This window comes from Xiphias gladius, chromosome 7, assembly GCF_016859285.1.
Source record: "Xiphias gladius isolate SHS-SW01 ecotype Sanya breed wild chromosome 7, ASM1685928v1, whole genome shotgun sequence".
Classification (NCBI taxonomy): domain Eukaryota; kingdom Metazoa; phylum Chordata; class Actinopteri; order Istiophoriformes; family Xiphiidae; genus Xiphias; species Xiphias gladius.
The window spans coordinates 6,504,185-6,560,361 of record NC_053406.1 but is presented as its reverse complement, the minus strand read 5'-3'; the positions used below and the strand labels follow the sequence as shown (position 1 = coordinate 6,560,361).

Below are 56,177 nucleotides of genomic sequence, written 5' to 3'. Positions count from 1 at the left end.
CAGAAAAGTTCGAAAAACTATATCATATTAAATTATAGGCCATTACCCTTTATTAACTAGTTAATACTGTCTATTTTAGGCAAAATTAGGAGACATTGTGTCTACATAACCTTACATTAGTGCTGGCATGTTAATAGATCCATGGTTAATCTTATATTATCTATGCTAGGTAGCCCTGCACTTAGCATCTTTAATTATTCATTAATCAGGGGCGATGGGTCGGGAGTAGACCTATAATTGATTCTTTCAGACATTTGTCTTTCATGGTTGAGCCCAGAGAAAGGCTTGGACCCTCTCCAAACCCCTTACTCCTCCATCCTTGATTCGTTCTCTCCTTAATTCCTTCTTTAATTCCTTCCCATCTGCTTTCTTTCTCTGCTTGCGCGCTTGTATCTTTTTAATGAATCCACCTCAGGTGGCCTATTATTTTACACACAGATGAATGAGTTATACCAGACTACGACTGATTTCAACTATTAGGTTTTCTTTAATTTAATTCTTTATCCTTGTGGGAAGGAAGGGAGGAGGGAAGGTCGGATGGAGCTCAGCAGGGACTGTTGGAGCAGCAATGCTGGAATTTCTCTCTCCATGTCATGTTAGCAGTGGCGCCGCTCTGAAGCCATTCAGTGACATGTGATATTTATAGATCTGTGCTAACAAATATTTAATGAACATTAGCAAGCAGCTCTAACACGGTAGCAGTGCTCCAATAAAACACACCGTGACAGTTAAATGGAAACTTTGATTCCGTGTGTAGACCTATTACTGTGATTACGAATTAGGCTACTTGCTGTTTTAAAATAGGGGACGCATAATTTTCAATTTTAGGTTGTGGAACACATGTATGGAGCTGGATTTTGTTTGGTTTGCGTAATCAATCCAAGCTTTAAAAATCCACTACAGAAGGCACGCATGCTTTATGGATCTGCGAGGTCATCTCATTTAGTTTTGTGCTTTCTTATTCCATGATTTCTTAAGTTTGCTGAATGTCAGGTTGTATGTTATGCCGGATTTTTGCCACACGGTGGTGCTGATGCATCAGCCAACGCGTCGACCAAAACCAAACGTACACATTGTGCGTCTTACGTCACCTCCCTGGCTCCTCCCGCAGCGTCAGCAGAACACGCGCTGATGTTTTGATTGACAGACGAGCTGGAGGCATGTTGAACTTTCGTTTTGCTTCTCGCCGTCACAGATATGTCTTGAGCAGTTAAACAACGATGTCCGAAATACTGATGAGGGAAATGGAGAGTTTATCGATCAGTCCAATGAAGCCAGAGGAGCGTCCAGACGATGTCCGGAGCTTCCTGCTGGTGGATGAACAAGAAAACCTGCAGGTAAAGTTAGCTAACGTCAACTGAGCTAAGGGTTGCTAACAATTAGCTGCTAGGCTAAGAAGAAGAAGAAGACAACGCACAGGCTAATGAAGGCCATTAACTATCTATTGTCACTGCTGCTAACAGTTACAGTGCCGATAAATGAGCCCAACCAGCTTACAAAACACCGAGCCAAGGTCAGGTTAATGTTATCAACCGAATAAAGTAAGCTTGTGACAGATTTCTCCCCCCTATTTTGCTACTGTGACAAATACTTACGCCTGTTACGTTGACCGTGTTAAGTCCAAAGATGTGTTTTCACTAACGAGGGCTAATGATTCCTAAAAGGGATGAAAGGCATTAACTACAACGCAAATTGGTGTCTCACAAGGAAAGTCCCTGGTGAGTCATACAGTACAGCTGACCCGCAGGGAGATAGCAGTAGCCCGTAGCCTGGGATGTATGCACAGCCAATTTAGTCCTTAGTGTTTGCTCTGGGAGCGCTGAAGCCTTAGCAGCATATGGGCAATGAATACAATCTCCATTTTAAAGATTGTTTTTCTTTTTTGGGGCCGAATATAAATAGTCTCATCGATAACTATGGATAACGCAGCTCTTTGTTTTGTTGTATGTTAAGGCTTCTTGCCATCCAAAGCTGCATTGATCGCACAAATTCAATAAGGTTTTCCCTTGATTAAGTGAAGTCAGCAGGGGAGCCAGTGATATTATGTTAAATCGGCCCAGCAATCCATTCTCTGTACATTAGCGGCGCTGTGCTTTGTGTTTTTCCTCCTCTGCCTCCAGGTCCGTGACGAGTCTGAGTTTGTGGACAGACTAGGGTGTGGGGACGTTGCAGGTGTCAAGGTCCTCTCCATCTTTGGCAACACTGGCGACGGCAAGTCCCACACCCTCAACCACATCCTATTCGGTGGTGAGAGTGTGTTCTACACTTCAAAGTCCCCCAGCTCCTGTACGGTGGGAGTGTGGGCCGCCTATAACCCCACCCTCAGCCTGGTCGCACTGGATACTGAGGGCCTCTTGGGAGCTGCAGCCAACCAGAACCAGAGAATGCGACTGCTACTGAAGGTAAATTATGTGATCCAGGGTTGGTTTTGTTGGAATTAAAAGATAGCTAAATGCGTTTACATAAAATAGTAAATTGTGAATACTACTTTGCCTGCACATCAATCAATGAACAGTTCGCTTCACATTTGGTGTCTGTTATTAGGGTGAGAAAAGGGGTGCTGATCTTTTTTGGCCATGGCTAGTGGGTTTTTTTGTACTCAGACACTTTTATAAGTTATCTTTAGAAATCTTGTACAGGCCCTGTAATTTGTTAATAGATCCTAAATTGCCTTATAGCCTTTCAAGTTTTCCTCTCCGGTTTTCTTCCCCGACACAGTGTAGTTCCAATGCCATGTGATGTTGGCAATATCAGCAAACAGGTGGGAGAGGGGTGCTTGTTTATGGGACAGCTGGTTTCAAAATAGGAGTATCAAGGACACATCAAATATGTCCCTGTAAATTTGGTTGGCTGATAAAATAGTTAGGTGTGATGTGAATTTTGGGATTTACAAGGTACTGTTATTCTTTCATTAATTGTCCTCACTCAATTAATAGAAGTTACGTGTTCAAAACCCCTGTCTTTTCTATATATACACCTACTCTCCTCTCTTCCAGGTATTGGCAGTGTCTGATATTGTAGTTTATCGTACACGAGCTGAACGCCTCCACAATGACATGTTCCACTTCCTGAGCAGTGCCTCTGGGGCCTACCTCAAGCACTTCACCCCAGAGCTCAGGGCCCTTTCCAGCCGCTGTGGTCTGGACGTTCCCCTCTCTTCTCTTGGGCCTGCCGTCATCGTCTTCCAAGAGACAACTCATACTCAACTGCTGGGTCAGGGTAGGGGAAGGAAATATACTAAATGCATGTGCATACTGCATGTGATCACAATAACACACCTTAGGTTTATACTGAACTCCTTTGCCTTACTAAAGGATGTATTTTATGGGTTTTTGCTCTGTGGTTCCTGTTATGCAACTAAAATCTAATTGTATTCCTTTCCATTGTAGACTCCAAGATGGCCGGCCATGCTGACACGCTGCTCCAGAAGCGTTTTCACGACCTGAGCTTGGGGACAGAGGCCTTCAGCTCGGTGCAGTACGTAGGGACTCAGACCATCAGGCCTCCCACAAACTACAACAGCCTGCTGGAGGCCGTCAGGCAGCAAGTGAAGAACACTCACACACGCTCCCCCCGCCAGCCTGGGATAGTGTTTCATGCGCTGGAAGTAAGTGGTTTACTGTTACCTTTTGGTATTAAATAAATAGAAGGTAAAGTTTTAGAGAAATGTATCAGAGAGGTGAAGAAACCTTTGCTCATTGTTTCCCCAGGCCCTGAGTGAACGTTTCTGTGGGGAACTGTCTGACGACAAGGTGACCCTGTACTCCTTCTTCCCAGATGAGTACTTCACCTGCTCTGCGGTCTGCCTCAGCTGCAAGTAAGTCATTACAAAAATGTGTTAGCAAGTACCCAGTCTCTTTGTTGTCCTCAGGTTTTATACTTTCTAGAGATTGAATTGGGCCTGAAATTTTTAGCTTGGCTTACACCTGGAAAGATTTTGACTGAAACATGGGTCCAAAAGAAAAAAAAAGTCAGTTAGTTCGGTCAGACATAAGACATTTCACTCTTCTCTACCTGTGAAAAATTAAACTTCTCACCCCTTACCTTGTTCAGTCACACTTATTTTCTTCCCAAATCCCCTTTTCAGTTTCATAAAACACAGCAGTTGTTCACTGCTGGATGCTTTATGGGTGATCCCAGCTCCCCCATTCCTCATCGCACACCAGTCGACTGTCCATTAGTCTGTTTCACAAAGAATAGTATTGTTCATCCGGCCTTCAAGACATGGTGAAAAGGATGATATGAAAAACCATATCAGGCGAAATAGTTATTCAAAGCAGAGATTTGTCTATGTCTTAAAACATGTCTGACAGGGATCTTATTAACTTTTGACTAAATGTAACAAAACAAAATACTTGAGTTAGGGAACATCCCTCTTCTGCTGAATCTTCATACAGCAGTCAAAGGCTTATTTTGCCAGATGGAGAATAGAAATCCTACGGTTGTTCCTGGTGGATGTTAACTGTCTCTCCAGTGGGACTCATAAAATTTGATGTCTTTTCCACGTTTTTGGAATGGAGGCATGGAAGTTCCCTACTATTTGTGTTTCTTCTTCAGGAAAAGCTGAGAGGATAGCTCGTGGGAGAAATCATAACATTTGTTCTCATTAACAAAGTCATAGTTCAGACTTCTACAAAACCTGCCTCTGAAGTCTGTCATGTTGTCTGAACCATTTGGTTTTCTGTCTCGCCTCCAGCATTCGCTGTAAAAATGGAATGAACCATCTGAGAGACAGGGTCTCTCACATGGCTGATGGGCTCTGCCAGTATGCACACCAGTACAACAACAAGGTCCTCATCTGTAAAGTAAGACTGACACCTGACACTAGTATTGTCAGCCAGTTTAACAGCTCAAAGTATGATGTTGCTTAATGTGGTTTCAACTATTCAGGTTTTGTACTTTTTGTTTCATGCTGTTTCTTGGTCCGTTTTTCTTTTTCTCGTTATTCTTTACGTGGTAGCTTACAAAAGAATAAGATACTATACATTTTTAATATATTTTCTATATTATTATCTGTGTGTTGTGTTTCTAGCGGTGCTATGAAATAGGCAAAGAGGTGATTGTTGTGCCCAAGACGTCAGCCTCCACTGACAACCCATGGTTTGGGCTGGCCAAGTATGCCTGGTCAGGGTAGGTAAATACACACACACACACACACACACACACACACACACACACACACACACACACACACACACACAGACACACAGACACACACACACACACACACACACACACACACACAGAGACACACACAGACACACACACAGACACACACACACACAGACACACACACACAGACACACAGACACACACACAGAGACACACACACACACCTTTCACTGTCATGGCCCTTCAGCCTATCATGTCTTATCAGCTGTCTGTTGCCCTTTGTCCCTCTTCTCCCCTGCCTCCGTCAGTTATGTGTTGGAGTGTGGTAGCTGTGGTGTAATCTACCGCAGCAGACAGTACTGGATGGGAAACCAGGACCCTGAGAGCAGTGTGGTGCGATCTGAGGTCAAGCATGTCTGGGAGGGGGTGAGTGCTCCAACCTGCCCCTTTTTTTAATGTTTTCCACTTACACACTTTAAACGTGTGTATCTCCTATCAATCCTGATAGACACAATCTGGATTGGATTTGACCATCTATATTCACAAACAGTTTTTAAAAAATAGACCTGCAGGTTAAAATATACGCCTTTTTTTTTTTTTTTAATTAATTCTCCTATCCAATCTTATGGACTTAACTCCAAATGTAAGCATGTTATAGCCAACTAATCTTTTGGTATTACACACTGTCAGCCTCTAACAAGAGTACTTAATTTCAAAGTTTTTGTTTAAGCATCTGATGGATGAAAATATGTAGTGTTGGCCAGCATAATAATTCCTTTAGGCCAGACCAAAACATTTAGATGCTGAGATTATATGATTTTTGAGTTTCTTGTTGGGTCATTAAATGCATTATATGCTGAATGTTTCATTCTTACAATGTTTAATGTGCAACATACTGTATGTAACACTGTTAAACTGACAACATCTTGCATGATGTTTGGTGTGTGGTTAGCTTCACGGAAGAGACTGAGATCGCAAAAGTGATACGTTTTAAGCGTTTTTCACAGCCGTAGTAAAGTTAATCTAATGGTACTGTAGTGATTCCCTGACTGACCTTTTTCTCCCTGCCTTGTTTTTTCCATCTGTCTCCCTTCCTTCCCTTTCTCACTTTACTTGTTGACTATATAACCCCATGTATCTCCCCTTTAATCTTCTGCACCATTTTACCATCCCTCTCTCTTTCCTTCAGTCGGACACCTTCCTGACCAACCACCAGAATGCGGCCCAGAGGGTCCTGGATGGGATGAACTATGTGATTCAGTCTGTGTCGGAGTACAGCACTGGCCCCACCAAAACTGTTGCGGCCTGGCTCACTGACCAGGTGGCACCTCCCTACTGGAAACCCAACACAGAGATCACTGTGAGTTGGACAAACTAAAACTGAGAGACACAACAAACACAGCAGGGAAGTTCAGACAAAAAGGCTTATTGATGCAGTGCACCTGCTTTCATGGGAATTATTCAAGTACCAAGTGCAAGTTAGCATACAAGCGTTTGATATTGCTCAATTAATTGTTCACTCAGTGCCTGTGTTAAAAGTATTATCATGTCTGTCCTTCCATGAATGTATCCTCCTCTTCTCCCTGTCTTCCTCAGGCCTGTCATGGCTGTCAGAAGGTTTTCGAGGAGGCAGAGAGGAAGCACCACTGCCGATCTTGTGGCGAGGGTTTCTGCCATCCCTGCTCCAGCCATAGGATGCCAGTGCCAGAGCGGGGTTGGGGTAATGGCCCTGTCAGGGTGTGTAAGGCCTGCTACCGCCAGGGAGGGCCACCCGACACTAACAGTCAGGGTAAGAAACATTCAAACACTGAACTTCAAACAGGCAGTTTGTGTATAAAACACAACTCTAAAATTGCTGAAAATTGAATTAGATAAATAGTAAGTCATGAAAACGTATGAAAAGGGCTCCATTATAGTAACTATAGGTCTTAAAGCACCTGTGATTTTGTCATTTGGATGCAGCCACAAGTGTTGGCAGTTTCTTTATATTAAGTAACTGTGATTGCTGTATATGGCATGAATCCTGTAACTGATGATTAATGAAACTAATTATTCTCCATATTAATCGATTAATCAGTGGAAAAACACCCATAACATAACGTTGTGTTTTGTCTGACCAACAGTTCAAAACCTCAAAATATTAAATTTACTGTAATGTAAGACAAAGAAAAGCAGCAAATTCCCGACTATTGGATTAATCGACAAATTGTTGCAGCTCTACTCATTTTTGTATCTTATGTTGTTTTACTGTATTGTTTTATTTGGTCACTTTGAGTTTTACTCACAGGCATATTAACTCATTCCTTAATTCAGAGCAGGTTCAATAAATATGTTAGGTATCCTGTCTTAAATTAATTTCCTAGCTTTCCTTTTTTCTGCTAATTTAAATATGCTTTGAAATTTGAAATTTTAATTGGAATCTTTGAAATTTAAAGATACAGAACTTAACAGTAGTTTAAGCCGGCTTTCCCAATTTGTTTAATTTTGTTTTGTAAAATGTGTTAATTTCATTCAGAGAAAGCAATAAAATGGTAACAAAACATATAGGCCCATTTCTCAATATGTAAGAAATGCAGAACGCAAAGTGCAGGGGGAAGGGAGAATGTGATTTCTTTTATTGCATCTGTTATTTTAGCTGCTGCATTGTGGGTATTGTTATTGCTGCTTTTGCAAAAACATTTGTGTATTTCTCTGTTTCTCACACACATACACACTCTTTTCCTCAGTGTGCAAGGTGGAGCCTCGTGGTCTAATAGCTCGCAGGGTGACGGAGGTGGCTCAGTCTACACTGGACATGGTCACCACAGCTGTGGACTACCCTCTCTGTGAGTGCAGCTGCATTTTACCATCACACATTCTGTCAGTGCTCTGTGGCTGGTTGCACATTTATCTCTGGGTCAAGTGGCCTCTGACAAGTCGGATAATTTTTTTCCAGTTTTTCAGAGAGAAAAACCCTGATTTGGCCTGTCGTATCATTCATGCAATCACTGGTTGAAATTGTAAACATAAGTGGAAGTTAATAGAAACATGGCTGGGGGGAGAAAAATCCTGCCCATGTTGCAACAAACCCCAAATTTGTGCTAATAACAATGAATAGTGAGGTGGACATACTAAACCATGGGGCCACTTTGAATTGATGGTTCACCTGCAAGGAATTAATGCCATAAATAAACATTTAATGGGCTAGATGCTATCCATCCATCTGAGATATTTAAATGGGTGTTTGGAGATTTACTCCATAAACATTAATGAAGCTTGGGATCCTGTAAAATGATTCACACCAGCCCCAGTGTATATAATATGAAGCAGTCTCACAGGTTTGGGTTGTCCAGGTTATGCTTATTATACTCTAATAAAAAACATGCAGTCGCTGCTGAAAATCTTAAACTAACTGTTTAGTGTTCTGTCCACTCGCCTCAGGTTTTGTGAAGGATGTGGCTCGACCAGACTACTGGGTGCCAGACCAGGACATCACCCAGTGTCACCAGTGCTCTAAAACTTTCACCCCAGTCATGTCCAAGCACCACTGCAGGGCCTGCGGACAGGGCGTGTGCGGACCCTGCTCCACACACATCAGACCTGTGCCTTCCCGAGGCTGGGACCACCCAGTCAGAGTGTGTGACAGCTGCCACGCACATAAAGACAGTCTGTGAGTTTTACAACCAGGAGAACTTCTCAAAAAGTGCGGTCAGTCTTCCTCTGCTGATCCACGAAAACACTGTGAATCCTGGCACTGCTGCTCCAAGAAAACAAGGGTGATCAACTTAACAGCACCAAATGGCAGAACTAGAATCAGCCTTGTTTTTGTGTGAAAAGACAAGCTGCTCAGATGCTCACAACGATCAGCACCTGGAATCCGGACTTTTATCAGCGCTGACCTAGGATCTGCTTTCCATCTCATCTGCCTACTTTGACTGATTGATTCTGCACCACTTATGAAACATCAATCATCATCACTACAGCCCCAGTCAAACTGCTCTAAGAATGACTGGACAAATGGAAATCTAGACATATGTTTTTAACCGACTGGTGGTAATTATCAATTATTATAACAGCAGAGCTTGAACTCTTCACTCAAGTGTAGTCTTCCTTGCTCATTTATTTGTGTGTGCACCGCTCTGCAGCAGGCTGCCTATTCTCGACCTGAAGAAGGTGTTAGCTAAAAATGAAAGAAGAACAAGTCAGAGATTTTAGAGTTGAAAAGATTTTTTAAACCTCTCTGTTTCAAAGAGTACAAAGCCATCACAACCACTCGCATTGTTTCTAATTTGACTCTTGAGATTGTGTGTGTGAAGTGATTTTATCCTCCGCAGGACAACACGCTGACTCGCAGAGCCTGGCAAGGAGGAGTATGAAAATTATGGACAGATGGTAGAAACAGAGCCAGAGCAGTTCAGACTTTTGTTAAAGCTGTAGCTTTGCATGTGTCTGCATTACTCAGGGCAGAAAAGTGAAGCAAGGTGTAAAAACAAGAGCTACAGCATTATGTGCCTTCATGGGAATCTTGATTCCCATTTCTGTAGCCCCTAAAGTTGTTTTTGTGCAAGAACTGATGCGAATATTTGTGCCTAATTACAGAGCTATGTCATTCACAGCCTTGCTTTTCTAACTCTTACAGTTGTTTCTACAGTATGGTGAAATTGATAGGAAGAAAAAATCTGTAGCATAACACATTATAGACATTCCAGCATATGGAAATACCTGTGTATTGACGTAGACTTACATTTCTTAGGTTATTATAGTAAGTAGGCACTGTCTTGAGCCACTGATGCTTCAGAAAGATTTCTTAATATTATGAAAACACCTGCACTAGACTGGACTGTTGAGATGTTTTGATTTTTTTTAAAGGCACTCATATTAAATCAATGGCAATGTAAAGTACAAATCATATACACATTGATGGAAAATTACACTTTCTTTCAAAGAGAGGTTCTCTGTCTAACGTACTGGATGCATTATGCTTTTTTCTCTCTGTCTAGAAAAAAACAATTCAAATTTAAAGATGTTTTCCAGTGAAATCCAGCAATGGACAATCTTTTTTTTTTTTTCCTTAATATACCAGTCTCATCCAAATAAAGAAAACTAAGGGACATTTGGTGTCTGTAAATGTCTTTAGTCACTGCCTTTTTTTCTCACTAATACCCATTCATCCTTTATTTTCATTAATGAATATTAAACATTGCTGCAAAAGTAACTCTATGATTCAACATAAGAACGGTGGCTGTGTCTGAAATCCCCCCCCTGTTCACTCTTTAACTGCTCCCCAAATAATAGACACTCAGTAGTATTAGTGCAGTACACATTACAAACACCCATGAATCAGCATTATTTTCTGTTGTCATTGACAGGTATAGTGTCACACAACACTCATATTTGAGGCTGTAAAATGGAGTGCGTTGAATTATGGGATTGGTCGCAGAAATTAGTGTGCATGCCAAGTACACTTGAATACATTTCTCTCTCAGAATTTGGACACAAAGAAAAAGGTATAGGATAAGTATAGTGCACCATATATGGTGATTCTGGACAGAGCGAGTATGACAATGGAATACAAGAATATATAAAAATTTTTAAAAACTTTCACAAATAATGATTAACTTAGAGGTAATTAATCAAAAATGATAGCTGGTGTTAAGAGAGGATATAAAGTGCAGATATTTCTTTATCTTCACCCTGCAGATGTGCTTTGAACTGCTTCACTCATGAAATTTTTGTAGGCCATGTTGGGAAATATACTTGACTGAAGGAGTGAAACATTTTTGTGTCTTAACGGACAGTGTTTTCATATCCTCTGCTCCTTGCATTTAGCATTTCTTAATCTAATTAATTTTGTAAATAAGTTTTTTTTTCATGTAATCCTATTATATATCCTGCGTATAAACTTTTATGAGCAGTGTCCGTTTCTTTGAGTTTTGTGGCTGTGAGCTGCAGGGCTGGTTGTTTGCGAGCCAGTTGTTGTTGGAACAGCTCATTCTCTTGTTTTTATATTAACGCTTCATATTGGTAATGAGTTAGAAACACTTTGCCTCCAGAGTTTAACAGCTCTCTTTTCTCTTTCTGTTTCTGTTCGGAGGCAGTAAATATATTTCCATCACTGATTGACTGAGTCACAGAATTGAAATCCAACGCTACTGTTTTCAGTGTAGCAAGTGACAGGTACTGTACATACTGTACAGGTGTGTTCCAATATAATTTCTTTCTCTCTCCCTTTCCTTGCGACCTCCAGTTCAAGGATATCTTAAGGTCATGGTCCCTGGTGTCCACTGCAATAATGCATCACTGATAAATATCCATGAAGCAGTATTTATTTCCTTTGCAAACGAGTTATGCACACCTAAATTGATTTCAGCCTAACAGTCATACATATTGTAAACATGGAGGCTATAGACATAGGAGGGCCAGAAACATCTCTATAAAGACTCTTTGTAATAGCCCGCAATTAGTTTTTAAATGAACAAAATCCTTTTCAGGTAAATAAGCATAAAACAAGTCGGTTCTGAAAGTAAAACCACTTCTTATTGCTTCTTGGCTTCATGGTGATCATCACCTGTAGATTACATTTACTTGTAAAGCATATAACTGCAGCTCATTGCTCATTCTTCCACTGCAGGACCGCCACACTCCAAAGCTTCCATTCTGTAAAATGGACTTAGTGTGAAACTGTAGCTGTAGAAAGAGACCTCACATGCTGAGGCTCAGTGCTAAAGCTGTACTGGCATTGCTGTGGACAGCCAGAGGTTTTGACTGAGTGACTCTGGTGCTGCCACAGACAGAACCATTGCCCCATGTGCCTGCACTGTTATCACTGTGCGCGGTGCTGCAAAACGGCTGTGGAAAAATCCATCACGAAGCACTAGTTTGAACAAGACACATTCAATCAGTGGTGACAAAACTACCAGACTCTTCAGTTTTCTCGACAGGACTCTGTACAAGGCCTGGGATCAGACTGAAACAGGTGGAAACGAGCATGTGGGTTGCCTACATACTCATTATCTGTGAGAATCCTGACCAGTTTTGTCATGGTCATGTTATTTTATGGTTACGACAACTCTTTCAATCTAGAGTAGAGAAATTCTGCAAGTAATTTTTTTTTTTACAGTTTTCAGTTAATATCATAACTACTGAGTGAGATGATATTGGTGATGTTCATAGATTTCCTTGAATACAGTAGGCAGTAGGCTGTTTAAGCAGTGCAGTGTATGTACTGGAGTTGTGTGTTTGAAGAGCTTGTCAATTTTCAGATTTTATTATTAGCATTATATACATCTATACATCCTATAGATATACTCAGTCTTTTTCCACATCTTAAAGGCTTTCATATATCGAATATAATTTCCTTTTATGTGTTACTAATACTAATAACCTTATTTTTGTAGCACCTTTCATGCAAAGATGCAGCCTAAAGTGTTTGAAAAACCATTAAGAACAAGCAGAAAACAAAAATGATGATAAAAAATAATGTAATAATAATAATAAATAATGTTTCATCACAATAGCAAAAAAAAAAAATTGAAAACACCTATAATAAACCCAACAGCAAAATGATCACCAGATTTTTTATGGGAAACGTTAGGAGGATCTAAAAAGAAAGGCAGAGGAAGATCTGAGAGTTCCTTTTGGATCATAAAGTAAAAAGGCAGTTGCTATATGCAGGTGCAAGGTTGAGTAAGGCTGAGTTACCAAGTAAAAGGACTCGCATATTGTGATGATAGTCCAGTTTCCCAGATTCTGAACATTTTTGTAACACTGCAATTAATGAACTTGCAGGGCTGTTTTGATTTTGTCCTTTTTTGTCCCCATACACCACCAGTATTGCGTAAATAGATGTCCACCGGAACGGTGGTTTACCTATACAGTTAATAGGCATTTTTCACGGGAGATATTTTGACATTTCACAGTAGGAAAAGCACAGGTGTTAATGATCAAATTATTTGTGGATGAATTCCATTTAGCTGATATGGTTTTGGGGTCCTGGTAATGGTAAAGTTACCAGTAACACCTGTGCCTTCTCTGCTATGACAAGGCAAAATGTCTGCTGTGAAAGAGGCCTTTTGGTGTAAAAAACTGCTGGATTTGAGTCCCGGTGAGTTTACCACATCAGCACGGATTATGTTACAATATAGCTGCAATTATTATTCAAGTTTAGATATGGTTATTGAAATCACAAGCCCATAAGCACTTTTAATAATGGTTATTAGTTTAATATACTGAGGTTACTGAGCCATAGTGAGCCTCTGTGATTCTTAGGACAGTATCCATCAGCGTGAAACAGTATTTGTCACGCAATGTTATGCCTTGGGTCAGGTTCTATGAGGCATTTGCCAGTCTCTAAAGGTTACTGGTATTACTGCAAGCCTTCGGACATGCGCAGTTCAACAGAGACCTCACAAGAACCCCAGAGTACTGACTTGAGCAAATCTGGTGAGATCTACTTTAGCTGTAGTAGCATGAAATGGGTTGCTTGGTCCATGTTGTGATGCCTTGTATCTACACTGGGGGGCGCTGGGTGAACAGAAATGTCGTAGCATAGCAAATTTGACAGGAGACCACCTGCTGTTAACTGTTCTAGGTGAGTCGCAGCGGGGGATTGTACTATCAAGTTGTCCTGGTTGGGAGTCAGAAATATGCATCTTCTCTGCCAGTAAGTTATTCATGTTTCAAGACTCTCAAACCAGTCTTCATAACCAGTGCTGATATTACAGTGTTGCAGAGGAATGTATAGCTACTGTTGCAATCCACAGTGGCGTAGCACATGGATCGCCTGTAAAGCCAGCAGAGGGGATTGGGTCTGCGTGGGATTACATATATGTACCGTTTGCGCCGATGAGGAAGTAGCTGTAATGCATCAGCACCATCACATACGCAGAAAAGCTTTACACGATTACGTATCATTACAGTTTAATCGGAGCCCTACTGACTGTAGCATCATAATAAAACTGTCATTTAAAAGGAAGACATAAATATAATAGCATTTACTCATATTACTGACAATCTGTCATGCACATGATGCCAAAAAGTGAGTGAGCATTTGATTAAGCTTATGAGTAAGCACTCCAATAAAAGAGACTGACTTGATTTTCAAGACTTGTCATCTCCGTCTCCTTCAGGCTTATTAGGTATAACACAGAATGCAGGAAAGCCCCCTCTGGGCACATCACTGCTGGGATGATTAAAGGCCAGCAAACAAGGGGGGAGCGAGAGCAGACCGGCTCTGGTCCTCTCTGGCACCCCGGCGCTGATGAGTGACAGCTGCTGCCAGGGGGTTGGTGGAAGCTGACACTGTTTGTGTGTGTGTGTGTGTGTGTGTGTGTGTGTGTGTGTGTGTGTGTGTGTGTGTGTGTCTGTGCATTGCAGTTCTGGGCAATAGATGGAGGCCTTGCTTACGTCCTTTCCCCATCTTTCATTATACTGAGTCTTAACCAACCCTCTGTAATCTTAACCTAAACATAAAAATGAGAAAAAAAAAACATTTAGCCTACAGTAAATTAGCTTCAACTTGACGCGATCTGGCAGACCGACCATACCACAGTGATAATTTTGCCATGGGTCAACAGTGCCACACAGGACAATAATGGTGCCAAAATTTTGCCTTTCAGAAATGCCAGAAGCAGGCACAGTTGTAAGGAATCTGTGTGTGTGTGTGTGAGTGTGTGTGTGTGTGTGTGTGCGCGTGTGTGTGTGTGTGTGTGAGTGTGAGTGTGAGTGTGTGTGTGTGTGTGTGTGTGTGTGTGTGTGCAGACGGAAAACCAATTCTGCGTATGTGTGTGTGAGTGTGTCAGTGTGTGTGTTTGTGTGTTTGTGTGTTTGTGTGTTTGTGTGTGTGTGTGTGCCCTTGCCTTGGCATTTTGGGTTGCTTCAAACCCTGAGGGCCAAAGTCAGTATTTCTTGACGTTCGCATAATTTCTACACAGACACACAGACACACACACACACACACACACACACACACACACACACACACACACACACACACACACACACAACACTGGAAGCTTGCCATGGCCTGTTTGGTTAGTACACACACATTAATATGGATCACTGCTTCACTTCTTTCAAGTGTTATCCTTAACATTTACATTACTGCCCCTGTCATGCTGTTGGAACCAGCTGTGTACTAAACAATGGGCAAGCTGCTGCTCTTATCAACAGACAATATATGCAATTAATCAATGTAATTACTTCCTCCTAGCTTCAGGGGCTGCAAAGTCACATTGCCGACACTATATCCATTGCAATTAGCATTATTAGACTAGCTGTGTATTTATTGTATGTGTGTATGTGTGTGTGTGTGTGTGTGTGTGTGTGTGTGTGTGTGTGTGTGTGTGTGTGTGTGTGTATGAAAAAGACAGAGAGAGACAGAGAGAAAGTGGTGGAGTACAAGAGGTCTCTAAAATATTTCTGATACATCACTTAAAGTGCAGGAAATATCAGCAGATCTCAGTCTAAAAGCTTATATATACAGTGTGTGTGTGTGTGTGTGTGTGTGTGTGTGTGTGTGTGTGTGTGTGTGTGTGTGTGTGTGTGTGTGTGTGTTGTTTGTACCTTCGTGTGATGAAGTAGTGATAAGAAGGACAAATGAGTGTGGTTGGGTGTGTGTGCGTGTGTGTAACATGGATGAGCTGATCTGACAATCCAGGCATGGTCCATTAGACAAACACCATTACTGAGTCTACACTAATAATGCTATCATACGTTGGTATCACATGGACAGATGAATACATGCTCTCGTATGGATACACACATAACGCACACATCCTTCCTTTCATTCTGGTTAATTATGTACATATACACAGTGATGCAAAGAGTTGAAAGCAGAAACAACCTTCATTTTGCAGACATCCACCAAGAGCAGCAGAGAGAGACAGAGCACTAATTGGAAGTGAAACAACACAGCCCACAGTAATGTTTTCCATCCCCACACTCAAAGCTCTCTGCCTGTCTTTTAGTATTAGCTGCAATGAGTCACATCACACTAACATCACACACACCCTCTTGTATGATTAACTTGAATTAATCTTTTCTAAGTGATCACAACACACACACGCTTCAAATTTAAGCCCCGGGTGTTGTGTGTGCGAAAAACGGGTCTTTAAACCTTTAATAAAGAACAGGGGATGCCACACACACACACACACACACGTTTGTCCTACCTGTCTCGTCAATCCATCGGGATTACACTGTAATTTATACGTATAGGAAGCAATTTGTGCAGACGACTGCACTTTTCAGATGTTATAAATGAGTTTTACTGCGTGACCATGGCAACCAAGCATCTCCATCGCCCATGTAGGCTGTTGTAATCAAATTTACCATACAGTAAAATGCATAGAGCACAGGCTTTAATCAAAGTGTAGTTATCTGTGGATAAGATTTTTGAACATGTAATAAATGACCCTTTGTCATTGCTTAAGTCAAGACAGGCAGATGTTAGAGGAACAGTGTCTGTCTGACCGAAGACACTAAGATTGTGTTTTTTTTATGTCATTCCACATTGAGACTTACTGTAACCCAGTAAGAAGGTTAAGTACCCTCTACAGCCAGTTTCTCACTGTCAGTGTTCACATTTCCGCTATTCAGAATATCCCAGTCATAGAAAATTCATTACGTTACAATACTGTAAAACGGAAAAAAACAACAACAAAGGCCTCAGGACAATCACTGCATGTTAAAAAGGTCTTTACATCCTCCCGTCTGCGTTGAATGGAGTTGCCCCAGTGACATAAATTTGACAACTTGTTGTAAGTTGCACTAAAATTTGAGGATGAACATGTTACTAACTGAATTTACTGTACAGATGAATGTGTTATCAGTTCTTTTTATGAAAATGCCAGATTACTGAAACCTATTATAGATTTGTGTTTGAAATGTTGACAGCTAGCTTAAATATTTTGTATGTGGGAATTTACAAAATGAGCGTGCTGATGAGCATGTCTGAGGGTTTTACAGATTGACAGGCAGCGTAAATCAATTTTGATCACGGAGGCTGATGCAGTGCAGCACTGAACCGATATATGTATTTATATATTGGAATTCTGTGTGAAGGCATGCGGTATATTGCTGTGAGGACATGAACTATAGATTTGAGAAGAACTGTGCCAAAGCAATAGAGACAAAGTGTAATTAAAAAACAACAAAGACAGTGATGATCAGAGAAGCTACTGTGCATAACATGATTTCATCTAATCTTGACTCATTAGCAATGACTTTGATTTAGCTTTGACTCAGACAGGAAGGGACAAGGCGCAGACAAAAAGGACAGCAATAAGGTGGCATGCAAGTATAACAAGGTTATGAAGAGTCAAGTGTTTGTCTTTGATCACAGCTGTGATGATGTGTTGTTATTGTATTTGGACATAAGTACAGTGTATGGCTACGGTGTCAGATGAGAATATCGAAAACCTCTTTCATACCTGCCTGTTAAATATGAAATTGGGAAAACCACAGCTTTTCATTTTTACAATTTTGTTTTTGTACTTATTAAAAAAAATATATATATAACATGTTTATTAGTCATTTTTAGAGGTGCTGGTAGGTGATGTGTGTATTTTTTTTTTTTACCTTTTACCAGAGCCCAGCTAGCTGTTACCAGCCTTCATGGTATGCTATGATAGCCATGTCCTGGCTGTAGCATATTTAACTGGCAGAAATTAGAGTGGTATTGATCTTCTCATCTATCTCTCAACAAGAAAGTCAGCAAATGTCCCTAAATGTCAAAATATTGCTTTAAACCAATTAGCGCTAAAAGCCTTCCACTGCATTTTAACGACATTCAGGAGGCTGTTTTATCTGCTTGTTGGAACTTCAGTCTTTTTTCTTTTGCAGTGTTTTAGGTTTTGCTCAAAATTCCCTCAAGAGTTGGATGGAAGCATAGAAAGAGTCAGAGTGTTAAGAACAGACATCCCTTGAGATCCCAGGAGGCAAAAATGAAAAGAAAACGAAGGTGAGGGCAAGGAACGAGAGAGAAACTGAAAAAAATCAAAAGGTCATAAAGGAATGTAGATTGAAAGAAAGAGATGGAAGAGATAAGCCAGAAAGAAGAAAACTATAGTAGTTATTTGTGAAAAGTCAAAAAGTCACCACCTACAAAACATGAGCAGGTGTAATATTATATTACTTTATTTATCTTTTGTACAATGTAATTACAATACAAATATGTAGGTTTAAATACAAAAATTCTGTAAATAAAGATTAAAAATAAACTGGTTTGCTTTGTTACCATCGCTAAACTATGGTTTTACAATCAAGTTTATGAGGTCATTTAGTTTGCTTGAACGCGGAACACAATTAACCTACATATATAATTTGGAGGGCGTGCAAACAAGAGTCCAAGGCTAAAATATATTTTCAGGGAAATATAAGCATTGATTTCATGAGTGAATCAGTCTCGTCTTATAGAGAGAGCAGTTTGGATTTGTTTGGAGGGGAAGCAATATTGATTCGTCTGAAAACAACAAGACAAAACCCTGGGAGGACCTGAGATGGTATAAATTAGGCCGGTGGAACAGAAATTTAGGTTTTCTGAGAAAGCAGCCTATTAGAGGGGATCGCTGCCACAGGAAGAGACCCAATAAGCTAATTAAACTGTGGGGCATTAATGAGCAGGAAACCTAATCAGTGGCAGTCCATATCGACACAATTCAATTCCCAAGAAACATAACAGGATCTCTGGCCAGATTACAGGTTATATAACATACAGAAACAACCTGTGGAAAAACCATTCGATAAAGAACATTTCTACTTTATATTTGCTGAATCTTTTTAAATAGATCTGGACTTTTATGACTCCTGCCAGAAACTGCAAGTTAAAACACAGAAAGCTTTGTTGACATTACTGAAGTTTTAAGTATATAGGGAGTTGTACATACTCAGAAAAAAATCTTTATGAGACTGCAGTTATATCAAAAGCAACATTTTTTAAAAATATAATCAAAAGTGTTGTTTGTGAGGTTTGAAGAGTTGAGGAACATGAATCTGAAATGGAACTGGCTGGCCTTGAGGCAAAAAAGAAAACAAACAGTACTCTGTTTGTGGGCTGCGTGATGAATGTGTCTCTGTTCTAAATATTTTCACACAATCTGTCTCTCACTTTTTATCTCGTATTATCTCATTTTCCTTCCTTCAGACTTCCTCCATCTCATTTTTTAAGGGTATTCGCTCCATTCTCTCCAGTCTCTCACGTACAGGTTATCCTTCCTTCTTTCCTCTAGCAATCTATTCTTCTACTGTTCTATATTTTCTCTTTCTGTTAATCTATCAATCAAATCTCGGTTATCTCACGTAAATATGCATCATAGATCCTTCACTGCTCTTTGCCATGCCTCAGTCTATGTCTGCACATGTCCTCTTCTCTTTTCCTTTTTTAATCATCAATTCCAACATCCATTATGAGTGCTGTACTACTGCAACTGATACAGTAGTACAGTAGAGGTGAATACACAATCGTACTGTATGTGATGAGACCATAGCTTGTGTTTGAACACATTAAAGGATTTATGAATGTTGGAATGTAGTGCATCATTTTTTCAACAAGTTGCACAGTGTTGTAGAGTGTTTGTTTTTTTAAATTTTTTTTATTTCCACTGAGTTGTTAAAGTTCCTTGGGTTTGTCTGAAGATGATGAAGTCCAAAGGACTGTTTCGCTGTATTGTCCAGAGTGTCTGTGTGCTGGAAATCCTGAAGTGTTTTTTTATGTCCCAGTGCCCTTGAAGGAGGGCTTTAGCAACAGAAATGGGCTAGAGAGCCAAAGTGAAGCCATACTGACTTAACTGGGCTCAGCAGCAGTGGAGCATATATACGTGAGGGCTAACGAGTGGAAGAAACATGCTGCTATATACACTTACTGGTTCACATGTCGCACTACACACTGCTGTACCGTCAGCCCTTGCTATTTGGTTCTTGTTATATGACTCAGTTTCCCAAAATGCTTTCCCTCTATTGCTGCCCAATAATATCTGTTACCTGTCTGCTACCTGTAGTTTCCCTCCTCTTTATGGTTCAACAAAAATAAATATGGGGGATAGAAAAAAACACGCTCCTGAAACACTGCTTTAAAAATTTGATTTTTAAGTGTATATAACTTGTTAAAATAAAAAAACGAAATACAATAAATAAAATGATTTGGCCATAATTCTCCACTATTGGTCAGTAAGTCATTTTGGGTTGGTAGGATCAGCTGTTACATCATTGGCTAGTCCTTTCAGGTATCCAAACTTCTGCTGTGCTTGGCTAAGATCAGCATCAGTTTGATCATCAGACAACAAATCAGCTCTCTGCATCTCTGCATATCTTGTGGTGTAGCCATATCCACTAATTATCCACCAAAATCTCCACCAGAAACAAAACCGCCAAAAACATCACATGGGATTGGAATGCATCTGAGTGGAGTCCCCTTTTAAAGAAAGAAACCACTGAACTGTGTCCCCCGACAATGTTCCAAAGGGGCACGTACAGTACATCCAGGGACTTGCAGCAGGTAAAGTAAAGCCAGAGTGGAGAAGTGAAAGCAGGGAGGAGCGGCCGGTCGAGGGTGGAGTGGAGGATTCAGTCCATCAAGTCCAGTGAACCAGAGACCTGATCCTCCAATGGCAGCGAAGCAATTTGCCAACCTCCTTCCAAAGCTCTCATGGGAGTATAAAGAAAGCAATTAAGATCATTATATACTGACTCCTATGAGAGCTTTTAAGAATTTGCCAGGCTGCCACAGGTCGGATGCTAGGCTAACCGTAAGGAACTGCATACCACTCTAAGCAGAGATGCTGAAATTAGTGCCTGGCTTTCTCAGGCTTTAACTCCAGCACTAGCGCTATAGCTTTGGGAGGCAGAGTCTGCCTTAAAGCTCAATTTCAAAAGTCTTTTGCAGATTGTTGGAAAATGGGTTGGCTGCTGCAGCAGGGGCCTTATTCCCTGGTTGCTGAGGCGCTGGTTTGGTCTCCAGTGCTGCCCACTTTGCCTCAAAACGATCATCATCATGAGAATCACTGGCCACCGGAGCTGTTAGCTGGCTGCCCTCTGGTGGCCAGCTGCTAAGGCTGCCACCATTCCCGCCACTGTTGGAGGTCCCATTCTGGAGGGCCATCATGGCACTGCTGTGTGGCGGGAGGCCATTAATAGCTGTTGATAATGGCGGAGTGGAAGAGAATGGTGGTGTAGAAAACCCTCCAGTGGGCCCAACTGCACCAGCTGCTCCTGGGTAAGAATGGTGTTGGCCAGCTGTTCCGAGTGCCCCCACTTTGAGTCCTCCTCCAGCAGCTCCGCCTGCACCTGACGAGCCTGTGGCGGTGCAGAAGACGTTGGCCACCATTTGTGACGGCGTGATGCCCACTACAGGCACACTGGCGTTGGGGTAGGTCATACTGCTGGCCAGACCTGGCATATAGGTCTGCATGGGCACGAATGCGGGTTGGACAGGCTGGCTGGCAAACATTCCCACAGGGGCTGGGGTAGCATCAAAAGCCAAGGGGAAGGGCTGCATTGAGCTTGGAAGGGAGCCTGGGGGCCCAGGAAGACAGGGCTGGATCATGGGGGCCCCAGACATGCTTGGACCGGACATCGTGGGGATGGACATGGAAGGAAGAGACATAGGGGGCCCTGACACTGGAGGGCCTGGTATTAGAGGAACCGATGATATTGACATGGGTGGAAGGGGCATTGGGGCCTGACCTGAGAGGGCAGAGGGGCCCGAGATGAGGGGTTTAGACATGGTGCCAAGGGACATGGAGACAGTGGACACTGAGGCAACTGATATGGCTGCCTGACTGGACATCTGATGACTTGACATTGTGGGGGGTCCAGGGATGGTGGGGATGGTGGGACCTGGGGGAGGGGTCTGTTGAGCCTTGACAGCCTTGGAGACCTCTTCTAGCCATCGTTCAGCCTCAGAGGGTGTTCGTTTGTGTCCGCTCTGCATCGCCACAGAAACTGGAGGAGGAGAGTGGAGTGGAGGCTCTGGCTGCACCCAGGAAGAAGTGGCTAGAGGGATAAAATAAAAGATTTAGAAAGAGTAAAAATTTCTGCACCACTGAGGGTAGTTCAATATTACTATTGATCTGATGTATTTTTTCTTACCCTGCAACGGTGCAGGTGGCGGGGGCAGGACAGGGGGCACAGTGCAGGTTGGAGGGCAATTTGCAGACATAGAGGGGTTGGAGAAGAGCTCCTCTGATGGCTTAGTGAAGGAGGTGTTGATCTGGCTACACAGGGCATTAATACTACTGTCTCCCTCACCTGGCAACCCCATATCCATCTCTGGTACTAGCAAGAAAGAGAAGCACAAAGGGAGGCGAGGAGGTGGGGAGAGAGCAAAAGACAATGGAAATAAGGAAAAGGATGAAAAGAAGAGATGGAATAGGAGAGGAGGAGGATTAAGTAGAAGGACAAACACACAGAGAGAGGGAAAAAAATATTTATTCATTTGTGTAATAGACCCAGTTAACATCAAAAGCATAGAAACTAAAGAACTGTGAATTACCTAAAAAACACAAGATTCTCAAGACAAATATGTGCTAATCAGGGTCTTCTCTTTGAAAATAAAAAGGTTCATACTGACAAGGACAGTTCAAGCAAAACTTTGAGGACCCACAGACTACCCAACCCCATGTAGTATTATCATTGACTTTTGTGTCTTGTGCATTGGGATGACCCAGACAGAGGTGAATTTGGCTTAGTGTATCCATGTTTTTAAACTGTAACTGATCCAACCAGCGAGGGATTAGGCAGCATATTGTTCCTGTCTGACTTTGGTTTGGACTACAGCTTCAAACTCTCCTGCACAGACCACAGATAAAAATAGATATAATATTTAATAATCTGTTCCTTTTCACCTGCCCCTCTGTGTGTGTATGTGTGTGTGTGTGTGTGTGTGTGTGTGTGTGTGTGTGTGTGTGTGTGTGTGTGTGCGTGTGCGTGTGTGTGTGTGCATGTGTGTAATTCTCTCCATGCAGTGGCAGGTTTAAGGGCTGGTAGAGGACATGCTGAAGGCTAAGTAGGACAGCTGATTGACCGCACAAATCAATACAACAATTGTTCGGAGAGTCACAAGGAAGCAGGGAGGCAGTGGAATTGGCTGCTACCGCTTAGTGTCTGAATCTGTGTGTGTGTGCGCGTGTGTGCGCGTGTGCGTGTGCGTGTGCGTGTGTGTGTGTGTGTGTGTGTGTGTGTGTGTGTGTGTGTTTGCGTGTGAAAAAGGGAGAGAGAGTACCGTGCACAAGATTGAAGCTGCACCAAATCCACCACCGCTGGATATATACACTAACCATCATCAGAGAATAATGTGAAATGGAGTGAGAGTGGGAGGTGAATGTTATGGTTTAGTATCCCAGTCTGGCATAGAGTCCCCTCTCTTTTATCTTCTAATGACTGTAATCAGCATTGCTACTGAGCGCTCTGCTCCTGTGGCACCACACTGAGTGGGTATGTCTATGTGTGTGTTCCTGTGTGTGTGTGTGTGTGTGTGTGTGTGTGTGTGTGTGTGTGTGTGTGTGTGTGTGTGTGTGTGTGTGTGTGTGTGTGTGAGTGTGAGTGTGAGTTTGTGTGTGTGCGTACACCAACCTGTGAGGGGTAAATCAGTTATTAATTGTCCTTAGTACAAAGCCAAGAGCTCTCAGAGTCCCGCAGGCAACAGCCATCGGTGCTGTTGCTAATAGTAATAATAACAGCACTTCACATAACTGCCTTTTATCTCTGCACACATTAAATGAAAGGCTAGTGTTGGGATTAAACTAATGCTAACACCTTGTCTGCATGAAAACATGAATTTAAATGCATCTGAGATGTGCTGAAGGTTTATTCTGTAATATGATTGCTTAGACCTCTTCAACCAGGGGTCAGTGATGTCACTCCGAAGCCAAATGGAAAATGTAATAAAGCTCCAATCTGCAAATAACCATGACGCAAGTGAAACTCACAGCCCCCAAATGTTGCTTGACTTCTTTGACATGCTAAAAATGATTTGGGGATATGAGTTTGTGAAAAATAATTTTTCCTTTTGCAAGGGAGAGATCCCGTCTGACTTCACTGTGGGTGCCGAGGAGACATTTTGATACCAAGTATAAATCAAATGTGGATCAATCACCTCTAGGAGCAAGACCAGTGTTAATAAATTTAACTGACGTCAGGAATTCTGACGCTTTCCCTCTAAGGGACTGTACAAAAATTATTGGGGGTATGAGGGCTGAACCATACACTTCACTTTATAAAAATTAAAAGCCCTCCCCTGCATTATTTCTGTTTTTCTTTTTGGCCCTTCCCCTTGAGTAAGTAAAAACACTGCAACACTTTCCCCCCCTTACTTCAAAATAATAAAACAATAGTACAGTTGGTACAGTTTGTTTTATCACAAATAACTAAAAGTGTATAAAGAATTCCATATAGTTTACCTTAACATATTAATGTAACAATAATTTTCCCACAGACACCAAATCACACATTAGAAATGGAATTAGCAGTTGCAAAAAACTATGGCAAACATAACTAAATGGTGCACTCTGTTTATGGAACTTTTCTGATTCTCTCATTTTTTGAACCAAAGTATATTATTGTCCTCCCCACCCCAGATGCCAAATAATAAATCTGATTAGACTGATTTGACTCTTTTACATCCTGCAATTTTATGACCAATTTTATCCTAAAAGACAGATGTGTGTTTCTGCAAATGGCTCAGAGCAGCTAAAGGTTGGGACCTTCTGACCCTAGTAAACGGCAGATAAAAGGAAGAACACAGCAGAGGCAGGTCCCCTGGTGACTCCACCTGTGAGTCTAACGTGAGTCTTCTAACAAGAACTTCTTAACTCACCAGGGTTCTTGGCCTGGAAGTCGGTCTTGCGTTGCAGTGTGGATGGCAGGTCGTTGAGGCGAAGCGACAGCTGCCTCTTGAAGGGAGAGTTCTTCTGGCTGAGTGCTGGGAATCCCCGGAATGAGCCCTGCCGCACCAGCTGCTCGATGGGCGCGTGGCGGCGAGGGATGGCATGAGGCCCGCCCGGTTCTGGGCGGTCCATGGGGGACGCCGCACCCTCGGGTGGGGAGGCAGTGCCAGGTGGGAGAGCTGGAATGGCAGAGGGCTGGTCTGGAGGGGGAAGGGTTAGTAATCTCATAGAGCATAATCTATAAAAATGATATATTTCCAATTTTATGAGCAGTTATTAGAGTGGATGTTTTACTTTGTGTGGACACTTCCTCCTACCTTTCTTCTTGTCCTGCAGTTTGTCATCCCGCTCGCTGCTGCTGCCCGGTTGGCTGCAAGAGGAGTTTGCGCGGAAGGAGCCCTCACGAACGAATGAGGTGCGACTGGCATCGAAGGACGCCGTCACGCCACACTCCTTCTCCCTGCGCTGCTTCCTCTCCAGACAGGCGGCAAAGGCACAGCCAACTGCATGGCTCAGTCTCTCCCCCTGGTGGAGCAAAAAACAGCGATTAAAGCACTTAAAGCCATATTTACACCTGACCTGGAATGATCATTTTCACACCGTCTGAACACAGCGCACGTCAGCAGTCCTCAGAGTTAGCCGCTCATACTGCTTTTCTTCCACAGAGGTGTTTTCATGCTATATGTGATTACTGTTCATGTCAGCCTTAAAAATCAAGTTTGTGCATTTACATGCAACAGAGCTGCCACAGTGAGGATCGGATGAGAGCGCAATTTTCCACCTCAAATCTCTACTGATGTCACAAATCAACATGAGTTCATTGTGTGGCTCTGAATGCAACTCATTCCAACCAGCTCTTTGCAGTTACTTCCTACTTTCCCATCACCTCCCTGCCTGTCTTCACTTCCTCTCTCTGCAAAGAAAGCCATGACAGCTATAGGAGAGACAGCTCGGTTTGAGATGAGCACATCGAAATATGGAGAGTGTGCGGTGGAAATAGAATCACACGGAGATGGACAGATAACTCCACGGGTCTCTGTCTAATCCCCGCTCCTAATCCCACAGGTCTGTGCTACGCTCACTTCAATCCACATTAGTAATCCAACCCACAGTCTAAAATGATGAAACCACAATTGGGGATGAAACCACAATGCACCATGGTGGCACTGGCTCTATTGCAGTTGCCTTTCAATCTTACACTTTGAAAACTTTAATCTCCTCTGAGAGGCAATTTGTAGTACTGCAGAGAACATTAGACACATTAAAAGCACATCAAATAAACAGACACAAACATTAATGCAAAACAATCTATGGCAACCATCATAAATATCATCAAAGTCCAGCTAGGCGTTTAAATTGCTGATCAATAACTGTATACCAGTAATTATGGTAGAGATAAATAATGAGTAACAGTAGTGCTAAGTGTGCCTACATGATACATGCATGGCAGACTGTACTGTAAGTTAGTGTGGGTTCAACATGTTAAATATGGCTGAAGCTAATGATTGTTTTCATTAGAGATTATCTGTTTATTTCTATTAACTGATTCGTTGTTAAGTGTAAGAAATGTCAAAAATAGAAAAAAATGCCCATTACAATTTCAAGAGTCCAAGATGATGTCTCGTTTTATCTTCCACTAGTCTAAAACCTAAAAGTACACACTTCCTAATCATATAAAACTGAGGAAAATGAAAAAAAAACCCTCACATTTCAGAGGCTTAAAAAGGAAATATAGCGATTTTTGCTTGATAAATTACTTAAATGATTAATTGATTGTTGAAATTAGTGTCTGTTAGTTTTGTGTGGATTGACTAACCCATCATCTTATCCACTTAACAATTCCGCACTGATTTGAAACAAACCCACAATTTTCAAGACCTTACATGACAAGAGAATTTGTAGGCTTTAAAACTCATTTGGGAATTGGGAAAAAAAAATGTAAGAGAGAGCCAAAGTAAAAACACAACTTCCACGTTCTGTTCCAAGAGTAAGAAAACTTGCCTCAAAACCACAGTGACATTTGCAATATCATAAATAACTAAAAAAAACACAGCCTTGGAACAGAGCCTTACTCGACAATATGTTTTGTGGTTGACTCCATTTGCAGAGATAAGAACATTAAATTTATTATAGAATGATCTATTATATTTGAGTTTTTCTGTATTTTATGAACACAATTTCCCATGAACCCTAGTCAATTGTGGGTAAACGTCAGGAGTCGAAGGGCTGCAGCTAGTTCCGATATGTCAGGACAGAAAGGACCAAAAGGTGTAGAAGTTTTTAAACAGCACATTACAACTAGACACAACTTTTAAAAAATTGCTTTATTAGAGCGCTTTGGTGATATGAACGAAACCAAGTCATGATGATGTAAGTGCCCACGCTGGGAATTTTTCATGGAAGCTGTAGTTTTGTGTATGCTAAGCAATTATTCGTAGTTTCACTTTGTTGAATTCATAAAGGCTACGACTTCTTATCGCAACTGATGTAGCGGTTGCAGATTTATCTTAGAATAATATTAGTAAAGCCCAGGAACTTGCTGAATAAGAGATTGCATTGAGTTACAGAAGATCAAGGAACAGAAGCTAACCCAGACGTGATGTCATGACTGTCCCTGAAGGATAAACGGAAGCTTAATTGTCCTCTCACCGAGTCTTTGAGAGCCATGAAGCAGTGGCACATCCACCGTCTGGTGGTCCCGTCTCGGCAGATGTAGGAGAAGGCCTTGTCATAGTTACGATCGGGAGCGCAGAATGAAACCTTCTCTATGGTCTGGTCCACAATGAGGTCCTGAGAGAGACACAGAGGAACAGACACAGATAGGTCAGAGAGAATCAGAATTAACAGCTCACAGTAGAGTCAATCGAATTGTTTCCACAGGTACTGTAGTTTGAATTAAATGACATTTGACATGATTCTGTCTCTCTGACAGCAGCTTTAAAATATGACGGACAGGAAATAGCTGGTAGACTGATCCAACACTTGACACACTGCTGTCAACTTCGGTTGACCCTGTCAAACCCTCCTCACTCCAACCTATTTACACATCCACCAATGACAGAAAAGGAAGTCTGACCGCAGACTAATGACACTGGACCCTCTGGGATGTTTCCACTACTTGCCCTTCCCTCTATAAAAGGGTTATTCAGGCTGTCTCAGTGTCTAAAGACACTATAGAGGAAACTAAGAGGGGCCCTTCTCTTTCTCTGTGTACATTAAGGGGCTCCCAGCTCACCTCTTTGACTCACTGAAAACAGAAAGAGAAGGAAAAACAAGTTCTGAGAGGGAAAGAAAGGGAAGAAAGAGAAAGAGGGTTCAAACACTCATCCATGCACTTCCTTCCTCTCCTCTAGTGTCAGCGAAAACAAGAAGAGGGGAGAATGAGATGAGAGGAAGAGGGAGGATGAGGACGGGAAAGGAGGAGAAAAGAAGGAGGGATGTGTGGAGAAAGAGGTGGAAGAATAACAGTCCATTCATTGTGGGCCAATTAGTGATTGAAGGGGGATGCTGGTACCGAGGTGAAAGGCTGTGCGGAGAGCAGTCTGTGTCTGTGTGTGTGTGTGTGTGTGTGTGTGCGTGTACGAGCTCCTTCATCACTGGTACAGTAAGTTTCTCTGTGTTACTAGAAACACGTTAAAACTGTATGTATTGGCTTTTTTTTTTTTAGAGAGAGATTTATAATAGTTTCTGCTCTCGTGAGATTTGTTTTTTTGTTGACATCTGCAGCAATAAAATGTGCGTGTGGACAAAGGTGTCTCAGATCTTGATATCAGCGAAAAGGAACAGACGACTCAGGGTGTCTGTGTGACACCCTGAGTCACACAGAAGCATGTGACTCAGGGTGTCGCAGAGAAGCCTCACTGCACAGAAAAACTGCTGAACAGAAAAAGCCTTTACTGTTTCTTTAGCTCGTGAAGGTCATGTGGAGCTGTGTCTCTAATGCACACACATCTAAGCCCACGTACACTGTACATTCACAGACTCTAGGAAAGGCTGTGAATAATGATCGTGTGGGTGTTATTAAGCGCAGGCTTGCTGAGTCATTGATGGAGGCTGGAGGCTTATGGCTAACATCTTAGCAGCATTAGCATTCATTTGGAGTTGCATTTCCATCCAGTATTCACTCCCCTTTAGCTCTGTTTTTGATCTCTACCAACTCCTAACTGTTTGCTGCTAAATGCGCCACGAAGTTCACCAGCTGGCCGCTAACCTTGCCTGTCAGAGCGCACCTGGAAACAAAAAAGCTTCACCAAAAACACGGATACTAATAAAAAAGATGCTAAAAAGTCTCTGTAGACCTGAGGGGGACTGCAGAGACCCCTTTCACATTACAAATAATCCTTTCATCCATTGTTTATCTCACTACATTAATTACAGCAGCTTTGACCACTATCTACAAAATTAGAAAATGCTGAAGGAAAAATATTGATGAGCTTTCTGGAATATAACAAAGATGTTTAACTTGCTTGAAGTGGAAAAGTTATCAATAAATGAATTGTGCTTGAGCAAGAATGTGGCAACATTAGCTGACTTTTACAGAACAATGTTAACCCATCCAGTACTCATTCAGTTTCTGAGTCTTTGTTACTTTCTACATTCGGTTAAGTCACTTGAAACCTGTGGCTGGAAATTCATGTGAACCTCACCTAAAAATCATTGAAATGTTACTTTATAAAATGCACCTGACCATTGTAGAAGCAGTGAGGCTGGAGAGCAATGATTACTGTGATTGAGACAAGAACATATAGGAGGATAAAAAGAAGGTATAAGGGAAAACGCAACAGTCTAGTGCAAACACACAAAATTCATTCTTTTCTGATACTAGTGGATTTTTCCCCTTGAAGGATAGAGCTGGTGATATTATATACTGACTTGTTGTTAACAAATCCCATGAAAAGACCGAAACCAACAATGTGTTTGTCTGTCTCTCAATACTTTATGACTTCCCCTCTTTGTGGCTCTCAGCCCCAAGCCCTTTGGTTCCTACTCAAGACTTAAATCTTCACACGAAGAGCCCAAAACAGCTGGGCTCGGTAGTTGTTTTTGCTAACATTATTTACAGTGTAGTACACAGTGCATTTGTTGGGGACTATTTTCCCCTGTGGATTAATACAGATTTTGTGTGCTGCTTACAACATCAAGACAGTGTATGTGGGACTGATTCAAGATCAATTCAATTTCAATTCAATTTATATAGCCCCAAATCATAATAGAAGTTATCTCAGGGCACTTTTCATATAGAGCAGGTCTAGACCGTACTCTTCATCTACAACTACAGTGCCAATGTTCTGTGGCTAACTAACGTGTTTTAAATGGTTTTTGGACAACAATAAGATACTGTATATCAGGCCATGGCTAAAGAGATACACATCTTGCAAGCCTTTTCCTTTAATATGTTCAGATGTGATAAATCACGGCAAAGGATAAAAGGGGATGGAGACGGAAGTTGGAGGGGGAGAGGAGTTCTGGGACCAGGGGACTGGGAGAGGTGAGGTCATGTGTGGCCCCTAAACAAAAAAAACAGGAAAGAAAGAGCGAGTCAGGGAGAGGCTGCTCTACTGGGCTCGCTCTCTCTCCTCCATTCTGTGCTGCTCTTTATTCATCTCTGCTTTCAACAGAACCACAGTTAGCTGCATTCACTCCGTAGGAGGCCTCCCCAGCCGCCAGACACTCCTCAAGTGCATGCGTGTGTGTGTGTGTGTGTGTGTGTGTGTGTGTCTGTGTTTACTTGAACTTCCCTCCCCCACCAAGCACCTTCAGCAAGCAGCCACATATGTCACATATGTCAGCTCTGACGCTACACACGCACACAGACCCAATCGAGCTAGGGAGCATCAAGACAGTGGACGCATGGTAGCTCTTTCTGCTCTCAGCCTTACGATGGTGCCATCAAACAGAACGAGACTTCTGTTGGTCGTCTGAGGATGGAAAAAGTCTATGTGTCTCACCTGAATATGAGACTATAAAGGACAGAAAATGCTGCAAAGAGGGATAGAGTATGTGTTAGAGAGACGACAAGCCAAGAGCATCGGAGGGCTTGAGGAGACATTTCTGTCGTCTTTTGACCAGCAAACTCTGTTTTTAGCATTTATCTTAAGGGGCTGAGGCTGTCGACATAGATAAAATATCTGTGTGCTGTGTACTGTACACGACTGTAAGACACAAATGTATCCTCCTCGTCATTACTGCCAAGTGAGTGATGAGGTAGACAGAGCGGGAAGACAGAAGAGAGGTGGAAACAAGGACACAGAGGTGACACATGCACTAAAAATGTGTTTTCTTACCTTAGTTTTGTCATCCACCACCCTGAGTCCATCAGCTGAAACCCACAATACTGCCTTTACTGTCTTTTTCCCACTCTGGAAAGAAAGAAAAGTAAAGAAAGCAAATCATTTATAATTTAAGAGACAAGTGACTAAGTTGCATAGTAAATGTACTTGAATCATTAGCCCATTTCACCAGATGTTCCTAAGCGATTCTTGCAGGGGTGCTATCAGCTATTAGCATGAAAAGCCACTTTTACCCCTTTATCTGTGGTTAAGTAAAGTGATCATTACATCCTTACGGCAAATGAAGTAGAGGTGGATTAAGAGCGGAGAGGCGAGCAGCAGTAAAAACTGTGCCAGCTGGCACTGAGAATCATTTCTCCAGAGGAGGGCACCAGGCAGAGCTAATAACACACTCAGCATGGGCCATGCTAAAAATACACGGGCCGAAGAAGCAACATCTCCATGCAAGCGTGGAATCGTGTGTGTGCATGTGCACACGAGTCTGCATATGAGGTTGTGCGTGTGTATGTGTTGGAATAAGGGAAACCGAAAGTCAGAGCACTGCAGGAAATGGCTTTGAAATCCACAGCGAAGCGATGAGAAGCCTCAATTTTTGCATAATCCCATTGAGAGGAAGAGAGAGGGAGTGAGAATAGAGGTGAAGAAACCGAGAGTAATAGAAGGAAAAGAATGAAGAGAGCTAAATGGAGAGGTGGAGCAGGGAATCAAAAGAAAGAGGTTAACTTCAGAAGATCTTTTTCTGTCCAAGTAACTGCAGAGAATAAATGGTGCTGCTGAAGAAAGATGGAAGATGGAGAGAAATAGAGTTGATCCTGCAGGGAGAAAAACAAATGAAAGTAAATGGAGACATGAATTAATGCACGAAACATTTCTCCTGTGTACATTGAACTTTGTCTCAGATCATTCTAAGCTTTCTCCCTGAGATCTCCTGATAAAGAGGTGCCTTTTGATATGTAAAGTTACATTCTTACGTGGGGAATCAATTTAGAATGATTGTACATTGGATACAGAAAATGTGCTACTCTGGTTTTCATTTACTAGTCCGGATGGATCCCAGAGCTTCAGATGTGAAGACTGTGAAGAAAGTGACAGAGACACCTATTTTTTTCACTGCTGAGTGTGTGCCTGGCTGACACTGGCCCGTCTGTGTCACTCAGTTCACACGCTCCCTGTCCAAATCCAGCTTCCCAAAGGGGCAAACTGTTTGTGTGTCAGTGTGTGTTTATACATGTACGTGTGTATGTTAGCCCAGATTCCATTTTCTGCTCTCTTGGGTATAGCCGGATCAGACAGAGGACGACTGATGAGCAGACAGACAGGCAGATATGGAATAAGACACACCAGGGAGGGCAATGTGGGAGATTAATGTGGAAAAGAACAGAAAATAACAAGATGGGAGAGATAACCGCAGAGAGTATTGAGCATGTGTGTTTTTGTGTGTGTGTGTTTATTCCTTTGGTCGATACTTTGGTGCATGAGCTTTGCGCAACTGGGTCTGTAACAAGTTCCGGCAAAAGTCTGTAGATCCTTGGGGTGAGTATTTGTAACTGTCTCTACATAGAAAAAATGAACCTCCAGTACTGTAGCAGGGGAGGTGCATGTGTGTGTGTGTGTGTGTGTGTGTGTGTGTGTGTGTGTGTGTGAGTGCGTGTTGAATACGTACAACTTTTAGCTTCTTCACTGCCTCCTCGCAAACATGCATCCCTCTCGACTCCTCCACCTCTACCAATCCCAGGTACTGTAGAGAAAAGCAAGGAGAAATATTAATTGCCAGAACCAAACAGATGTTGACGGTTTTTTTATTCCACCTTTTTTTTCATGTTTTAGCAACACTCTTCATCAAACTTCCATGACAATAAAGCAGACTGAGCTGAACTGAAAACGCTGTCAAAACAAAAGAAAGAGACGAAGTGACATAAAAGCAACCAAAGCCTCATTAGTCCCTATCAGTATATCTATAAGTCCTATGAAATTGACAGGCAAGTAGCTAATAAGCACCCATACTGGATTTAGAGCTTCATGTTGCTGTCGATAATGAGGACAAGAGAGAGAGAGAGGAGGACTGGAGTAATTTATAGCCTTTTGTTGTCTCTCCAGTGTTTTGCTCCGGGGTGTACCGAGAGCCCACAGGGACACAATTAAAGCCCCTGTAGCTCTGCTGGTGTCAGAAGCCAAGTGATGAGGAAAGGGGAAGACGAGTTTTCAGAGTTTTGAGGAGATCGCTCAGTTTTGGGGAGATTTGTACCTGGATTAAAATACCTGTTGTAGAGAATGTGTGACCAAGTGTGGCTGTTTTTTAAAGTAGATTTTTTTTATTTATTTATTTTAATAATAGAAAAATTGCCTTTCTAAAACAAGCAGAGTCATCATTAGATGCACAAAGTGCAAAAGCAGAGGCTTGAAAAGGTTCAATATCCAAAGAAGGATACCTCCCTTTCAGCCGGATTTTCATACGTGCCAATGTCACGAATATAATATCCATAATAACAGGGCTTCTGTGGTCTTAACATGCAGCAGGCAAACAGCAGGAATTTCAGATATGCTAACGTTACTCTTTTTCAACTGACATTACTTGTGGGAGGTGTTGCTTTTAAACAGTGCGGCATAGTGTTGGTTGGGAACACGTACGCGTCATTCCTCACTACCTGCGAGAGCGAACTGGGTCTATGAAAGTGCGACGTGTGGTAAAAGTTTTAGAAAGGAAGTTTGAGTGGCACATGCAAATTCAACTCTGAAAATGTTTTCACTTTACAATTTTATTTCATTTAAGCTTTATTTGCTTGTAAACGGGGAAATCCATCTATACTAATTTCCACATCCAAAGGAAGTAAAGGGGGTCGGTGATGCGGGACAGTGTAGAGAAATAAAAATCAATCAACCAACCAATGATCTACTGAGGACACTTAGGTAATTTATGTATCTGTTGGCGTCACATGTCAAACTTTCCATTTTTCCCCCTAAAATTTCTGCTACTCTAAAAGTCGGCTTCTCTCTCAGTATTGAGCTCAGGGTCACAGGTTTCTTCTCCTCTGGTACACTTCAGCAGCTCCTGAAGAGCCATTAATAGTGCATGACTCGTGAGTACATTTGGAGAGAAAAAATAGAGAGAAGGCAGAAAAGTGAGAAAGAGAAGCTGAACAAGGGAACACAGAGGAAAGAAGGCAACAATAAAGACACTGAGAGCTTTTTTACCATCTCTTGCTCTAAAGCTCCGAGCTCCACTACGCTGCCAATCTCATCGCTAACTCAGGAGCATTACCATCAGGACCTTTTCCCATTAGCCTGCCTCAGAAGCTCACTCTGCCTTTTCCTACACTCATATCTTCCTTTGTTCTCTTTCTCTCCCTGCCTTATATTTTTTATTTTCTTCCGGTTCCACCATTCAGTCTCCAGCCTTCTTTTCACCCCTCTTATCCAGTTCTATATCTCTTACTTTCTCATTTCATTTCTCACAATGTCTCTCCGTCTCCCCTGTGTGCCCTCATCCCTCACCCTGTCATTTCCTGTGGTCTACTTAATCTATAACTCCACCTCACTGTCACTCCTCCCTCTCTGCCCTCCATCTCGTACTGCCATCATCTCTCCACCTCCTCAAAAAAAAACATTTTGGCTCCCAGCAACATGGACGAGAGCTGGTTATAAATGAATTCAGCCATTACGAATGCTTCTTCTGCAATTATTGCATGTGTGGCATTCAGCTGAGAGATAAAATATGACTTTGTGGTTTGCTCAAAGCCAAAATACCACCTGGTTCTTATTAGGATAAAATATTCTTCAGTCCTACTAATATCAAGATATATTCATTTATTTGACATGAGGATATAAATAGCATAAGATTCAATTCCCATGCTGCCAAATATCACGAGCAAGGACAGTGGTCAATGTCTTGTTTTTCTTGTTAACCACAGACTCGCCAACCGTTTAGCCCTATAATTAATAAAAGACAACATACTCTGCCATGTTTACTATAGTCCATTTACAATTTATGTTATCCATGTCAATTTTGGGAATATTCAGGAGAGGTATGTTAACGGACATCAAATTTATCTAATTCACAGCCCGTTAGTCTCTCAAAAATCGAATCAGCTTTCTTGTGTTTTTTAAAGACATTGTTTTTAATAGCTTAGCATAAAGACGGGGAGCAGGGGGGAAACAGCTCGCTGACTCTGTCCAAAGGGGTTACCAGGCTGATTTCTGTTTAACCTTTGGACGAAGCTTCATCTGCTTCTGGATTCAGATTTAATGTACAGAGATGAGAGTTGCACTGACTTCTCATCTATTTCTCAGCATAAAGCAAATAATTGCAGTTCCCAAAATGTTGAACTATTTATTCATTTGAGAAAGGTAAAATATACCAAAAACGATTAACATTCATGTAAAAATAATCTCAGAAAATCATTTCAAAGAGATAAAAAAAAGATTTTTGAATGTTAAACCATATGTAAAATACGTACAATATGTAATAACACTACTACACCTATACGTATGAGTTGTAAATAGAGCATCTTCATGGCCTTGTCCACAAGCTGCTTCTGAGCTTCTGTGATGTTCAAGAATAAGGTGCTGAATAAATGAGGATCCAGTGCACCAGTGCGCTCAGCGTCCTTATGCAGGAGCTGACGTGGGTTATGGTGACGGTTCAGTGGTCTATGTCTCGACCCAGGGAACTTTCAGTTGCAAATGTGTGTGGCCCTCTGATTTATTTAGTTGAGGTATACACAGCAAAGTTTAACTGGGAGATTACCCTTGTAAACATGCCATATATTCATGACCTTCTGACGTGCTGACAGTTCTGTTCATCCCTATCTACGCACACCTTTTCATTAACAGAATGCTGCAAAATTATAGAGTTTATCATGGTTGTAAAAGGCACATGTTGTGAGTTTATATGAAAATATTCCCAAGTGAAAATACACATGATACTGGTCAAGAATGGACCGGTGCTGGACAAAGTTTGGAAACTCACCCGAACAGCGAAGTTACATTTGCCCTTGCGCACAGCCTCCTCGTCAGCCTGCCACTGATGCGGTCTGCTGGCCTCTGGCACGTAGGTGGGCTTCTTCCTCCTCAGGCTTTGACGAAGCTTGTTCATCTCCGGGGTCACGTGCTCCCTGGTACTGCGGGCACAGAAAAGTACACTGGTTTAGCTCTCTATTATAACACTAAGGACCAACGGCTGGGTTTGAGCTCTTCAGTTCCCTCAACAGATTAAAAAAACTCTGAAATGACTCATCCCAACCATATGATTCTCTTTAACACACACATCCACAGACAAAACAAACAATGTAACAGCATTAATTTACTCCCAATTTAACAGTAACACTCATTGGAAGCTAATTAAATGCAGCAGCGCCAAGCTATAATTTAAAGAAATTTCTCTAGAGAGCTCTGTACAGAAACTGTAGTTGTGTGTTTCGTACAGGATTATGAATGAAGTGGGATTGATTTCATTGATCACCTCAAGCTCATTATGCAGTAATCATCCCTAACAAGGCAGCCAGTGCATGAGCGTCATAAACACTTCCCGCCATGATGTTCCATTGATTCCCCATTGAGAGAGAGGCTGTAAAAATCACACAGGTAGACCGTGAACACTAATGAGCACAAAGCATAGAGCGTGCTTTTATCTCTCCAAGAAAAATCGAGAATGCTGAGCGAATACTGATCAGCGCGCGCACACACACACGCACGCACGCACGCACGTACACACATGCATACACTCCATTCCTTCTCTGCACACACACAGTCCTATCGCTGCTGCTTAATTAGACCATTCAGCCCGCTGGCCTGCTTAGCGATGCTAATTTCCCAGCAAAATAAAACATGACGCCATCAAAACATGACCTGCTTAAAAATGATAATTACTGTTTTCATTCTTCCACAGTCACATCCCCCCTCAACAGAAGATCTGGAGTACAATTAAAACATCTCTCGTCGTGTCCTCTCTGCTTATCAAGACTGAATTAACTGCACCACCAGCTTCTCTATTATCTACTTCAAAACCTTGAAATCTGACTTTAAGGTCCCTTTTTCTCCTATTTTCCTCTGACCTCAATCTCAGTACAAACTAGTGCATTTTCTCTCAATACATGTTCTTTATATTCAGGGCATTTTCATGTCAATTTGATCTGATAAGAGTGGCAACAGCGAGCTTCAGTTCCTAAATCCACCATATTACATCCAACCACTAAACACACCAAGGACCTAAGAGACACTGCAAAATTCTTTCAAATGCAGAATCAGCGCAAACTGTTAATAAACTTAATAAAAACTGTGGATGGATGAAAGAAATATTTATGTAAAATATTACCTCTGCTTTTATTCTTACATATCTCTTGGGTTAATCTGAGTAAAGACTGTACTTGTATTATTTTCTTACCGTGTGGTTGCTCCGTAAATCGGCATCCTGGCTATAACTGGGTGTGAAAGTGCACAAATATTACACTGAGGACATGTAATGTCCATATGTAAAGCAGTGTACTGTATCCCCAAGTGAAGAAATCTTGTCTCTGCTTTTCTACACACAGATCTGGGTTTAAATGCAAATATATATATATGCACACAGGCTCATCACTTCTCACAATCACTGGTATGTTACTGGTAGTTGGTGTTACTGGTTTGCTGGAAGCGTGTGCAAATTAGATCTTCTCGTGCATCTTGCGCACACACTCAGATGTGTATGTAATGCGGAGTATTCAAATGCGACAGCTCCAGTGGCTTTACTCATTCCTGGCATGCGAGGCATGTGTCCTCTGCCAAGAGCAGGCGCACACACACAAATAAATACATACAAGCCCCTCTGCAGCTAGATTTGCACACATGTCGAGGCTTGTGCCAGTCATTTCTGGGCAAAGCGCCAAATGACTGGCACCTGGCTGGCACTAGCACCCACTGCCAAAGCAGGTGTGAACGTGTGTGTGTGTGTGTGTGTGTGTGTGTGTGTGTGTGTGTGTGTGTGTGTGTGTGTGTGTGTGTGTGTGTGTGTGTGTGTGTGTGTGAAGGGGGGTGAACACAAGCTGGTGTGTAATACCCCACAAGAGAGTTGGAAGGGGGAGTTATGGGGGCAGGGTGGGGAAAAGGAGGTGCTGGTTAGGGAATACAATATGCCCTGTAACTGCCCTCATATGGTTTGGGACCGTGGGAGAGGAGGAGGAGGAGTGAGCGAATAGGACTGGCATCTGATACCAGGCCACAGGAGAAAGACAAAGAAATTAAGCCATGTCAACTGAGGGTATATTGAGAAAGGACAAATCACTGGAAGAAGTGAAGGACTAAAGAATTGAAATGAGAAAATTAGTGTTGCAACCCACCAAATTATCCGGTTCTTCATCCAAAAGTCATTTAATAAACTAGAAAATGTGGGGAGGACAAGCAGTTTGATGCAAAGTTTAACAAAAGGATTAGGACAAAAAGAGACAGATAAACAGAGCAGTAATAACACAGAATAAAAACTAGAAAAATCTACTTCATGCTGACAACATGCTGTGGCAGGAAAAGGAGAGAAAAGGGGAAAAGACAGGTCACACACTTAAAAGTTCATTCTCTGCATAACCGATGTTAAAACGTTTGTTAAACACATTCATCTCCACTTTATCTTACAAAATGCATTTGTGCAAATGTAATTACCACCATATATTAAACTTATACACTTATGTTAATGAGGTCATTAACTTTGCTACAGAGTCCATTAGCAACTCCCATTTTTAACACTGGTGGCAGTATCAAAGTTCCCAGACAGTGTGAAATATGTGCTAGTGGATTCTGAAGAATCCATGACACAAAATTCATCTGGAGTACGTGTAGAAATATGAGGGCGTTGGATGGTTCGACGCAAAGTTTAGTGGGAAAACAGAATGGAAGTAGAACAGAGAAAGAAACAGAGAGAGAGTAATGTATTAATTAGCAAACAACAGGCAAAATATGGGAAATATGCTTTCTTGCCGAGATATAGATGAAACATGAAGCTGTTTAGCAGAAAGATTGAAAACAGGGGGAAAGAGCTAGCCTGGATCTGTTCAAAGGTTTAAAAAAAAAAAGAAAAAATTCACTTACAGTCCCAGAATCATTTGTTAAACCTGTACAAGTATTTTAAATGACAATTCACCATTTTATGGCGGGTTATGTGTCGTACTATTTCATGGTTTTGAGTGGTTTCCAGTGGAGACTCAAGGATGTCTCTGATCACAGTCAAGAAATAGTCTGGTGATTTTACTCCCCGTAAAAGGGCAAACTGTTGTTTTTACTATTCACAAATTTTACTTTTTTATTTAATGTTTTTTACGGACTACACTAGCAAAATATAATGTTGATCAGAGAGCTTTGGAGCAGCTGGTTTAGAGGAGATGGATTTTGTTACCCTTAGTGTGTTTCCCAAAATGTTGAACTACTCCTTTAATGAATTAAGTAGTTAAAAAAATGCATAAGGACATAAAAATACGACCTAAGCCAAACTGCAGTGAAAACACAAGTGAAAACAAGTTGATAGTCCTCCTCTTGCTGAGCAGCACAGTGTGAAATGGACTGAAATCTGGTAGTAAATGCTCTTTGCTGGAGTCTGCGGAGACGCATTAGGGTGGAGACATTACCCAGCATGCAACATGCCTTGCATAGCTGTGACTTCACCCTGTACAACAAGAACCATCTGCGAGATGAAAAAAACCAGACAGAGGCGGGTGGGCTGGCAGGCAGGCGAGGATGCAAAACATCAAAATAAATCTATAAATCAATGGCAGAAGTGAAATCCCAGTCTTGTCATTAATCCACACAAAACTCATAAGCACTTCAGCGTAGACTACACAAACAGGAGGCCCGGTGCCAAAAAACACATAGTTGTTCCCCATCCAGTGTTTGAGTTAGCAGCCATCTGGAATGTATTGTTGCAGAGGAGATGGCAGGAGAGATGACTTACGATCACATGATGTTATGTCATAGACTTTTAAGTTTGTTCACCCAAGTTGACCTCCCCGCATCGCTGCTCCTTTCCTGGTCCTCCCTACTCTTCCTTTTCACTGATGTTTATACACCACATCACCGCTCTGCTCTGTCCTTGTCTGAAAGATGCAACGTTGAGTCAATGGGTCTGAAGCTGAATGTCTGCAGCTCTGGCAATGTGAATGTGAGGAAATGGGTTTCACAAGGATGAATTTAGTGTGAAAAGTTAACCTACGCATAGACTAAATCATTTGTGGGGAGAAAAATGTGACCATTTTCAGCTTGTTAACTTGGTGTTTTAACTGTTACTAGTTTGGGGGCAATTATCATTAACAACGTAGGTGTGTGTGTTTTTCTTCTATCGTTAATATCAGTTTATTAGCTCAGATTCAAAGTGTATTCACTCCATATAATCCGTATTAAGACTGCATGAACTCATGTGCGTCCAGCTGTGTTTTGTGCTAGCCAGATGTGAGACTGATTGATATTTTTGGCACTCTCCCTCCCTTTCACACACACACAGTGTTCCACCCTGATCCAGATGTTCTGTGTTCAACAGCAGCTCAGAGATTTTGGCAAAATGGGACACACTCCTCCCTCACACTTCTTCTCAACCAGATGCTCGCAAAACACACCTCATACAAGGAGGGAGACAGAGGAGGAGGAGTATGGGAAAGAGAGAGTGCTGTCGCCATACAGACACACACATTCACAATTCAAACACACACACACATTGAGTCATTGCCACCTCGCATTACGGTAAGCCATATATCTGTGAAGCCCTGGAGAGACGAGGGGGGGCAGCGAGAGGTGGAGCAAGAGAGTGTGTGTGTGTGTGTGTGTGTGTGTGTGTGTGTGTGTGTGTGTGTGTGTGTGTGTGTGTGTGTGTGTGTGTACGTGCGTGGGTGCGTGCGTGCGTTACAGCAGGGGATTGTCTTGGCTTAGTCATCACTGAGCTGACCACTTTATATGGACACAGTGTACCTCCCTCTGTTTCCCCCTCAGTTCAGCTGAATTCAAGTTGTGTCTAACTGGCTGAACAACTGAAAGGCTAGTATGTTTTGACAAAGCTTTCAGTGCGACTCAGAGTAAATTTTAAGTTGTAGTGGGAAAAATTAAGCTTCAAAAAGTCAGCCTTACTACAGCTACATACAGTACAAAGTGTCAATTGTACTGTTTCGGGATACAGAACCCCCGTATAAACAAGCCATATGATTTATGATATGATTTATGTAGATACAGGTGAGTCAGTTTAAATCATTTCATACAGCAATCTGATGAGAATAAATACATTTTGCAGTAAACACCACTGGATACTTCTTCATCTACTTTAAATGTAGAGATTTTTTCCGCCAGAAAAGGTCTGACAAACCGACTGTGCTACACCTTCCCAGCAGCAAACAGAGGACAGACAGGTATCAGTTTTTTGGTTTTGTATGTCTCATCAGCACTACTTCCTAATAGGGCACTATTTTTAAGGGGTCTGTAGACTATAACTAATGCTTTTATAAATGGTTAGTAAATCATTTGATAAGACTTAATAGATCAGTCACATGTCATTATTAAGACGAACTTCCTGGGTGCCAGGTTGTAGGGTATAGACCATTTGACCATTTACCTTCCATAAAAGGGCTGCAGAAGGTCTGGACCAAAATCCATTTTTTAACCACTCATCAACATTTATAACGGCAAAGTTGATAGCTTATTAGAAAGTGAAAAAAATTCTAATAACCTATCTATAGATTAAAAATTACTTATTAATGGATTGCTAACATGTATACCTGTATTACTTCCAAGCAGAAAAGACAAACATCAGTTAAAGGGATATGATGATTACCCACAAATAAAGTCATTAGTTTTAAGACTGCTTCATCAGAAAGTGCTGTCCTCCCACCTCATCGGTACCATGCTTTTGTTTCCCAGGTTTTTGTCAGCGGTTTTATATCTAATGGGCTGTGTTGAGGCATCTAACAAGATCTCTTTTAGCCATGTAATAGACAAAAAAAGTATGTGCACTTAAAGAAACACATACACACACACACACACACACACACACAAAAAGGTTCTCCTCCATTCATTTTACAAACAGCATAAAATGTAAGTTCAACGGTGACTCATCTTAGCTTATATTAGCTAATAGACAGTTTAGTTAAAAGATTTCAATCAGAAACACATTAGACAAGGGCAAATTATGCTGACACACACACACACACACACACAACACACACTGAAAACTGACCCAGTTTCTGGGCCCTGCAGACTTTAACTGACACTAAGTGACCCGGATAGGGATGCTGACACTTACTATCATCAAAAACCTCTGTCTCTCTTCCTCTCACAGACACACACAGAGCGACAGGTGGTCTGTGTTTGTGTGTGCGTGTGTGTGTGTGTGATTAAAAAATAAAGGAGTGTGACGTGGCAGAGATAAACCAGGGCACTTGTGTTTAGACTGAAGGCTGACCCAGGACAGGATGGCCTTATTCATTGCAGTTGTTTATGAGGCTGTGCAGGAGTGTGTATGAATGTGTGTATGTGTATGAGAGAGAGAAAGACAGAGACAGAGAGCGTGCTACGTGTTCCTCTAAGGTCAGCGTTCCTTCCTGGAAATATGGCTCTATAGGGTTTACACTGGACAGACAGACTGAACCACACAAATACTGGACACACAAAGCAACCATTGCTACTATACATAGATTTCCAGACACACAATAACACAAAGCCACAATTCAGTATGAAAAGAAACATTATCAAGATCCTACACTGGCAAAATCTCACCTCAACTGTAGTAAAATAATGAAACACAAATTTTTGGAAAAAAGCTTGTTTGCTTTCTTGTGGGCAGAAAATATTGTTATCAATTTTGTGACCCCTAGACTTGAAACTTGGACTCAAGTCAGACTTAAAGGGGAACTCGACCGATTTTACACATTTAAGTATACAGGTCCTGGGAAGTGCTAGTGCACATGTGAAAATAGTTGTATAAAGCCTTCTGTGGCTTCAGAGGAGAGTGTGGAATAAAAAAAGTTTTGCGGATTTGGATCCTTTGAAAAAAAAAAAAAAGAAAAAGTTCATTTTGAGTCCAACATGTTATGTTATTTGCCCAGGGTCCTATGTTTTCAGGGTCCTATGCTCCCCAGATTTGTAAGGCACATAATGGGAACATGACAAAGGGTTCTATGTTCCCAAGGTCTAATGTTCCCCAGCTCTATATAGCACATAATGGGAACCTGAAAAAGATGTTCCCCAGCTCTCTATTCGCTGAATATGACATGAGCTATTGTGGGAACTCATCAAAGGCGTTTTCTGTTCCCCAGCACTACTGTATGGATCTCAGTGTAATAGACTTACACTTGAGCAAAATTATCAAATGGGCTAGGGTTGGGGCTGTTTATATAGCTGTTGTGAAGCCGATAAAAAATTTTTAAAAAGTTTAAAAATATAAAAATAAATTAACCTGAATAATATTTATGAAACAATTAATCTTGAAATGGATCAAATTTGACATGAACACTGGGAACTAGGAACATAGTAACTGGGGAACTTAAGACCCTGGGAACATAGGACCTTGGGAACATAGATACACTCCCATACAATTGCAATGCTAACTCATTGTGCTTTACGTCTGAAAGAATTAGGACTTGAGACTTGACTTGGACTTAACTGCTGGAAGACCTGACTTTATTTGAAAGCAAAACATTTGCAAGTGTTTACCCTGAACGTTTTATGCAGGAGACAGACAGGCCTTCCCTTGTAGCGCTTGATAATTAATTAGCAGCTAAATAATTATTCAGCTATGAAAAAAGAAACTACTGACAAAGCTTTGTGTGATTTTAACATTTTAGCATTCAAAGATGTGAAAGACCTGTAGCTTGACTTGACTAAAAGACTTGTAACTTTACGAGGACCTCCCCTGCAGGACTCGAGACTTGACTGTGACTTAGTCTTAATGACTTCAGACTTGATTTGGACCTGCCCGTAAAAGACTTAAAAAAAAAAATAAAACATTTCAGTACAGAGCTTGTTGTTTTTCGCCTAGCTTAGCACAAGGACTGAAAACAGAGGGAAATAGCTTAGATCTGTGCCTTCCAACAACTCCATAACTCACATACTTACAAAGTGTATGTGGCATATATAAAAGAAGTAAGTTTAAAAAATTAAACATTTTGTTTTAATGGGCTTTTAGCCCTTTTTTCTCTTGCAAGCTAGATGTTTCCCCATACTGGAAGTTGCTAGTGTGCTAAATTAGGCCAAACAGCATCCTGATCCACTGTCTGTACTGAACCTAAGGAAATTGATATTGACATTCTCATCTGACTTCTACATTACCATATTTCATAGTACGAGCACATTCCCCAAAATGTCAAAGTTTTGGTCAAATTTGATAGGCATCACAACACTTTCAAACCTATTTCAATCCTAAGAAGTACCGGGAGTTGTGTCCTGAAACGCAACTATCAGACAGCCACTGGTTACAGAACAGACCTGGAGAGCTGAAATTTTCCACGTCAATATCATGGATGCAAAACAACACAATCCCATAAATCATTAAATCGCTACATAAATAAGTCATTTCCACAGAAACAGAGGAAACGTTAAAACTGAAAAATGACATAAGGTAAAAACAGCAATATACATTCCGTACTCATCCTGTCTAATCTGAGCCCATATGAAACTTGAATGCCCTTGGGGGCAGCCGCTACAGTGAGCAAATATAAAAAACCTAAGTCTCTCTAGCAACAGCACATACAGATCAGTGGAGTGCTGTGTACAGTAAATTGTGTAGGTGGCTTATGGAGCATACTTTTCTCTGAGGAGGCAAAAACGACTACATTGCAACAGTAATGGCTCTTTCTGTCAAGATTAGGGATGTGTGTGAGAGTGTACAGACAGACTGATGGACAGTGGCAGGTGAAGCAGAACCATGTGTTTAACCCTACCGTCAGTCTGGCACCCACTGTGGCTATTGTCTATGTCATCCTCTCTCTCTTTCTCACACAAACAAACAAACACACAAACAAACAAACACACACACACACACACACACACACACACACACACACACACACACACACACACACACACACACACACACACACTTCACAGTGCTCAAAAAACCTGGCCCACTCTATAAAATGGGGTCAGTGGGTTCAGGACCGATCCACAATCCATAGTGGTTTTTATTCAGTCCTCCCCATACTGTAGTACTGGTCAATACTACTCATAACACTATATAATATAGATTGGTGGTATGTCCTTGAATGATTTTCAATAATTTGCAATATATCATTTATGGAGCCAGTTCTGTTAACTTGCAATTAGATTCCCTAGGGTGTTTCCTGTTGGGTTAATATTTTCTAAATTTAACAAAGAAAAAAACACAGGCTGTCTAGATGGAAGAAATACACACGCTTTCTACCTTTACTGTCAACAAATTATTCAATATCCTGCACTAACACCTCCAGCACTAACAAACACCATGTTCGAGTCTAAGTGGGTTCATAAGTGTACTTGGTATTAGGACACCTTAGGCCTAAGATCAAAGATTGACTTTATGATCATATCATCTGATCTGCAGCCGTATGTCTTGGACACTCGGGCAAATAAAAGAGCAGAGCTGTACACTGATCACCACCTGGTGATGAATTGGATCAGATGGTGTGGGAATTGGCCAGACAGTCCCCAGACAGACCTGGCAAATGTGTAGTGTGGGTGAACTGGGAACGTCTGGCGGAGGCCCCTGTCTGTGAGGTCTTCAACTACCACCTCCAGAAGAACTTTACAAGCACCCCGGGGAAGGTTGAGGACAAGGTATCTGAGTGGGCCATGTTCAAAGCCTCCATTGTGGACATGGCTATTAGGGGTTGTGGTTGGAGGGTTGTCGGTGCCTGTTGGGCAGCAACCCGAGAACCGGTTGGTGGACACCGATGGTGATGGAAGCAATCAAGCTGAAGAAGGAGGCTTTTTGGTCCTGGCTGGCCCAGAGGTCTTCTGAAGCAGCAGACAGGTACCAGCAGGCCAGAAAGGCTGCAGCTGCGCGGTCACGGACCCAAAAACCTGGGTGTGGGAGGTGGCTTCAAGGAAGTTCTGGCAAACAAGCATCTCAGAAACGGAAAGCAGGTTTTAGTCCAGGCTGTTTTCAGCAGGAGTCTATGAACTATGGCTTCTCATCAGTGTCTGAGGAGAATAAACTAGATGAATTTGAAGAAAGAAGAGAGTTTTTTTGTGTGTGTGCATGTTTGTGCGTGGTGTGTGTGTGTGTGTGTGTGTGTGTGTGTGTGTGTGTGTGTGTGTGTGTGTGTGTGTGTGTGTGTGTGTGTGTGTGTGTGTGAGTGTGTGAGTGTGTGCATGTTTGAGCGTGGTGTGTCACAATGTCGACATGCTTAACAGATGCCAATTAGCTTGACATTGCCGGGTAGACCCACAAACACATTCCTGTCCTTCCTCTGACCCTCCAATGTAATATGATTTTTCAGGGGGGGTTCTGGGCAGGGAAAGAAATCTGCCCTAATATAATTAGAGCTAGTGTGTGTCTGGGTGTGTGTGTGTGTGTGCGTGTGTGTGTGTGTGTGTGTGTGTGTGTGTGTGTGTGTGTGTGTGTGTGTGTGTGTAAGTGAGTGAGCAGGCGGCTGGTGGTCATCTTGCATAATGAGACTGAATGGCCTTCTGTGACTTAGGGCTGCTATGCAGAGTGGGAATTTAGTGCGTTATCACATAAACAGGAAAATGCAGCTTGAGAACGATGTTGTCATCATGATGATGATCACATGGATGGATGAAGAGATGACTCGTACTGCTTATCCAGGATCAGTGCTTTCACTGACACTTTGTTCTTAAATCAAAACCTGAGTTATGGTCAGAGATGGAGGAGATATGATTCAGCACTGCACATGCACGATATGGGAAAGATGCAGAATACAGTATGTTCACATTACTGCAGTTCATGTCTGGGGAAAAAGAATAAAAACACGAGCATTGCAAGTGTCCCCTACAACCATTGGTGCTCTTGGAGGGGACAAAACATTGTCAATTAAAGAAAACATTTTTGAAGATGCGTTGGTGTATTATATGATGCTCTAGTCCATATATATTAAAGGCTTTTTATTTTTAGCCATTCACTTGAGTGCATGGATTTGGAGTTTTTATGCCACAACCGAATATATGCGAGTAATTCGTTCCACTTGATGCAGTTCATGTCTGAGAGAGTGATAAATAATGCATCAACATCACAACCATTTTGTTTGGTAAAGTGTAGTGTTTAAGGCTTAAACCTTTGTCTCTTTTACCTAACATTTAGTTTTAACAGTGTAAAGATGCTTAAGGTTTCATACTTAAGGTTTGTTCTTGAGTCCATTCTGAAGCAAGTTAAAATATAATGTAGAGCTAACTAAGACAGAAAGAGACACAAAAGATAATGCTGACACCTTGTAGTCAAATAGTGAAGCTTACGACAAGATAATTTGGACAGCTTTAACTCTAAGTGAGGTATTTGGAAAAGGAAATTTAATGTCATCACTATGAAGATGGATGGATCCAGGAAGCAGCACAGGTTTCCAGAGTCAGTTCCATCATGGTTTGATTACAGCTAAATGAGATTTACTGGCCCTCATACACACACATTATCATGCTCAAACATACTAGCAGACGTGAGCAAACAGGCATACAGTATGTTTCTATACAGTAAATGCAATTCATACTGTACAAACACCAAGTAAACAAGAGATCAGCTAAAGCCAATAGAGGCCTTAATTTACAATAAGAAGAAAATAACTAAATTACATTCACAGCTATGATAAAACACAGGGAGAAGTAGAGGAACATGTGTAGCCGAAGAATCGATGCTGCTGATCTGGTGGCTGAATGGGGGGGTCAGTCTGCCAAAGCTGGGAGTCTAAGAAAACAAGCAATTATGTTCTTCCCAGTCTTTTCTGCAAATAGGATGTAGCTGGGAAACTTCAAATTACATATTGTTAGCTTTGCTAAGAGAGAGAGTGTGAACCCTGGGGGACGCACGTGCGCTGGTGAACTCGCTCACACATTCACACACGTGTATACACTTGCACTGTCAACTCGAAACCAGAAGACACACACATGCGCACACACAGCTCCCACACCTATTATCCTCTTCCTCCAGGCTTATCACGGTGCTGTGTCACTGCCCCTTCTGCCACTGTTTCAGTTCCCACCCACCCGCGTTAAGCCTGGAGAAGATTGAGTATGTGCGCATGCATTTGTGCACAAAAGTTTGCGCATGCTTGAATGTGCTCATACCTGTTTGTGTATATGTGCTTGTGTGTGTGTGTCTGAATGGGTTCCAAGACACAAAAGGCAGATTAACATAACAATGTCCAAATCCTCCTCTGCCCTTGGAACAGCAGGCAAAGAGGGTACAGACCACGCTAGTTGTAGGTGTGTTTATGATCGTGTGTGTGCCTTAATGCAATCATATGATTATCTGGCATGCATCTGTGTCAAAGCATGTCAGTGTGTGTCTGTAAGTGTGACAGGAAAAGTGTATATGTGTGTGTGTGTGTGTGTGTGTGTGTGTGTGTGTGTGTGCGGGGGGGCGGGGGGGGGGCTAATCTAAACACAGTGCAGCCAGGCGTGAAGTGGAACAGACTAGTCGATAGGCTCCAGTATCATATTGTCATGCTGTGTTCCCACTTTGTATTCACTCCTATCAGTCTAGAACAGTGCCACAGGCCAGCTTATCATCTGTACTACATTTCTGATATGACAGCAAAGTGCGTGGCACACTTTCATCTCTAGGGTCAGAGATGAGACTGACAAACCAGGGAAATTATAGAATAAACTGGGTGTATTCCAGGCAGATGGCAATTCAAAGCAAAGCTCCGATGCTCCATATTTACCACTTCTTTTTGGGCGCTGCTTGAAAATATAATCAAAACATATGTGGAACACTTGTCTCACATGTCCTGTCAACCCCACCCTTGAGCTTCCATTGTGCAGATTTAAGAAGTGACCCAGGTGTGGGTCTGCAGCCGGCTGATCTCTCACAGTCCAAAGAAGCAGAATTGAACCTTGATTTCTTGGTTTTTAAGAAGTTCTGTGTGTGTACTGAAAACTGCTGCAATGGTGAAACATTCCCATTTTTCACATCTGTTCTTGCCTTGCCTCATATCTCCATTCTCTGTCAAACTCCTTCTCCTCTCATTTTGAAAGTGATAAAATCTTTGGTCTATTTTTTTATCTCCTGCTTCCTCTGCTGAAAAAGGGAGGAAATTCATATTTCTCCATGATACATTTTTTTGCTTGCATAAACTCTCCTCCCTCATCCCAATTTTCACCCTTTTCAAACTCAACTTTCAATTTCACAACCCTCCCCATATCTTCTACCTCCTGTCTAGTCTCCGTCTTGCTGTTCTTCATTTGTCCCCATTTCACTTACTACACAGGCCTCTGTCGTCCTTAGTATTCTCACTCTTCCCCTTGTTCTTCTTCTATTTTCCAAAACACATGAGAGCTGTCTTTCTCAATTATCTTATCATGAAGTCAGAAAAAGAGAGGAATTGTTGAATCCGGGAGGGAATTTTAGCAAACTAGTCCCTCCCTTCAGTCTGACAAGGCTTGGAAACACACATATTTGTTGTGTAAAAAGGGTGCATCGAGGGCGTTCAAGCATACACATGTGAACAACCTCGTATCTATATGTGCACGCAAAAACATGTGCAGGCACTAACACTATGAAGGAAAAAAATGCTGGGCATTTGTATCAATTTAGCAGGTTTAATCTCTTCCATATGGGCATGGGGGCTAATGCATCTGCTAAGGCTATTAGCCGCTACGAGCCCTGTGGATACAGGCTAGACTAGACCTATTATCAGTTTGGCGGTGACTGAAATTCCACCGTAGCCAATAACCCAACAACAACAGCAACAGCAGCAACAAACAGTTATCACTATCACGAAAACTACAGATCTCCCCTTGACCTCTAAAGAGCTCGCAGATTTCTGTCTTCTTGACACAGGGTCAACTTGACTGACAGAAAAAGAGGTGAGGCTGAGAAAAATAGCCTAAGGTGGTAATTGCTACAGGAACAGTCGGCCCAGTTTGAAACCAAAATACACCCAGGTACACAATCACACAGACAAATGCTGGAAAAACTGATAATTGTATGCATAAATACTCTTAAAGTGAATATGCATATGTATGTGCCATGTCAATGGCCAGTTCCTAAACAAACACACACAAGCACAGACACACAAACACACACACACACACACACACACACACACACACACACACACACACACACACACACACACACACACACACACACACACACGTTACTCTATATTCGACTCACCTGAGTTCAATCGCCTCCCCCATCTCGCCACAAGAGCTCATGTCACACAGGAACAACAGCAGATGAGAGGAGATGGAGAGATGACAAGCGGATAGAAAGAACTCCCTCAGACTAGCAGCCGCAGCAATAACAACAGTACAAGAAAAAGATGAGAAGAGAGGAGCGAGAGAGCATGTGATGATATTACGTTTGAGAGTGAGGGACAGAGAGGAGAGGGAACGCAGCGCGCGAGAGAACCACACCTCTTCTTAAGGGATTAACTTGGAAAAAGGAGCCCTGACAAATTCGCAAATACACATACAGTGATGCACCCAAACACAATCAAACTGCCCACGAGCCAGTGTGGATGAGTGTCTGGTATACAGACACACACAAACAAATACTGTACACACACGCACGTACGCTCACAGCTGCTCTAAAAATAAAGACAAATCAATGTTTGATGCTCCAAATCCTGGGAGTGAGGAAAGAGGAGAGTGGGAGGATAGAAAGAGAGAGAGTAACCGAGAGAAAAAGAAAACGGGAGGGGTGATTAAACGATTCATGGCGGGTGGTGACACAGTTTTCTTTGCTCTCCATCTGCTATGGGCGCACTGGTCAAGAGTGCACTGGGGAAGAGGGCGAGAACTGGGGCTGGAGCCTGGAGACAGGTGCTAGAGCTGGAACTGGGGAATAGGGCCAAGGCTGGAGGATGTGTTTAACCTGAGGACTGGAACTCATCCTGACAGTGCAGTATATTTCCACAGGGGCATTACTTGGACATGTGGGAGAGCTTCCCAGTGCTGGATTCTGAAGGGTAGGCTACAGAAATACAGCAGGCTGTGTTCCCAAAAGATGATTAAGTAATGCTTTACTTCTTTTGCAAAATGATGAAACCCACAGACACGTGGCATCGTGGTATCCTGGTTTCTCTTACAGATTTTCTAGCTGGGAAAACATTTGCTGGCAAAGATCAAGAAACTTGTATCATCTGAACATTTCAGGACAATCTTTTTCTGAACACTGAGATGAGGTGAGACACACTGCCTATGGAAATGTGCTGTACTGTGCAGAATTCATTGCAGAGCCACTTACTATGCAAATGGGAAACACGGAAATTCTTGAAATTGATTTGCCCCCTCTGAACTATATGGGTAACGACTTGGAGTCTGTATCTGGGGTGATACCAGATAATAACCAACTCTAGCGGTATGTTTGAGCTCGTGTATTCTTCCTGCTTAACAGCAACTGAGCTCAGTTTCCACACCAATAAAATCTAATGTGAGTGGGGAAGCAGACTCTGGTCCCAAGCGGTCCCAGAGGATGCATTTCAGACCCCCTTCCTGATGTCAGGCCAAGTGTGACTTTCAGTTGGGTCCAGACTTTTCAGTCTGGGTTTCAGGTTAGAGGAAGGGTTCAACTGGGAAGCTAGAACTGAGGCTGGAGCCTGGAGACAGGTGCTAGAGCTGGAACTGGGGAATAGGGCCAAGGCTGGAGGATGTGTTTAACCTGAGGACTGGAACTCATCCTGACAGTGCAGTATATTTCCACAGGGGCATTACTTGGACATGTGGGAGAGCTTCCCAGTGCTGGAATCTGAAGGGTAGGCTACAGAAATACAGCAGGCTGTGTTCCCAAAAGATGATTAAGTAATGCTTTACTTCTTTTGCAAATGATGAAACCCACAGACACGTGGCATCCTGGTATCCTGGTTTCTCTTACAGATTTTCTAGCTGGGAAAACATTTGCTGGCAAAGATCAAGAAACTTGTATCATCTGAACATTTCAGGACAATCTTTTTCTGAACACTGAGATGAGGTGAGACACACTGCCTATGGAAATGTGCTGTACTGTGCAGAATTCATTGCAGAGCCACTTACTATGCAAATGGGAAACACGGAAATTCTTGAAATTGATTTGCCCCCTCTGAACTATATGGGTAACGACTTGGAGTCTGTATCTGGGGTGATACCAGATAATAACCAACTCTAGCGGTATGTTTGAGCTCGTGTATTCTTCCTGCTTAACAGCAACTGAGCTCAGTTTCCACACCAATAAAATCTAATGTGAGTGGGGAAGCAGACTCTGGTCCCAAGCGGTCCCAGAGGATGCATTTCAGACCCCCTTCCTGATGTCAGGCCAAGTGTGACTTTCAGTTGGGTCCAGACTTTTCAGTCTGGGTTTCAGGTTAGAGGAAGGGTTCAACTGGGAAGCTAGAACTGAGGCTGAGCCTGGAGATACTGTAACTTCAGTGTAGTGTTGTGTGTTAATGCTATCTCTCTCTTCTCACACATTCCTAGGCTCCCATGAGGCCAGTTCATCCACTAAGCTGTTTACCCTCCAACACCCAGAGCCAGAGATCAACAATGGATGAGACTCAGAGGGATCAAAACGTCCTTGTTGTGCTCTGGCTTTGTTCACGTGTCTGTTACAGACACAGCACTCAGGGTATTTGTAGCTAACTGGCAACACTCAACACCAACTTTCCATTTCAAAGGTTGTTGACAAAGGTTACATTAAATGCTGATAGGAATTTTGATGTACTTAAATGTCCCTGAGGGAAAACATGACTTAGTGTTCATCGCGCTAGACTTGCCTTAATTACAAAAGGCCATGTGAATAAATATGCACCACAAACAAATAAGTACGTAACCCTATTCAGCTAATACAAAGGTCTGTACACTACAAACAATCCGATCTAATCCACTCATCAAAAACATTGAAGACATATTGCACAACCACTACAGCCTGACTGAAAACACTTTGTGGTGTTAACGTCATGCTATTAAAAAAGAAATCTGGGGGACAGATAGAAAAATCTGGGAAAACACATTACTGGCAAGAAAGAAAAGTTGGGCAACAAAAGCTGTCACGACATTCAACAAATCTCTTTCCACTAAAGTTGTCATATCTTTTTTCTGCTAGTGTTGCCACAAAAAGACATCTTTGTCTTGCCTACTGTGATGCATTTTGAAGTTCCTTTTGAGAAACGCTACAGAAAACATTGAAAACAGCCACGTCTTCAGCCAAAATGATAACTGGTTATATGGCTGACAGAGACAGATACAACCTCATATTACGATACTGTCACACACTCACCACGTTACTCTCAGATTGTCAGGTTTGGAGTTTTTGTTTGTAAAAGGTGCACAGCAACAGCAATTGTGACACTTACAAAAACAGATAACACCCCAGACAAATGTCACTGTGGTATTAATATTGCCAGGCCATTGTTTTGTAAATCTGATGTCTGGACTGTTGGACATAATTGTAGGCCATGACTTTGTGTTTATAACTGAAACTAATTTTCTGCTTTGGCAGTTATTTGACCAAAAAACAAACTTTTAGTCACACGACCACACCTGTGTTACAGTATGGTATCATCAATGAAAATGTTCAAGTTGATACAAAGTCGGCCTGTTAACATTAGTAGTGAAGGTAAGAGCCATTAGCTTTCATCATTTTGAGCTCCACTTCAGTGCTATCCTTTGTTCTGTATTCCAAAGACCTTTTATTTTGATTATTATTAAATTGTCCTCCTCTTTTCTTTTTCAATCCTTCAGGAGTGAGATGCACAGACAGAGAGAAGAGGAAGGTGAGAAAGAAGAGGATCTAAAAATAAGTCGAGAGAGAGAGAGTAGAAGACAAAGCCAGACGAAGACAAAAGGCCCATGATTTTAATCTAACCACAGGAAGGTGCAGTAGATATTATATCAATAGCTCTGTACTGTACTGTAAAATTCATGTCCTGTGGCTATGTGTGTGTGTGTGTGTGCAGGCATCTGCTTGTACATGCATTTTCATCTGTCTAAGTGTCTATATCTGTCTACTGGAAAGACACTAGCATAAGCCATTTAAAGCTGTTGTGTAGTTATGAAACATGATGATCTCACCAGCCAGGTGGTGGCAGACATACTTCCTGCTCACAATAAATAAGCCCTCTGGCACGTGTTTCAAATGAGCTTTTCCACCAGTTAGAGCACAAACAGAGAAACATAATCATCCGTCTGTGTGTGTAATTGTGTGCATGTAATATGTTTGTGTGTGCGAACATGTTACATCTGAGACTCTGGTTTAACAACTGCCATGCCTCAGTGACTCCACAACAGGCTGTTATTTCAACCAATACTGTCCGAATGTAAATTAGTCTCCCTCTAAAACAAATACACACAGAAACCCACACAACCACAATTAATGATCTGTGGGGTTACAAATACTCGATAATCTAACTGGCATCTTCAAGTGTGCCAGAGGCCAGGAGGCCCTCGAGCAGACTTGCGTATAGTAACAAGCAATAACCCAGTTACTCTATCCTCGCTGGCAACTGTAATTCCACTAAAATGAATGAAGTTTGATTACTGAATGAATCATTCATTATGCAGAAATTTACTGAAGCTGATTTGCCCTAAAGTAGCTGTTTTTGTCATTTCAATATGCATATCGGGCAATTCTGACTTGATATTAGGACAACTGGAACTTGTAACGTCAAAATAAAACGAATTCTTTTACACCATTATTTCCGTATCCTACAGTAAAACACTCAAACTTGTGCGCCATTGCACCAGTAAAGGCAGGGTAAAGGAAGACTGCAAGCTAGTAAACTGGGATGTAAACCATTTGAAATACTTTGCAAATGTTTTTCATCTTCGTCAGATCTCAAGGATACATACAATGTGTTAATTTGGTGAGTAAACATTACTTTTGGTTAATTACAAGAAAACTCCACAGGGCACCTTTAAGTTTAAGTTTGGACTGTAATGGACAAAACTCCAAACTGTAGTCTGTATCAAACGACAGCTGTAAGAGGTGTGTCTTCAACAGGCCAAAAAGAAAGGATACAATGTGACAGAATAAATAATTTCAACATTTACATAACTCATTTGATTTTTCAAAACAAATTCTGTTTGGATGAGACTCTATCTTCCACTGTTACACAGAGCTTTTTTTTTTTTTTTCCAAATGATATAAGTATTTCTACACTTAAAAGTAATCAGAATAGAAGAGAAGAAAACTAAATAAGGTTCACACAACCCATAAAGGAAGTTGTGTTTTCTTGTTTTTTTGACTGTGACTAAGACTACGCCAAGTGGAGGAAATTCAAAACCAACCACTTTCTATGATATCATTTCCTTTAACATACCACATGCTTTAGGCATGCACCCAAAACCTCAATGACAAGTGTGTGTGTGTGTGTGTGTGTGTGTGTGTGTGTGTGTGTGTGTGTGTGTGTGTGTGTGTGTGTGTGTGTGTGTGTGTGTGTGTGTTTGTGTGTGTGTGTCAGCAAAAAATGTGCCAACTGGTGTGTAATTCAGCAGTATCAAACAGAACAGTTATGAATGGAGGATGTAAAAAGTTTATCATGATGCAAAAAACACATTTTAAATAAAAAAATTTATGATACTGTACTTTCAGAAGAGAACAACCACTTCTTAAATCTGCATTAATTAATTTTTGGCTGCTATGGGGCAAGAAGTCAAGCTTTGAACACAACTTTGATATATCATCGCTTCATTTAATCAACTCTATTATAAAAATATTGATTAGTGCAGCTTTAACATAACATAACATAACATAACATAACATAACATTAGAAAATAAGAGCTAACTACTAAGATTTAGAACTCAGTGAAGCATTATGTCAGCTTTGAAAGCTGGTCAAGTGTATTCTCTAGAGAAACA

At 41.8% G+C, this 56,177-nt stretch overlaps 2 protein-coding genes and 1 long non-coding RNA gene across 4 annotated transcripts; 2 read left to right on the top strand and 1 right to left on the bottom strand.

Annotated features, from left to right (window-relative positions):
• The first annotated feature begins 1,220 nt into the window (after positions 1-1,220).
• Positions 1,221-10,315, top strand: si:ch211-11n16.2 (zinc finger FYVE domain-containing protein 1). Its single transcript, XM_040131781.1, has 12 exons — positions 1,221-1,337; positions 2,121-2,402; positions 2,997-3,219; positions 3,390-3,607; positions 3,711-3,817; positions 4,697-4,805; positions 5,033-5,130; positions 5,421-5,538; positions 6,302-6,472; positions 6,709-6,901; positions 7,839-7,937; positions 8,533-10,315. Exons 1-12 carry the CDS (start codon positions 1,221-1,223, stop codon positions 8,763-8,765), a joined length of 1,968 nt encoding a protein of 655 aa, XP_039987715.1. The 3' UTR covers positions 8,766-10,315.
• A 7,941-nt stretch (positions 10,316-18,256) lies between these two features.
• Positions 18,257-50,700, bottom strand: numbl (NUMB like endocytic adaptor protein). 2 transcript variants are annotated; one of them, XM_040131779.1, is made up of 9 exons: positions 50,520-50,700; positions 36,228-36,378; positions 32,925-32,999; positions 31,256-31,330; positions 27,621-27,761; positions 25,289-25,496; positions 24,902-25,171; positions 22,177-22,362; positions 18,257-22,080 (listed from the first exon to the last, which is right to left on the bottom strand). In XM_040131779.1, the coding sequence occupies exons 1-9, from the start codon at positions 50,558-50,560 to the stop codon at positions 20,942-20,944; spliced, it is 2,286 nt and encodes a 761-aa protein (XP_039987713.1). In that variant the 5' UTR covers positions 50,561-50,700; the 3' UTR covers positions 18,257-20,941. The 2 variants fall into 2 exon arrangements, with proteins under 2 accessions (XP_039987713.1, XP_039987714.1); XM_040131780.1 differs by having other exon boundaries at positions 22,177-22,356.
• Positions 50,701-51,980: 1,280 nt separating this feature from the next.
• On the top strand, positions 51,981-54,229 carry LOC120792570. Its single transcript, XR_005707834.1, has 4 exons — positions 51,981-52,101; positions 52,223-52,316; positions 52,799-52,946; positions 54,062-54,229. It is a non-coding gene; the product is annotated as an uncharacterized LOC120792570 (long non-coding RNA).
• The last annotated feature ends 1,948 nt before the right edge of the window (positions 54,230-56,177 follow it).

Excerpts from the sequence above, each read along its gene's own strand:
- numbl (XM_040131779.1), bottom strand. The coding sequence starts at position 50,560 with ATGAGCTCTTGTGGCGAGATGGGGGAGGCGATTGAACTCAG. Across the intron at positions 25,172-25,288 it reads ACTGCAGGACAAGAAGAAAG|ACCAGCCCTCTGCCATTCCA; the intron begins GTAGGAGGAAGT and ends TTCCCCCTCCAG. Across the intron at positions 22,363-24,901 it reads CTTCCAGGCCAAGAACCCTG|TACCAGAGATGGATATGGGG; the intron begins GTGAGTTAAGAA and ends CTTTCTTGCTAG.
- si:ch211-11n16.2 (XM_040131781.1), top strand. The coding sequence starts at position 1,221 with ATGTCCGAAATACTGATGAGGGAAATGGAGAGTTTATCGATCAGTCCA. Across the intron at positions 4,806-5,032 it reads ACAAGGTCCTCATCTGTAAA|CGGTGCTATGAAATAGGCAA; the intron begins GTAAGACTGACA and ends TTGTGTTTCTAG. Across the intron at positions 6,473-6,708 it reads AACCCAACACAGAGATCACT|GCCTGTCATGGCTGTCAGAA; the intron begins GTGAGTTGGACA and ends TGTCTTCCTCAG.